This window comes from Arvicanthis niloticus, chromosome 1 (genome assembly GCF_011762505.2).
Source record: "Arvicanthis niloticus isolate mArvNil1 chromosome 1, mArvNil1.pat.X, whole genome shotgun sequence".
In the NCBI taxonomy this organism is placed as follows: Eukaryota; Metazoa; Chordata; class Mammalia; order Rodentia; family Muridae; genus Arvicanthis; species Arvicanthis niloticus.
Window position 1 is genome coordinate 163,403,699 of NC_047658.1, and position 72,089 is coordinate 163,475,787.

General features: G+C 45.4%; 1 protein-coding gene across 1 annotated transcript; it reads left to right on the plus strand.

Moving 5' to 3' along the window:
• The first annotated feature begins 1,783 nt into the window (after positions 1 to 1,783).
• Trub1 (TruB pseudouridine synthase family member 1) lies at positions 1,784 to 40,438 on the plus strand. Its single transcript, XM_034510854.2, has 8 exons — positions 1,784 to 2,050; positions 6,550 to 6,648; positions 12,122 to 12,177; positions 21,390 to 21,471; positions 33,070 to 33,142; positions 34,808 to 34,947; positions 36,999 to 37,055; positions 37,725 to 40,438. Exons 1-8 carry the CDS (start codon positions 1,801 to 1,803, stop codon positions 37,982 to 37,984), a joined length of 1,017 nt encoding a protein of 338 aa, XP_034366745.1. The 5' UTR covers positions 1,784 to 1,800; the 3' UTR covers positions 37,985 to 40,438.
• The last annotated feature ends 31,651 nt before the right edge of the window (positions 40,439 to 72,089 follow it).

Sequence of the window (72,089 nt, forward strand, 5' to 3'; positions counted from 1 at the left end):
TTCAGAGGTTTAGTCCATTATTGTCATGGTGAGAAGCATGGTCGTGTGCAGGCAGACATGGTGCTGGAGAAGGAGCTGAGAGTTCAGATCATCAGGCAGGAGAGAGAGAGAGAGAGAGAGAGAGACAGAGAGAGAGAGAGAGAGAGAGAGAGAGAGGCTGGGCCTGGCTTAAGCATTTGAATTTGGATCCCCCAAACCCACCCCAGTGATACACTTCCTCCAACAAGGCAGCACCTCCCAATCCCTGTCAAATAGCTCCACTCTCTTAATGACAAAGCATTCAAATCTATGAGCCTGTGGGGACCATTTCTATCCAAATCACCACACAGTTGAGAATGAAGAATGTAGATCAGAGTGTAGCAGAAAAGAGATATGGTGGGGGTGGGAGAGAGGGAAGGAGAAAGGAGAGATTGCAGACTATCTTAGTCAGTCTGAAATATATAATATTAAATAAAATGACCTGTGAGTTAAAAAGGCTTGTAAGATGTTGGCTACTTTAGAAAATTAGTGCTTGGCGCTTCTAATGCCCAGAATACTGTATCTGTTATAATTGTTTTGACATATATTTATTGCATGAATAGTAGAAACATAACTGGTATACCCTGACTGGGATCATTCAGCAATGAGGTATCATTAGGAGAGAATATTAGCCCAGGAGAGAACTATGAGAACGAATGGTTGTAAGGCAATGTGGAGAAACAAAGTAGACAAAATGGCTATCCCATAATAACCACGCTACCATTTAATGTATCTGCGGAAGAAGTATAGTGATTTTCCCCTCTCTTAGAGAGGCAGTCTAATGCGAGGTCTGCAAAGAGCTTAATTATTAATTTAACCATAGGATTTTTTGTAGTTGTTGGTTTTGTTTGTTTGTTTGTTGAGATAAGGTCTCAGTATATTATCCTGGCTGGCCTGGAACTCACAGAAATCCACCTGTCTCTGACTCCTAAATACGGGGAATAAAGGCATGCACTGAAGGAGTCCATGCTAGGATGAGTTGGTAAATCCTGACTGGATATATTAGTCAAACAATGAACTTTGATTGTTGGGCCTTGGTGTTGTGTCTCAGGAATGAGTTAGTGACCAAAATGGGGGAATGGACCTTGGGCCTAGCTTTAGGAATCTAATCTACAGTTTAACAAGGGAGAAGCAAACAGGGGTGGGGTAGGGGAGGGCAAAACCTGTCAGTGACCAGCCTGTTAGAGAGCCCTTCATGTATCATCACAAATGGCTCAACTATAGTTTTTGATACCTAACTGACGTCTATAAAGGAATGGAAACTCCAAAAGAGCATTAACTGTTTTTTTTTGTTTGTTTGTTTGTTTGTTTTTTAGAATTGTCAAGAACTGCAGTAAAAAAAATTGAGTTATGAAGATAAAGTATTTCAAAATCTATCTATCTATCTATCTATCTATCTATCTATCTATCTATCTATCTATCTATCTATCTATCTATCTATCTATCTACTATCTATCTATCTATCATCTATCTATCTATCTATCATATATATATGCACACACATACACACACAGGTAGGTTTTTTGGAGGGGGTCATTCTTTTACGGAAACAAAGTGACTCCCTTACCTCAAATACACAAATTAAGTGTTCGCATTGGGTAGTTTACAATGACAACTCCAAGGTACCTCTGCTTCAGGGAACTAAGAGCATTTGGAAACAGAGACAGTACCCTGAGGTGCCATATCATTGGCCTATACCAAGCCCATGGACTACAATTCCCAGAAGGCCTTGCGGCCAAATTGTGTCATTTGTGTGCGCCTCTTGGTCCAAGCCGTGAAAGCATGGCATCTGCAGAGACAGAGGTGGTTTCACCTGTGATTGTGGACCCAGCCCCAGATGTTTCAGGATCAGCCGCAGCCTCCGTAGCAGCAGCGGTGGCGGTGGCGGCCAGGAGTGGATCGCAAGCCCAGGTCTCCAAGGCCGCCCTGGCTGCTAAGCTCATGTCGCTGAGCGGCGTGTTCGCTGTGCACAAGCCCAAAGGACCCACTTCAGCCGAGCTGCTGAACCGGCTGAAGGCGAAGCTGCTGGCAGGTACTGCCGCCGGGGTAGGGACCATGCTGAGGCGTTCTCCGCCGCAGGGCCAGAGCCCTGGGATTTTTGTCTTTAGTCTTTCTTCTTTTTTTACTTACTGACTTAATTTGCACGTCCATGGCTCAAGAGAGAAAAAGAGTGACCATCGAATTAATTCTGGAGGGAAACCCAGGGCATACTGGGCTTGGACTTAGCCAAGTGCACACTCTTTCAACAGTGTCCATTTGAGATTCTCACGGAAAGTATGTGTAGAGTTGGGGGCTAGTCTGCATACACAAGTTTCCACCCTGATGCTTGCAGCCCAGTTTTCTGTAGTTTGATCCCTCCCAGGGTTTTTGTTTTGCTCTTGCGAATGAGTTCCACAGAGGAAGCGCTGACTCTGTACCCCTAAGTTGCAAACTTGAAAGTTTATTTGAAAAGCATGTAGGCTGAGTTAGCTAGGACTTAGAAAGAACACCATTTTCATCTTTTAGTGGGCATGGTAATTCATCTTCCATACGAATACAGGTTCTTAATCTTGCAGATGCTGAGATTCTGAAGATCTGGAATATATTTTGGAAATTCTGCTTTTTACTTTTATAGAGCATTTTTTGAGGAACATTAAAATAGAAGATGGCCATTTTTCTAAACATGCTTCCTGTTGATCATTTAAAAAACCCTTTAGTTTTGTGTGTATTGTGTGTATATATTCCCGTGTGTGTGTGTGTGTGTGTGTGTGTGTGTGTGTAGATGAGAGGTAGTGTTGACCATCTTCAGAGTTGTCTTTCCATCTTGTACACTGAGCTAGAGTAGCTCACTTGAACTTAGATCTTGCCAACTAGGCCAGTCTGCCCATTCAACTTGCTCTAGGGAGTAACTAGCCGGCTCCCTAGCACTGGGAATCAGGTAGGCGTCAATGTCGCCCTCATGTTTATGTGGGTGCTGGAGATCCAGACTCTGCCTTGTGAGCACTTTACCCTGTGAACAGCCCCCACGGAGCTTTCTTTTGCTGGATTCTCATGTTAAGCTGTATCTTTGCTATCCCATAGGGACATAGGATGAACAGTGGTTGTCTCTTCCCGTAAGGAGCCTTACAGCCTTGTGATCTCTGCAGTTGTTCTGGATTCTCCAGAGCTTCAGCTTGGCTTGTCTTGTTTCCGGTACAGAAAAGCTTCTTACACTGCTCAGTGTCTCCTGGAAGACTTAATGTATTTTTGTTTTGTTTTTTTTTTTTGAGATAGGTTTGCCTTGAACTCATTCAGTGATTTTTTTCCTGCCTCAGCTCCTGAGTGTGAAACTTACAGGTGTGCACCTCCATCCTGATTTAAATTTGTCTTTTAGCTAGGAGCCAAACTATTCTGATAGTATAATTTGCTTATTTAAATGTTTATTGACAAATACATAGATTCGTCTGGTTGCTAAATGCTGGTGTTATACCTGCTCATTGTTAAGTGTGGTAGTTAACTTTGATTGTCTCCTCAGTATCATCTAGCATGCCCTACGTAGAGAATTTCAGTACGGGATAAGGATTGTCTCTATTGGGCTGGCTTGTGGGCATGTCTGTCAGGGATTGTTTTAATTAAGTTCATTGATACAGGAAGACGGTAGCCTGCTGTGGGTGGCATCCTCCCCTAGTTCATTTTATTACAGCATTAATGACACTAGAACATCGAGTTCTCTTCATATGCCACTGTCTGTCAGGACGTGTCATTTAGTGCATATTGAACTGAGGACTTGCATCAAAGGGAAGGAGTTTTGTTTTTTTCCTTAACAGATACGTTATTTTTGTTTGGCCTGCCTGGTTTGTGAGTAAACTGGCTTTTTGGCCCAAAGATTCCGGTTCTTAGAGAAGCTTTTCATAGGATCAAAACTCTGAAGTTTCTTGGCTGCACTTTGTTGGGACTGATTGTTTCAAGGCTGTCACTAGGCTGGTTTCTGCAGCACACTCACTAAGATGCTGAAGACTTCCTCTCCTACAGTGCTTGGGATTGGGCAATTCTGTATTTATATTAGCTAACATGTGCTTTCCCCAGTGCCTGTGATTGGGCGAATCCATATTCATATTAGCTAACCCAGGCTTCCCCAGTGCCTGTGATTGGGCAATTTTGTATTCATATCAGCTAAACAAGCTTCCTCAGAGTCATGCTAACCACCTGTCAGAATCTCCCTGCAAGATTCTTAAAGACAGCTATTCTGCCCTGCCCAGGTTTGACAAAACACTGATTTACTCAGCCAGCAGGCACAGCCTCTTCGCAAACATTCCTTGCCAGTCCTTATATTGATTGCTCCTGTTGTAGAATCCCTTCTCTTCCATGACTTTGAACCTTTTAAGTTCTGAAGCATACTAGGTTTTTATAGTTAGAGAGGACTTTAAATGGTCATCCATAAACAGTCATCTGACTATTCAGTTCAGAAGAGTGAACACAATTTAACAGTGTGAGTGAGTCAGAGATAAATTTGGGCTCAGGCAGGATGATTGAATTTATGGGACCTTTATACTAACGCATATCAAGTTGAAAATCAGGAGCTCCCAAACCTACTTTAGCAATTTCACTGACAGAGATCCATGATGAACTGCAAGTAGAAGGTGAAGTATTTGAAATCCAGGCCTAACTGCGTATAGAGGCCCACGGTGCTGAGGTCATGTTCCTCCAAGTTTGGTGATGTTAGAACCCAAGTATACACCCGATCCTGAGGTTCTGAACGATCAGGGTGGCAGTCAGGCTGTGAGGTTAAGTGGCTTAGCACAGCCATCTGAATGTTTTGTTTAAAAATTTTGCTTATTTTATGTATGTGAGTACACTGTTGCTCTCTTCAGACTCACCAGAAGATGGCGTGGGATCTCATTACAGATGGCTGTGAGTCACCATGTGGTTGCTGGGAATTGAACTCAGAACCTCTAGAAGAGCAGTCAATGTTCTTAACCTCTGAGCCATCTCTCCAGCCCCCATCTGAATGTTTAATCTGGCTTCTCCTGTCTCTGCCTTGCCCTCTTTTCGTTGTGTGCTGTTTCCTGTCTCCTGGTGTCAGTAGTTATAAAGTAGGTTTAACAGGCTGAGGGTTAGGGTATTGCTGTGACAGCTCTCATATAGCAAATCTCTAATGATGGAGATGTGAGGTAAGCTGTGTTGGGATCCTCTTTTTCTTTTATTAAATGCTTTAGAAGTCAAGTGGCAACTTAACAGCTCTGAGTTAACACTGAACCTCTTGTTGAGATTAGCTTCTTTAACGAATTGAAAGTTTTGATCATGAGGACAACTAATAAAACTAGCTGAGAACTAGGTGTAGGTAGAAATAGCCCTGTATGAGATGTGCTTCCAGTTAGTAGACACCAGGGAAGGACAGAGGAAATCACAGACGTTTAGAGACCTTAGCTGAGGTCTTTTAAAACTAGCTGCATATGCCAAAGCTAACTTTTTTTTTTTGTTACTTTCTAACTATTGAGATATTACTAGAATTCACCTGGTTAACTTAAATATTAACTCAGTTTTTTGTTTTGTTTTGTTTTTCTTGGGGCTGGAAAGATGGCTCCACAGATAAGGACATTGGCTAATATTCCAGAGATACCAGATTTGATTCCCAGCATCCACTTGGTGTCTCATTTCCATCTGTAACTCTAGTTCCTGGGGCTCTACTGCCCTCTTCTGGCCTCTTTGGACACTGCATTCACAGGGTACACGGGTATACATGTAACCAGAATGTCCACACACAGATAGATGATAGATAGACAGACAGACAGATCCACACACATATAGATGGGTAAATACATACATACATACCTAATTGTTTCTCTTAAAATGAGTTCTAGTTTCTATTTTATTAATTTTGAAGTACTGTTCTTTTGTAATTTTTAGAATGTCTCTCTTCTCTCCCTTTCTCTCTCTCTCTGTCTCTCTCCTTCCCTTTCTCTCTCCCTCCTTCCCTCCCCCTTTCTCTCTCCTTCTCTTTCTCTCTCCCTTCTTCCCTCCCCCCTCTCTCCTCTCTGTGTGTATGTGTATATGTGTGTGTGTAGGCCAGAGGTCAACCTCAGGAGTCATTCCTCTGTCCACATTCTTTTTTGAGACAAGGTGTTTCACTAGCCTGGAACTCACCGAGTGGATACCAGCAAGTCCCTGCCTCAGATCAGGGATTATAAATTCATGTCACTACTCCCAATTATTATTATTATTATTTTTTAATGTTGGTCCTGGGGATTGAACTCAGTTCCTCATGCTTGAGTGGCAAGCAGTTTACCAACTGAGCTATCTTCCTAGGCCTGGTTATACAGTTTTGACAGGATATCATCATATATCCTTGGCTATCCTGAGACTTACTATGTAGACCACCCTGGCCTCAAACTCATTGTTTAAAAGCATCTACCACCACACTGAGCCACTGTACAATTTAAAATCTGTTTTTTGCTAGTTATGTGGTCATAGCCTTACACTTGTACTGAACTTTCTGTTTTAAATAGGTTCTCTTGTCTCCCATGTTTCTCCTGACTTGTAATTACCATTTTTTCATCCTGATTGCTTCTGTAGAAGCTGGAATGCCTTCTCCAGAATGGAACAAGAGGCAAAAGCAGACACTGAAAGTCGGACACGGAGGGACGCTGGACAGTGCAGCGCAAGGTGTTCTGGGTAAGAGATGCAAAGAAGTTTAATGGCGCTTTCCTTCAATACCAGAAATGCTAACTGAGCCCTAGTACCTCAGTGTACATTGGAGTATTCTAGTTGCTGTGGTTATAGTCCTTCTTTCCTGAAGCCCTTGAATGGTGCAGGGCACAGAGCACCACAGCACAAACACCACAGAGCACATAGAACCACAGATCACACAGTACCTCAGGTCACACAGCACCACAGAGCACACAGTACCTCATCACACAGCACCACAGAGCACACAGTACCTCAGGTCACACAACACCACAGAGCACACAGTACCTCAGGTCACACAGCACCACAGAGCACACACACTACAGAGTACACAGCACCACAGAGCACACAGCACCACAGAGCACACAGACCACACAGCACCACAGAACAAACAGCACTATTGCCTCTCCTATGTATGTAGGGAGCTTTGAGGAAAGGTTTGATTCTGAGCAGAACAGTTAACACACCAGGAATGAAACTGTTGTGTTGTGAAAGGCTTGGGCGTGGCTGGCATCTGTGAACTTGGATTATAGGAACTATTACACTCTTTCCCGGGTCATAATCCTGGTTTGCTGTGCCTTCACTATGGGGACTGCTGTCTCCTTGTAGGAATCTGGAATTCTGAGCTACCATACAGGCAGAGGGTACCTGGAAACATTTCCCACCCCCAAATAAAACTTGGGAACTATGTTTTTGATATATTTTCCCTAGAGAAACATTGTATCCATTGTTGTATTTCATCACAGTTGCTGAAAGACCAAAGCAAATGTCTCCTCTAAGCAGGAGGTAGAACGGCTGAGGAAGGCGGCTCTCCAGTGTCTTGTTCCTGGCGATCCAGCGGTGCATTCTTACCATGTCAGGAAATCTCACTAAGACACAAATATGCTGTGATCATACATCCTAGCTACTTATGCGTCTTTGGACGTGGGATAGTTGTGGGGCTACCGACAAGGTATAGCATACAGCTTCGGAGGTGCTGTTATATCTAATCTAATCTCAGATTGATTTTCTTTAGGACATAACCTGATAGGTCTTGAGGAGAAGCCGTTTGTTCTTCACAGACATTTACTGGCTTAATTGCTTTTGGAAAAAAACTTGGTAGTACTGATTAAGAGGAGAAATTAAAAAAAAACTTTTTTTTTTTTTGTTTTAAAACTATGGTAGAGGTTCTAAGGGTTCTGCTGACCTGGGACTGACTGGTGTGTTGTGCGTTGTCCTGGGACTGACTGGTGCGTTGTCCTGGGACTGACCGACTGGTGCATTGTCCTGGGACTGACTGACTGGTGCGTTGTCCTGGGACTGTCTGGTGTGTTGTCCTGGGACTGACACTGGGTTGTGTTCTCCTGGTGCTGATTCTGAGTTGTGTTGCCCTGTGGTTTGTGCTGTTGTCCTTTGTGTGGAGGGGCTGGGATGGTGGTTGGCGTTTCTTTTCACGCAGTCACCATGCTGTGGCTCTGTGCTTTTGCACCCCCCCCCATTCCTGTTCCTTAGTGACTTCCTGTGTTCTTTCTCCCTCTTCCACTCTTTCCCATCCCGACTCTGCTCCTGCTGCGTGTCACACGGGGCAGTGTTTCATCTGCACTATTACTGCCAGTGCTCTGTCCACTTCACAGACTGTGGGCTCTGTAGTAATGGTTCAGGTACCAGGTCTGAGGCAGGGTTCTCAGCCTTCCTAACGCTGCGACCCTTTAATATACTTCCTCACGGTGTGCTGACCCCAACCATAAGATTATTTCATTGCTACTTCATAACTGTAATTTTACTACTCCTGTGGATTGTAATGTAAATGTCTGATATGCAGGATATCTGATATGTGACCCCTGTGAGAGGGTCATTTGACCCCAAAGCGGCTGTGACCTATAGGTTGAGAACCTCTGATCTGAGGTGACAATTTAAGAATAAAATAAGAATTTCCATTCTATTTTATATAAAAATGAACTAATATATCTGGAGGCAAGAGCGGTCCCCTAGAGTTGTGCCATCTTCACCTCTACACCCCTGAGCATGCTAGGCGGTGTCATGAGGGGGCAGCCAGGGTTAACATTGCTGAGCAGATGATTTAATAAGATTACCTGGAGTTTCCATGTAAGCCTAGTGAGCAGCCTTAGAAGTGGAAGAGGCACAAGACAGCCAGGACATGTGGCAGTGCAGGCTGCAGGGATGTGATCGCTGCCTTTGAAGGTGAAAGGGACCAAGAGTGTGGGCAGCCTCTGGGAGCTGGAAAAGGCAAGGCATTCGCTTGGGGATGCGGTTAGCTGAGCTTCTCCCCTAGGGCTGAGAAGGAACACAGCCACGCCAGTCCCTACAGTTTAAAATTGATATTAATCAGTGCTGTAGCCATGGTAGCCTGCTTTAGATTTCCGACCTGAGAACTCTATGCCAGGGGCGGTGGGGTCTCTTAAACCATAAGGAAAGTTTGTTGCAGCAGCCATAGGAGACCAACCCGAGCTCTTAAGAGGGAAACTAAGTTTCTACTTACCACTTTAACTAGATACGTTTAACTTCACAGGTTATAAGTTAAGCACAGTGAGAAGTCAGGGAAATATTACAAACAAAGCCGATAAATAATTGTTTATGGTTGCTACTTCTGCCAAGTGACCATTCTTACTTATGTTTGCTGTATTTCTTAGTTCTGTTCACATTTACCTTTTTACTTTCATTTTGTGTCTTTGGGTGATGCCAGAGGAGGGTGTTGGGCCCCCTGGAGATTAGAGTTATGATTGGTTATAATCTGCCATGCGCTTGCTGGGAACTGAACCCCATTCCACTGGAAAAGCAGTCAGAGATCTTAAGCACACGGCACTTAACCCAGGCACTGAGCTGCGTCTCCACCCCTCTCCAGGCCTGTTCCAAAACGGAGCTCTGCTTTGTGGTTTCTGCTCTGATTTACACTTAACAAACATATTTTTCATGTTAGTTTTTAGAAACTTTGAAAACATGTTGTAAACATTTTTTTTTTTTCCTTATCCATGTAATAGTAAAAATACAGTTGTGTGATTGGTTCTGCAGCTGAGGTCGGAGGTCATTATCAGAGCTCTGTTCGAATGGCTGACTTCCTTAGGGGCACCCTTCTCAGTGGGCCTTTTAGTCACTTTGCGTTACTAAGGAGATTCCTCCAGCTGTAATGGCATTGCCAGCTCAAGGTGTTAGAGACTTAAATAAACACAGGCAAGAGCTCCCAAGTGTGGAGGCTGTGGACTGGCAGCACTGTGCCCTTGTCTGTGGGCACTGTGTGGAGACCCCTTATATCTAGAAACTAGTGTGCTGGGACCTCACATAGGCTTAAAGGTTGTTTTTTTTTTTTTTTTTTTTTTTTTTTTTTTTTTTTTTTTTTTTTTTTTTGTCATAGAACATTTGGAAAATAAAGTATAGATGTGAGGAAACCCCTTATTTTATCCATCGTGTGCTCCATGTTCCCCAGGCCAGGCATCTGCTTTCCTGTGACTGCAGTTTCTCCTGTCTGCTATGCTGACCTTTCCAGGTTTGACTGACATGCTCTTTTCTGCTTCTCCATGTGAAAGCTGCCCTCTTAACTTTGGTTACATTTGTCTCCCTGTTAGGTTATAACTCGGATGGCTAGGCCAAGCCTTATTCAGTTCTGCGCTATACAGTAAGTACAGAATAGGATCTTACAGATCAATGATCAAATGAGTGCAGAGCTTGGGAGTGGGGTGGGGACAGTCATCACTGAGTAAAACTGCAAAATCCAGCCCTTGACTCTGCCTCTAGCCCTTCATAAAAAAACAAGCCGCTGTGTGGCGGATCCCAGGTGTAGATACTCTGTCTAGATCCCACTGTTGGATGAACATTCTCCAGATTCTCCCTCCACTAACCAGCCCACCTCACCTTGTTTCTTCTGGAATACACAATGAGAGGGTTTTTCTGGGTGGCTCTCAAGTGTCTCCATGACAGTTCATCATTCTGGGCCACCTCGCTAGGCCGGATGCCACCATCCCAGTGCCGCCTGCAGCTGAGTTAAAATTCCATGTCAGCCTGCTTGTAAGGTTGACAAATGCACTGCCCCCACTCTGGTCCCGAGACTGTGTGCACTTTGTTCCTTGAGAGCCTGCTTTTCTTCTTCATTTGTGTCCTCACCGATTTACTCCATTTGCAATGGTGATGGATGAAGAAGCCTTCTTTGGCCTCCGACTTCTGGGTGTTCCTCTCAGGACCTCTCCCTGCAGCTCCTCCCCTCTGTTCACATTGACACTTCTAGACACTGTCACATGACATCTAGTAGTATTCACCCACTAACTGGGGCAACAGTTGAGCACTTTGATTTCTCCCTGTCTGTCACTTGCTTCCCCCACGGAGAATACTTAAGCTTCAAAGTCAGGAAATAGTCCTCCTGCTCCGCGTTGTCCTCTCAGGACTACATGGAGTAGCTGCCCAAAAGCTATTGATTCATCTACATGTGATCAAATTACATCCAATCTTTGTTGCTGGCATACAAAGTTTCTTCCTCAGCAGCAGCGTTAGCCGGTGCTGCCATTTGAAGAGTATCAAGCTCTTCAGAGCTACTGACGGCAAACGACCTTTGATCTTAGTTCTTGAACGATTATGATTCTACTTAGCGATGGAGGGTCCATCCCAGTGAGTGTCATGGGAATTCGGGATCGACTTTATGAATGAGCTGAGGCCTCAGCTAGATTTTGAAGGTTAAGCTTTGAATATTAAGGAGCTGGGACTTAGGAGTTGGGTTTGCTGGGAACTTTGTAGTGAGCACACTCTGAGGGTTTCAGAAACAGGTACGAAGTGGTCTGAGCTGGAAAAGGAAGACTGGGGTGTACCTGCTCAGCGGCCAGCCTTTTATATAAAGAAATGATTAAATCCACTCTGCCGTCCCTGGTGAGCCGTGATGTGTAAGGATAAGTAACGTCTGAAACAGGAAGACGGCAGCGACTGTGCTGTGGTTGGCTGGTCTGGGTTAAAGCAGTTCTGTGGCCCTCACTCCAGCTGTAGCCTTCTCTCTGTTGGGCTGATTACTGGTGGTGTTTCTCCTTCTTGATTGTGTACTGCGTGCTGCTAATCATCTTTAATGGTTCGTTAGCTACGATGATGGCTTTTGCTTTGTTTAGTGATGAAGCCTGTCAGGGCTTCATCAGCCCTCTCGAACATGGCTAATTGTACCATGTATTTTCTTTTATGGTACCCATATAAAATCCCTCTGAGACGGCTCTGAATCTTCATCCTCTAATTGGCTGGGCTGAGGCATTTGCTGTGTTTAATATTTGGGAATGGGAAGGTATTCTTTCTTTTCTTCCTTTTTGTAACCAGAATTTTCTAGTTGTCTGACATCATCTAACTGGATTAATAGTGGCCCCAAATTCTGTTAAGTGTGTATTCTCTGCAACCTTGCACTACATTAGGCCAGTAAATTATGAATAAGATATGCAGACGTTTGACAAACCTCATTTTCAGAATACATTGTAAAAATGTTTTTTTTTTTTTTCTTTCATAGTGGTTGGGATTGGAAAAGGAACAAAAATGCTGACCAGCATGTTGTCGGGGTCCAAGGTAAGACTGGGGGAATGCATTCTTTTCTTCCATGTTTTTCTCAGTGACCGTCTTGCTTTTCTATTGCTGTGGCAAACCACCATGACCAAGGCAACTTACCAAAGAGTGTAACTGGATGAACCATCCCAGAAGGTCAGGTTCTATGATGGTGGAACAAAGACCTGGAGACAGGGGGTTGGGGCAGCAGCTGAGGGCTCACATCTCAAACCCCAAGCAGGAGGCCTGGGACACACTGGGAATGGCAGTAGTCTTTCGAAACCTCAAAGCCCACCTCCAGTGGCAGACTTCTTCCAACAAGGTCACAATGCCTAATGGCTCCCAAATAGTTCCACCAGCTGAGGGGCAAGCACTCAAACATATGGGGGATATTTTCAGTAGTTATAAAATGGAAGCACTGAGGGTTGCTGGGAAGATGATTCAGATCTCAGGTGGCACGGACCTTGACCTCATTGAAGGGCTCAGACAAGTGGATCCAGGAGTTTGCTAGTCACCCAGTGTCAGCAAGAAGCTGGGCTCTAGACTCAGTGACAGACCCAACCTAAAATAGTGAAGAAAGAGACATTCATGAAAGATAGTCCAATGTCAATCTCTGTTTCCACACATGCAGATACCTCCACACACATCCCAACATACACCTCACACACACACACACACACACACACACACACGCACGCACGCACGCACGCACGCACGCACGCACATGCATGCGCACATGTACAGAAGACAGCAAGAACCCCTTAAGATGATAAATGATGTTGTTTGTCGATGAAAGTAACCCTGACTAAATCAAGTGTACTTTTTAGGCAATTGGGAGGGGAGGAGGAGGAGGAAAAGGAGGAAGATGAGGAGGAGGAGGAAGAGGTTGGAAACCTCAGGCCACTTGGGTCGTTCAGCATGGTGGAAGAAATACTGTAGAGAAAGTCAGGATGTGAAAGTTGTCTACCTCAATAGGCTAACACCCCCACCCCTGCCGTATACATAAGCCTACACATACAGGCAAAAAAATGTGTTTAAAATGTACATCATCGCTTTCAGGTAGATTAATACATTGTTCTTAAACATTACTATGCAGAGTTTACAGTCTGTTTTTGACACAAGATTTTGTCAGTGGCCTTGTTTCTTAACTACAAAATGTAAATGACGGCTCTTCAGTAGGGGGATTAGGATTATATTTATTTTATTTTTTACACTACTTGGTACTTTCTAAAAGCTTTACAATCAACAAATCACTTTCATGTCAGTAACTAAGAGACATACTTACATTAATAATTTGTTCAAACTTTTCCCCCCAAGCTAAGATCGGTTGAGGTTGCTGAAATATTTGCTATTCATCCTTCTCCACAAAATCATAAGCACGTGCAGTGCTCCACGGGACTGAAAGAGTTCACTTGTAAATTCCAGGCATATTTTCAGAAAAATGACTAAAGATATAAACACATCTGGTTCAGGCAGGTTTTATTTGGTACACACTGTTTTGGGGTTCAGCTAGAAAAGTTGGATGTCACACACAGAGAAATCAGGGATCCTCAGATGACCGTAATGGAGGTAGACCATCCCCAGGTGGGCCTCGTCCCAGAAGCCTGGATCCGTGTTTCACGGACTGTCGATCAGGCACTAGGGTGTGGCTTTTCTCATGCTTTCCATTTTATGTCGATTATTTGATGAAAGGATGAAGTCATCTGACTTGTGTTGAAGCATACATTTTGTTAGAAAATAATAACTATTAATAGATACTGTTCTGATAGACTGTATTTCTTACTTTGTATGTTGCTGTGATAAAGTACACAACAGAAGTACTTAAGGGTTTCTTCAGTCTCATGGCTCCTGGGTTTAGTCCATTATGGTGGGGAAGGCATGGTGGTCGGAGCAGAGGCCCCAGCCACACTGTGCAAGTGAGGAAGCAGAGGGTGATGTTGGATGCTTATGCTCAGCTGGTCTGAGACCTCAACCTGTGGAGCTGCCCAGCCTACGTTAGGTGAATCTTCTGGGACCTTGGCACATGAAATGGTCCAGCCTATATTATAGTGAATCTTCTGGGACCTTAGTCCATGGGATGGTCCAGCCTGCTTTAGGGTGAATCTTCTAGGACCCCAGCTCATGGGCCAGTCCTGCCCACATTAGGGCAGATCTTCCTACCTTATGTAACGTCATTCCCACAATTCCTTACCAGTGGCTTCAAAGATTTGTTTCCATTGTGCTTCCAAATGTCATCAAGTTGACAGTAGAGACTCATGTAAACCGTAGTAAATTCACCTTATTGTGAGGCTATATACATAAGCAAATAGTTTCAGGAAATAACTCCAATCCTACATATGGAGTACCTTTGTTTGAGGCAGGGTCTCATGTGGCCAAGACTGGCCTTGCACTCCTGATTGTCCTATCAGTACCCGTCAAGTGCTGGGTCTAGAGGAGTGCACTACCACGTGACTATGACACATAGTCCCTGGTATACATTTGACATTTGAGTTCTAATTCATTTAAAAAGATTTCAGTGACTGTAGCCCCCTAACTTGACCCAGACTTAGTGATTGAGGTAATGTTCACTCTTTCTCTACTTCTTAAATATACAGATAGGTTTTTTACCTGTATCACACACTGCTTGAAACATTGCTCTTGTGTGTAGGGTTGTGTAGGGTGTAGTCACATCCTTTGCCACTAGGGTGGTAGGTGCTCAATTTATGTTATGCGTGTATTACTGGGTATGTGTCCCTCACGAGCTAAGAGGCATTGCTGTTCTGACTGGCTGCATGCCATTTTGCAGTCAGGAAACATCATTAGAAATCCTTTCATGCAGTCTCTCTGGATCAATAGGCAGAGCACTGGATTTTATTTTATTACTTTGATTTTATTTTATTACTTTGTTTGCTTCTTAGAGGCAGAGTCTCACTACCTAGCCACATCTGGCCTGGAACTTAACTGCATAGAGCAGGCTGGCTTGGAACTCACTGCATAGAGCAGGCTGGCCTGGAACTCACTGCATAGAGCAGGCTGGCCTGGAACTCACTATATAGAGCAGGCTGGTTTGGAGCTCACTACATAGACCAGGCTGGCCTGGAGCTCACTGCATAGAGCAGGCTGGCCTGGAACTCACTACATAGAGCAGGCTGGCCTGGAACTCACTATATAGACCAGGCTGGCCTGGAACTCACTGCATAGAGCAGGTTGGCTTGGAACTCACTGCATAGAGCAGGCTGGCCTAGAACTCACTGCATAGAGCAGGCTGGCCTGGAACTCACTATATAGAGCAGGCTGTCCTGGAACTCACTACATAGAGCAGGCTGGCCTGGAACTCACTATATAGACCAGGCTGGCCTGGAACTCACTATATAGAGCAGGCTGGCCTGGAACTCACTATATAGAGCAGGCTGGACTGGAACTCACTGCATAGACCAGGCTGGCCTGGAGCTCACTGCTTCCTGAATGCTGAGATTAAAGGTTGTTGCCACTGTGGAACTCTTAAAATAAAATCTTCAGGTCATCTACTATTGCTGATGTCTGTGAAGCGACTGCTGGGATACCCAGCTCCTTCCCTGCAGTCTCTTAGGCCAGCCCTGCATGCTTGCTCGGGTCCCTGCTGGGCTGTGCCTATGGTCCTCTTCTTCCAGGCTTGCATTTCTCACTGACTGTTGAGCTTGTGTGTATAATGTGTGCAAAACGAATTTTGATTCTCTTTAAGGTTCTTCAGCGCATGTAAGTAGTCGTCACTGCTCCCGAGTGTTTGATGGTCGTGCGTCCTCCCTCTCCTGCATTCCAGGTCTGCTTGATTGCTGTATACTGTATACTGCACATTCTGTATACACCTGAAGTCAATTTCATCCAAACAAATTCTGGTGGGAATCTTGAGTACAATTAATTTTTCTTCTTTTTAAAAATTTCTGTAATCTTTCACATTGTAGAGAAAATAGCAGTCGTCAGAAAGGAAAGGCTTTTCTTTAAAAAAAAAAAAAACAAGAATGGGAAGGGGGAGAAGGACGGGGAGGATGGGAGGAGAGGGAAGGAGGGGAGACAATTTCTTTAGATAGACATTTCACACAGTGAAGGATTTGGGGTGAGGGTAGGTGTGGGTCTGAGATTGTTTACAAGACAGCCATGCTGGCACACGCTTTTAAGCCCAGCATCCTATTCAGGAGGCAGAGGTAGGAGATAGCAAGACCAGCCTGGTCCACCTAGAAGTGTCAGCTAGAGCTACACATTGAGACCCTGTTTCATAAAGAAAAAAAAAAAAAGGTTTGGAATCCATGTAGAAATGAGTCTGTATAAAATATAATTTAGACAAATGTATTCTGTGAGAGTGAACTTATGTCTGGTGTGTAATGCGTGGTGTGAAGGGAATCCAGCGTCTCCCCCCTCCCTAAGTTAACTCTTTGAACCAGTTAATTCAGCAAAAGCTGGGTAGCACATGTACTTTGAAGTCTCAGTCTTTGATGAGGTTCTGGAGAACTGCCTTTACAAGCTTTCTAAACGGCGATTAAAGTTGGCCACTTCATAATGTCTTAGAGCCCAGATGAGCAAATGAAAGCGTCGACCTACAATGAAAATTTGAATCTAATTAGTATTGCACAGGTACGAGGCTAACCCTTATCTACAAGGAGACAGAGCACAGTGGTTTCTCAGGCAAAGCTGGCATGTCTCACAAGTCTCACTGGCTACAGCTGCCCACCCTGGATGTGGTTAGAGGGCAGAGGTTTCTCCAAGAATGCCAGTGTTTTTGGCTTCAGCCGTCATGGCATGTCAGTTAAACTTAGCCAGTTCTTTAAGATTTCGGCAAACCAATGGTCTTCTTCAGAGGCTCACACAGTTTGTTTCTTTTCTATATCTTCTTAATTTTCAAATATGTAATTGCCGCCACACCTCCCCCTTCGTGCAGTCTTGAATTGTAAACTTCCAAGTCAAGCTTGAAATGAAAGAGGGCAAAGTTTTCTTAGCCAGAAATCCCAAGCCCTGAGGAACACACACTTCAGTGGAATTTTCTACAGGGTTTCATTGTATAAAAATATGCTGTCATAATCCATGAACACAGCCAAGTTCAGGTCCCAGGTGCCATCCTGGAGAATAAATAACTCCAGAGCCCAGTTCTGTGCAGCGTAGGCAAGTGAGAAGAAACACTTCACACCCCACAGGAGAACGCTCAGCTGTGTGTGCCCGTGTCCTGTTTCTTCTTTCTCGTGTCTTTTTGGTGGTGAGCCGGAGGCTTGCTTTGTCTGAGTGGCTTTTCCAAGAGGCTTATCGATAACTGAGCAGAACATAGGACTATTCTCATTAGATGCCAGTGTAAGATAAAGAGAAAGCAAGCAGCCATCTTTTAGACCATCTGTTTGCAAGGACTACTCCTTGCAAAACAGGAAGCTCCATGGGAATCACAACCACGTTAATAAATTTGCCTTTTTTTCCCCTTTGCAATCTCAGAACACAAAACCAAACAAACCAGGATTTCTCCCTGTGCGCGCTGTGACGGCTGAGGCAGTGAGAGTAGATGCAGGAAATATTGAAACATACACAAAAGTTGAGATTTTGTCAACAGGACTGCAGCAATGGCTCAGTGATTGAGAGCGTTTCTTCCTCCTGTGGAGGACCTGGGTTCTGTTCCCAGCACCCACACTGTGGCTCCCAACCATCTGTAACTCTAGATCCAGGTCCAGGGCCCTTCTCTGACTTCTGCTGGCACCAGCACTCATGTGGGGCACATACATATGTGCTTACAAAACACTCGTGCACATAATTCTTAATTTTAAAAATTGAGATGTCTCAGTTAGGAGTTTACTGCTGTGAACAGGCACCGTGACCAAGGCAACTTTTATAAGGACAACATTTAATTGGGGCTGGCTTACGGGTTTAGCGGTACAGTCCATTATCATCAAGGCAAGAGCATGGCAGCGTCTAGGCAGGCATGGTGCAGGAGGAGCTGAGAGTTATATGTCTTCATCTAAAGGCTGCTAGGAGAAGACTGGCTTCTAGGCAGCTATGATGAGGGTCTTATAGCTCACACTACAGTGACCAATAAGGTCACACCTACTCCAACAAGGCCACACCTCCAAGTAGTGTCACTCCCTGTGCTAAGCATACTTAAACCCCCACACTAAGGCTTTTAAGTGAGTCTTAAGTACATGCAGGGGCTCTGAAACCAAAATATTTAAGAACTGTTGGTATAGGTATCATGTCCTCTAAAAAGAACTCACATGTTACAGGACAGAAGGAAGACCCAGGAGTTCTTTGAGAGTTGGCATGGATAGCTTAAATATCTAATGTTATGACAGAAGTGTGATGAATTGTACACGCAGACACTCCTCAAGCCTGTGTGTAAGTCTATCAACATTGTGTTGAGCTGATACCATTTCTGTGTGGTAGGGAAACAGCAGAACAATGGTGTAAAATCCTGCTAACAGTTTATGATTTGGGAAAGTGTGAATCAGGTTGCGAAACACGAAACACAGGAAGCGGTGTGTACAGGCAGTTGTATGCCAAGCAGCATGGTGCGAAAGCCCAGGAAGGTGAGCCACCGAGAGTGTCCCTTTCCCTCGGCACAGTTGTCTCTAATGTCTTCCCTTCACGGTAACTCCCTAGAGGTGTATCGTCCCTGTGACCTGTTTAGTTTGTGTCTGGGAATTTCACACACACTGAGGACAGTATCTTGTCCTTTCATAGTTCTTAGGACGTATGGTGGCATCTGGATTTGAGGCAGCCCTCCATTTGTGTATATGTTTCACAGTCTATATTGACCGCCTACTGTTGTCCATCCTCCAGGGCAGGGGAGATTAACAGGCAACTTTGAAAAATGAAAGGCTTTGATGTTCAGTGAAGACAAGGGAATGGAGATTCTTCTCTTGGCTTGTTCCAAGGACGTCCAGAATCTGGAGACCAAAATGGATGACGGACACGTGGCAAGCATAAGGTGCCGAGTTCAAGCATGTTATATAACAGTCTACAGTAGATGCATTCAAAGACACTGTATATAACACATTATCATGATTTTCTTATAGACAATGGATTACCCCTCACCCCCACCCCTACTTCCAGTCTGTGCTGGTCTGCATGCATACAGAAGCCAGAGGCCAACCTCGGTGTCATTCCTCAAGAGCCACTGACCTTGGTTTTTGAGACAAGGTCTCTTCTTAGGACCAGGGCTTGCTGACTAGGTTAGCCTGGCTGGCCAGTGAGCCCTGGGGATCCACTTGTTTCTCTGTCTTCCAAGCACTGATCAAACACACACCTCTACGCCTGGCTTTTTATGCGTGTTCTGGGTTCTCCTGGTGTAGCAAGCGCTGAGCCATCTCCCTAGCCTGCCTCTGTGTCACCCGTGAGAACTCCCTGTAGCTACAAGAGTCACTCTGACACTGCTAACTGGGAGTGGTTCCGTGTTTCTGTGTGGTAGTGATTGTTATCCATTGCTTACTGGGGACAGAAACAGTTGTTTTAGATTCTTTGCCGCTTCTCACGAGGCACAAAGTGTTTTCCCTACTTTAAGATTAGCTGGTTCTGGAGCAGTTATGATATGCTTAAGCACTTTACCATCTGTGATCGAGCTGTAATTGCCTCCCACGAGTCTGCGTCTGAGTCTCTGCTCCTGCTTCTTATCCTTCTGAGCCCTCCCTGAGGGATGCTGACTCAAGGTTGCCTGCTCTTAACTGAAGGGGAAAGCCACGTGATCTGGGTGATGGGACTGAGTATGGAGTTAAGAGGAACTAATTTTTGCAGTCCTAATAAAACTTTCAAAAACGGTGACTCAAAAATTCTGGGGAATTTCCTCCTGCATTTCATTCGAGCTAAGAAATCCAATGGGATAGGAAGACGGACGGCTTCATCAAAGGCCATTTGCTGTCACGTCTCTTCGTATTGGTGGACGTCACAATTTTAATTTTCTTTTTCCCTTTTTAGTTCGTTTACTACCACAAGCTTATCATTAATAAGTTTGCATTTCTACAAAATACTTTGAGGCTCTGTCTCCAGACAGGGTCTCATTAGTGTAGCCTACCTGGAACTCTGTATGTAGCCCTGGATGGCCCAACTCACAGCCTTCTGACCTCCACTGCATCCTATGCGCTGGGATTAAAGGGTGCAGCACACCTTCCAGGAGCATCACTGTAAGAGCCACACAAGTACAGATCCTTTTCTCCAAGAAACAATAACGTTTCCTGTCAAAGGCTCAACAAAACCAGGATTGGTCCAGAAGAGTGGAAAGATTGCATCCTGCGGGTGTGGCTTCATTTAATGAAGACGTGGCGGGTCCTCAGCCAAGGCGGCTTAGTTCTACGAAGGCTGACATCCTCTATGGAGCATGATCCATTCTAACACCAGTTTCCTTTCAGAGAGGTTTAATATCCGTCCTCTTACTGTGAAAACACACTGCTGGGTAAGGGTGCTTCTGCTATACCTGGTGATCCAGCCTAGTGTTCCCCATAGGTTCCCAATACTTAACTCTTTTCTATGTGAGTGATGGGGTCACTAAGAGAGCTTTAGTGTTCCATGGAGAAGTGGCAGATTGTGCTACTTGAAGTCACTTTAATTGCATGCCACTACAGTGATTGGTTCTTGGGATGCCAGGTTGTGGTCTGTCATGACATTCTTTGCAGGTGGGCGTGTAATGTTCCCTCTCTCTGCAGAGTCTTGGTTCCAGGGCCATTCTGGGCACTGGCGTCCACAGCTCCTCACCCCCTGCTAAAACATGATGTGATGTACACAGCTCAGCCTTCCTCTCACACGTTAACTATCCCGAGACTTGTAGCACAGGGTACCTCCTACAAAGGAACCGCTGTGTAAGCAGTTTTGAAACTGGGTTATTTAGGGGATAACGACAAGTCTGTACATAATTAGCACAGATCCTTTTTATTTTTAGAATATTTCGGATCTATGGTTGATTGAATGTGTGTATGTGGAACTCAGGGTACAGAGAACTGACTGTGTTTGCAGTTTCCTTAAAAACCAGAGTGCCCAGGATAAAATGGCTTTAAAAATTTGCAATAAAAGTATACATATAAGCCGTAAAACCATCTTAAGGGGTTTACTTTTCTTTTCCTGGTCGGCTGCTGTGGGGTGTTTTTGATGTTTCTGGGCTCACGGATGTTTCACACATAACAGAAACAACACAATGGTCTCGGTGCAGTGATCCTGCCTTCACTTTGTTTCAGGTTGACAGTGTTCATAAAATTCTCTCCATCAGGAGGGATGCCTGACAGTCCTGTGTCACTCAGGGCCACTTTTGTCATTTCCTTTCCTAGAGGTATATCGCCATCGGAGAACTGGGGAAAGCTACGGATACGCTGGATTCTACCGGGAAGGTAACAGACGAGAAGCCGTATGGTAAGGAGCCTCTAACACTAGGTTCCTCTGCAGTTAAAGAAAGTTCCTGTGATTGCAAAATGCAGAACTTAAGGAGCATGCAATGGTATCCATTGGTAATCCAGCACCTGGGAGACTGAGGTAGGAGGATTGCAAGTTCTAGCCCAGCCTGGCCACACAAGTGAGGCCCCGTCCCCAAAAGGAAAGTCCCAGCGGAGTTAAAGCAAACCCGTGACTTGATGCCGTCGGGTCTCAGTACATTCTCCAGCTCCAGCAAACTGGACACCGCTCATCCCACTGCAGCGTGTTTGCTGTGAGCTTAACGGAGACTTTGTAAGTTTTTTTTCCCACAGAGTGTTTGTAATGTTCAGAGTTACTTGTATCTATAGCTGGGATTTAGGCTGTTTTTCCCCATGAGCGGGTGACAAGACACAGTTACTGTCATGTTGGATTTGACCTGTGTCGTGCCTCTATTTTTTTGTAAGTGACGACTTCCCAGCTGTTTACGTAAATGTGCCCGAGTCAGAGCACTGAAAGTCATCACGCGCCTGTGTCGTGGAGCGAAAAGATCCTGCAGGGGAGAACCGATTCTCCGAAGTGGAGGGAACTCCCCAGGGCCCACCTTAATTTGTCTGCTATTCTTTTTACTACTCTCAGAAAGGGTAGATAAACGAACCAGTCTCCTAGCAACCCACACAGCGCCAGAGCTATTTATAATGCCGCACTTGCCTTGTTGCCAGAGAGTTCACCTGCGTGGCTATGTCACCGATTGTGAATTATTCGTCGGCATTCTGGTTTTCCCCCATGTCTGACATCAACTCTTCTCAGTTTGGCTGCAGACAGTGTAGTGTCTGCTTCCCTGTGCTTGTGTGTTGATTCCACCGTTACGCCAGTAGCGAGACCGGGCTTTTCTTGCTGACACCCTAGTGGCACTTGGTATCTCGTTTGGTTAGTCAAGCAATATAATGAAAATTAAAACCTCTCATTTATTTCCACACTCTAGATGGTGAGTTTCCTTGACATTAGAATTAGCAAATGCTAGCAGACCCTCATCCAGCTCAAGTCCGGCTATAACTTTCAGCCAGCGGGGTTTAAGGGGAAAGACGAGAAGTACATGACAAGAAGCCACACAGACTTGCAGCGTTTGCCAGGGGTGCTGCTGGCGACAGTCAGTGACACATAGATGCATAAGCCTCCCATGTCCTCATTCTCGTTCGCCAAGCATAACGGGAAAGGGAGCTTTGGAGCTGTGGTGGAGGAGGGCTGCCTGAGGAGGAGGCACAGCCGGAGGTTTGATTTCCATCCGCCCTGCCCTAACCTGGGCTGTGAGCCTTTCCTACCTCTTTATCTGCTGGCTCCAAAATAGTAATGCTTTAGCTTCCTGTTGTACTAAAAGGTGACTGGGCACCTCACAGACACACCGTGATCAGAAGGCTGGCCTAGTAGTTGAGGCAGAACTGATAGTTCTTGGACTAGGGAGCCAGCCTGTGGTCAAGCCAGAGACATTTGTAGTGAGAATGGAGCCTGGGAAGTGCAAGACACTCCCTGATTATTGATGAATTGTGGGGACAGGAAGGAGGTGGTCAGCTGTGACCCAGGCTTGAGGTTGTAAAACTGCCTGGGGATGCTGCTACCCAGGGGAGTACTTTCTTCCTAGCCTTAAGCGTGTTGGAGTCCTGTTGGAGTTGTAAGAAACTCTGCATAGCATTGTTGACTTGCACCTTTGTTTATGCTCGGGGTTGGAGAGAGACTTGGTGGGTGAAGTGATTTGCTGCTCAAGTGTGAACCCCTGAGTTCCAATCCCCAGGACCCATGTAGGTCAGCACCTGAACTCAAAATCCAGCGTTTTTATGGGGAGACGGAAACAGAGACAGGAGACAGGAGAATCTCCAGAAATTATGGGCCTGCTAATTTGACATATGCAGCAGCAAGCATGATGGCAGGAAAGGACTCGAGGTTGTCTTCTGACCTCTACATGTGTGCTCCTGCCACATGGGCATGGGTGGGCACCCTCACACACAGGCACTCGCATTCACATACACACACACACTCTCTCTCTCTTTCTCTCTCTCTCTCTCTCTCTCTCACACACACACACACACACACACACACACACACACACATATACACGCACACATTTTTTAAAAGTGAAAGAAAGCCCGTTTTGTCAATGTGATGACTCCTAAAGATGGGGAGTAGCTTTTATGGGACGCCCAGAGAGACACGTCCGTCACACCGTTTACCGAGCAGTATTTGATATCGGAGGATGACAGGTCCAGACGTTCTTAGCAGATTGGCAGGATTTTTCCATTTCCTTCAGTAAATCATCAAATATTTGCTATCTGAAGCCACAGTGGTGAAGCCGCCAAGGACAAGAAAAGGGGGTTTAAAGTCTAGCTTCTGCCTTAAGGAGGAATTGTTTCCAGTCCTCTGAGGCAAGTGTTTCATATGCCTTTATAGTATTATCCTGAAATAAAATCAAAAGCCTGGACCTGTCTGCAGACACATATGTCTAAAATCAACAGAGTGCAACCCATAGACTATAAAGAAGGAATAATTTGCAGTCAGTAACCGATAAGCAAATGCAGACACTAGGACACTAGGCTCCAGGAAGTAGCAGCTACGCACCACCAACTGCACAGTGACAGGCGTCCTGTCAGTGACTCAGTACGCGTAATATTAGACAAAAATGATTCTTTTTGAGATGTATGGTCAAGTTCTAGCAGTCTCCGTGTGTGGAGTTTTTGCACTTACTTGTATTTAAGAGCTTTGTTATTAGCTGTTATAGAGTGGGCAACAGATAAGTCCACAGTTCATTCCTGCCCCACAGAAGCCACGGCCCCCTCCCTTTTCCCAAGGTAGACTCTAACTTCCGCCCTACGGTGAGAAGCTTACACAGTGTGTGTCCTTCTGAGTTTGGATTCTCACATGTGTACATGCGAGATTTATCTACGGTATTACATATCACCATATCTCGAGGTATTTTTTTTTTTTTTTGCTATGCTTACTGTGTATATACACCACTTCACATACACATGTAATATACACAACACACGTTCTTTTTTAAAATAAGAATCACATATTTGATGTATATATGTGAGTTCCTGTGTGAGCATGTGTGTGCAAGCACATGCCTACATTCCACGTACAGGCCTTTGATCTCCTGGGACTGGAGTTAGAGGCAGTTGTGAGCCACTGTGTGGGTTCTGAGAAACAAACCCAGGTTCTCTGCAACAGCAGCCAGTGCTCTTAACCGCCGAACATCTCTCCTGCCTGCACATGTTTGTTTGTGGATGTTGGATCCAGGACCTCATGCATGGCGGCAGGCGCTGTCATGGCGGCAGGCACTGTGTATCACTGAGCGTTGCACCTCGGCCTTTTCTGTTAACAGACACGTGGATTGTTCTCAGTTTGGAATTTCAGAGAACAAAACTACACTTGGTGCTCATTTTTCTTGTGTTTAGACTCTCAGAGCTGCTAGGTTCCAGGGTGCTTGAGCATTTAACTGCACTGAAAATGGTAAGATGGTTTTCCAAAGTCGTGTTTCCGCCACATTGTGCAAGTTCAACGTGGCCCATACCCTTATCAGCATGCCATGTCAACAGTGTGATTAACTTCATGCATTCCAGCAAGTGGGCAGCAATCCGCTGACCCTGTGGTGGCTTTTGGTAGGGGTGGGGCAAGACAGTGCCTTAGCCATCTGTACCTACAGCATGGGTGTGTCACCTGCTTCCTTCTCTGGTGAGTTGTCTCCCCGATGTGTTTGAGTAAAGAGCACACACACACACACACACACACACACACACACACAAGAAATTTCTTAAACAAGAAAATATTTTTCTGTGTTCTAGAGATCTTTCCTGCGTTGCCTCTCACATTACACGCCCAGTACATCAGTCCCCTTTGAGGGTATGCAGTTGGCCTTGCCCTTTCTCCACAGTTCTGCACGTCACACATCAAGTGCCTCAGCAGTTGTGGGATTGTCTAGAGTCTGCATTGTCAACTCAGCAAGCTAGTCCCTCCTTGTCTCAGCACCAGAGGATCTGCTATCTTAGAGGACAAACAGATCTGCCCACCTTGTTTATTACAGATCCCCCCCCCCCAAGTCACCTTTTTTCTTTTGCTGAAATTCGATATGTACCTTTAAATCATGAACAGAAAGTGAGTTTGCGGAGGGGTGGGAGGCAGATCTCACGCAGGTGACTGTGGCTGCCCTGGGTTCATGAGTGGGATAGCCATGTTGTATCCAAGACAGCGTTAACAAGCTTTTTTTTTTTAATTGTTTTATTTTGTTTTCTCCATATTCAAATGTTAAACTAACTGCACATTTCTGGAGTTGATTCAATGTGGTCAGCATGTATTATATATTGGACTTTACAGGTGAAGATTCAGGGGGTTTTCACCTGCGTTTATGAGTGTGGAATTTGTATTTGTTTTCTCTCCCCTGGCCCCCAACTTTACTCTCTCAGAGTTCTGACTGGGCCCAAGAATTATGGTTGCTGTGAGATTTTTTTTTTTAAGATTTATTTTATGTATATGAGTACACTTGTCTTCAGACGAGAAGAGGGCATCAGATCCCATTACAGACAGTTGTGAGCCACCATGTGGTTGCTGGGAATTGAACTCAGGACCTCTGGAAGAGCAGCCAGTGCTCTTAACCATTGATGTTACTGTTTTTAAGTCTGGCATTGGCTTTGTGGGCTGGAGTATAAAACCAGGGCTTCATGGTAGCCTTGCCTCTGAGCTGTGCCCTTGGCCCTGTTTTTCTTGGCTTTTAATAGCTTTTCTGTTTTCTGGAAGAACTTGTGTCCAGTTGAAATTACTTTTTCTACTTTTCGGTACTACCTACTAGTGAGACCAGATGTGCTTTTATAAGGAAAGTTTCAGATTACAAACTTTGTTTTAAACTCGCTGTCTGCTGCGCTGTTCTGTGCTTCACTGTTTCTCCCCACGGTCCTGTCTAGTGGATCTCAGATTCTAAACTTAATTGGTGTGAAGTTGTTCATAATAGTCTCTTAGGATTCCTTTATTTTGACGTAACATCAAACTTTATAAAACTGTAAGAAAAGGTGAAGTAACTTTTCCCCATCAGCCAAGAGCAAGCTCGGCCAGTCTGCCCTGCGCTTCTCCTATGGCCCTTTGTTAGCTTGCTCCACTGGGAGTTAATTTCTGTATATAATCTCAAGTGTGGTTCTCAGAGTTGTGTGTGTGTGTGTGTGTGTGTGTGTGTGTGTGTGCAACTGGGCATTTCAGTGCCAGTTTTTGAAAGACTGTTTCTTCTTTCCATACCTTTGAGCGTCTGTCAGAAGGCAGCTGCCTTATATGCTTGCTTTTGTTCTGAGTGTTTGCTGTCCTTTTATCTGTTTGCCTGTTTTTATACCCAGTGCTCTATCTGATGTCTGGAACATTGAGCCATAGGTTGTTAGTTCTCAGACTTACTTTTCATTATTTTTTTCTTTGCATTTCTGTATGAGTTTTGAGTAGTTCCCCATCCGTATCTTTCCATCTCTCCTGTTTCACTCTCCTGCTCTCCGTATATCTCTGTCTCTCTTTCTCTCTGTGTGTCTCTCTCTGTCTCCCTCCCTCTCTCTATCCCCCCACCCTGTGTACCTCTCTCTTCCCCTCACACTTGCACACTGGTTGTGCACGTGCATGCTTGCTGAGATTTCTACATTGAGTTGATTCTATTTATCAGTTTGTAGAGTCTCCTGACCCAGGAAACAAGATTAGCTAGCTCTCTGTGTAGGTCATTAGTTTGGGCGGCCATACTTTCTAGCTTTCAGTGTGCTTACTCATGTCTTAGGTATATGGAATTGTTGTGTGTTTCATATTTTGGTGTTCTTGGGAATACGGTCAGATATTAACTTCTGATTATTCATTGCTGCTATATAGAAATGGGCTGATTTTATGTATTAATCTTTCATCGCTCAACCTTGTTCAACCCATCTATACAAATCGCTTTTTCCTTAGATTCTTGGAACGAGTCGAGACTGTCTCTCAGACCTATGCTATGCTCCATAGCCTTTTTGGAGTCGATGTCGAGTGTCTAAGGTGTTCAGCAGTTCTTTCTGTGTGCAGATCTTTGTAAGAACTTCTGACAGTGGTTGTTTTGAATGTTACACGGAGTCACTATATGTATGTATAGCTAAGAACCCAGCCAGGTCTCAGAAATCCCACCACATCTCTCTCTATGTACTTGCCTCTCACATCCTGGCTCTCCCTGACTCCCCACCCACTGACCTGCTCAGAGAAATCCTGATCTTTACCTGGGAGTTGCCTTCTGAGATTCCAGGCAGAAGAAGCACGTTCTAAGGTCTTTGCCTTTTTCTCCTTCTCTCAGAGATTACAGTCCTGCTAGACTGAATGGCTGGAAACGGTGGTCAGCCAATGCTTTGCTGGCCTAGCAGCTGCTACATCACAGACCTGTCCAGTGATGGCGTAGCATGACATCACAGGCCTGTCCAGTGATGGCGTAGTGTGGTCAAACATTGTACTTAACTCGTTCGTTCTGCTTTTAGCTCTGCTGTTCAGGTCTCAGCCACTGTGCTGTGTGCACGGAAGGGTGGATGCATTGTAAGCAAACAGTGACTGTATAGCTTGTTCACCTGTATGTTAATTTCATGGGGATGAAGTGTGTGTATGTGTGTGGTGTATATGTGTGAGTGTGTGTGTCTCTGTGTGTGCAGTGTGTGCATGTATGCGTGTACATATGTTTAGTGCTGGGAATTGAACTCAGGATGCTGTTTTCTTATCAGGCAACTGCTTTACCATGGAGTTACAGCCCAAGCCTAGAGAAAAACTTTTAAAAATATAGTTCAAATGAATGCTTTCACACGGATGGCTCATTATTTACTGAACAAAGCGTGAGATACCCAGGCCTCTTTGCACTTGAGCTACGCTGCTCTTCTCTGGGTTCATCACTGGGTATCCTTGATGTGGAGAATTGAATTCTGCATTTTTAAGATCTTATGGTAGAGGCATTGTTAAATTATGAGACAGCCGCCTGACTGGACCAATACTGGGCTTTAGATATAGCCAGCACGCCTCACTACGTGCACATGTACCACAGGCTTGGTTTTATTATAAAGTAACCTGTTCTGTGAGCTTTCTGTCTGGTCGTCCTAACATTGGATAAATGATTGGCCTAGGTGACTTCTAAATGTCCTTCAACCTGGAGATTCTATTACCCTGAGCAAATTAAATTTCAGCAAGACCGTCTTGACTTCCATCTTTATAGTGTATGTTATCTCAGAGAAAAAAACTGTCTTTGTCTTCAAAGCCCAAGATTTCGTTGGTGAGCTAATAGCTTAGCATGCTGTGGAAAGCGGCAGAACAATCAGCACGTATCACAGATGCCTGAGCTAGGAAGCATGATGAGACGGCACAGTCTCAGTATCTGTGTCTGTCTGTCTGTGCCTTTGTGTATGTGTGTGTCTGTGTATGTACCTTTGTGTGTCTCTCTCTGTGTATGGTGTCTGCGTGTAGTGTGGATGTCTGTGTGTGTGTGTCTTAGTGGGTCTGTGTGTATGTGGTGTCTATGTGCATGTGTGTGTGTGGTGTTTGCTTGTGGCATATATATCTCTGTGTAGTGTCTGTGTGTATGTGGTGTCTGTGTGCACACACGCATGCATCAATGAGAGAAAGCCACTGAAGCAGGACAGAGGCAAGCACGTTCACAGAAAAGGAGTGTCAGGGAGGAGCGGGGCCTGGCAGGAATGGAAAGCTGGTCTTGTGAACCCTGGCCGAGTTAATGCACTGTAGTAGTTTCACCAAACATGGCATTTTGTTAGCAAGTTCAGCCTGGCGCCTAGATTTGTCAAGTTCGGATTAGCCTAACTAAGGTGCCACCTGCAATCACTTCTTAATGTCACAGTAGAGTGAGACTTCTTAATGGGAAAGTCCTCACCCAGACTCTGAGCCACATCTCTGCTCAGCTAGCAAGGCGGCACTGCTGTCTGGGCTCTGTGGTGCTGGAGGCTGCTGCAGCTCCTCACCGTCTGGGTCTTGTTTGTGTTAGGCTTACAGGATCACAGTGAGGCTAAGACTGCCTTGCTGGGTGTACACAGTATCCCTAATGCCCTTTAAAGTTTTACCGTGGTGTTGGAACAATTCAGAGCACAGTAATTTTTTGATTAATACTTTTAAGTAATGTCAAATATACTTTACCTAAAAAAGTTTAAATTTTCTGAAAAATAATAAAAGCATTGACCATAGTCTAAGAGAGCTATAGAAAATTTCCAAGACATGGTTTGTTCTTGAAGCAGATGTAAAGACTTATCTACAAGTATGAGAACCCAGATGCCAAGCTTGTGTGCCGTGGTTGTGACCATCTGCAAGCAGAGAGCGATTTCAGCACTTCGTCCTTCTGTCCAATGCACCAAACAGACCTGAAAACGTGCCTGATGCGTGGAGAGCTTTACATCTAAGTCTTCAAGTCTTCTAAAGTCCACCTTTAAAAATGCTCACCAAGCAGCCGAAGTCCGTGCTGTGTGTGTTCCTTTTCTGTACTTGTTTGTTTTTAAGCTGACTGAGAATGATCATTTAAAAGCAGAGGGAAGTCCCGAGAGCAGAGAAGGGTCGGGAGACAGATCAGTAGCTCTGCTTGGAGACAGAGTCAATCCCTGTGTATGAAATTTATTCCATAGCACAGACCAGTTTTAAATTCTATCAAGTGAGACTGACGGTACAGCTGCGCCCGCCATCCTCTCTGCTGTAACAGATCCTGGACGCGGAGCACAGCTGTGTGGGCATTCTCTGCGTGCCCTGTGATCACCCTGTATTGATCGCCGTAGGACCGTGTCTGTAGCTGGTTTCATATCTCTCTTGGGTTTTCTCAACTCACCATCAGAATCGCCTGGTACATATATGATGCATTCTTTCAGAGTGAGGAATAACTGGGGTAGGGTGGAATTGAACCAAGGGAATTAAGTGTCTATAAAAAAATAACAGTTTCTTTGCTTTTCTTCTCCTTACTGTGTATTTTATTCTTTCTTACGAAGGCAGCATTTGGCCTATGGGACGTGCACTGTGCTTTATACTGTCTTCATTCATTCCTTCTTTTTAAATTAATTTTATTTTTTTACATGTCTAATTACACTATACATGAATTAGATGGTGGGATCAAGGCTCAAATAAGGAGCCCTAGAGAGTCTGGGGGGTTCATGACAGGACAGAAGGCAGGTCCAAGTAACACTTCATTCATGTGACTGTGCAGAGAACTTGGCGCATGGCAAACTCAAGTTTCGCTTTTTGGAACTGTTTGGATTTTTATTTTATTTTATTTTTTTTTTTGAGACAGTGTTTCTCTGTATAGCCCTGGCTGTCCTGGAACTCACTCTGTAAATCAGGCTGGCCTTGAGCTCACCTGCCTCTGCCTCCCAAGTGCTGGGATTAAAGGCATGAGCCACCACTTCCCGGCGAACTGTTTGGATTTATTTTATTTTATTTTTTTATTTTTCGATATTATTGTTTTTAACTTTTTATTGATTCTTCGTGAGTTTCACATCATGCACCCCATCCCCTTGTATCCACCCTCTGACCTTGCAACACCCCCCGCCAAATAAAAAACACACAAACAAGCAAATAAAACCAAAATAAAAAGTCCAAATCATAGAATGCGTCTTGTTGCAGAAGCTCTAGTGTGCCCCACAGTATGACCATGCATCTTCACTTGCAAATGTTCATTGCATTGAGCATTGGTCTGGTTTAAAGTCTCTGGTTTCTGTGGCGCTGTCATTGCTGGGTCCTCACTGGGCCTCCTCCTGGTTGCTGTTGTCCTATGTCATAGAGATCTTGCAGTGTGATCAGCAGGACTGGCCCTTCTATGTGTGTTAACAGTTCACAGATGAGGTAGATGTTGGGGTGGGCCAACTCTTAAGTCCTGGATCTGGGTCTTGGTGGTAGCTGAGCTGATCAAGCCTCCAGCTCTCCCTTATCTGCACCACTAGGGCGAGCTTTCCAGTATTGCTCTGGTTAGGCTACCCGATGCCTGAATGGCAGGAGGCAGGGTCAGCTCTCCTGCTCTCGTGCCCTTGGGACCAGCTTACCCACACCCACATCTCCAGAGCCAGCTCCATTGGCACAGGGCCCACACTTTCAAGTGCTGCAGTCAGCAAGGGCCTGGGCTAGCTCTTCTACCCTCACACCCTGTGGGCTGGCTCACCCTTGCCTTCCATCAGGGCCAGCTGTCCTGTGTTGCCCAGGCAAGGTACAGGGCCCTCTCTCCTGAGTGCTGCAGCCAGTGAGAAGCAAGGCTAGCTTTCCTGCTTGCAGATGTCGGGGCCAGTTCTCCTGACTACTACAGGTGGTGAGGAGCCAGTTGGGGGAAAGCATCACCCCCTTGCCCACTCAGCCTTATGGCAGATGAGTGTTGGGGCCAGCTCACTGCACCTGCCCCCTACCAGGGCTACCTCTACTGTGCTGTTTAGGTGAGGTGTAGGGCATACTCTCCTGAGTGCTGCAGCTGGGAAGGGGCAGAGTGAGGAGCAGGGAGGGCGGGCATTACCCCCACACCCATACCACCTCACAGAGATAAGTGGCGGGGGTCAGCTCTTCCAGTCATGCCTGAGGGCCAGCTTACCCATGCCCCTGCTATCAGGGCCAGCTCCACTGTGCTGCCCAGGTGAGGCTCAGGGCCTGGTCTCCCAAGTGCTGCTGCCAGTGAGAGATGGGACTAGCTCTCCAGTGTCCCTCAGCCTGAGGGGCAGGGCCAGTTCTACAAAGCCCTTGAACATCCATATGGTCCCAGGCAGCTGCTCAGACCAGGGATGTCTCCATGGTCTCTAGTGGTAATATTAGCCATGGATATCAACACAGATGTCTTCTGCTGCATGGTCACAGATCTAGACATGACCCACAGGGGCAGTATGAGCTGGGACTTCACCATGGCCTCAGATGGTTACTGGCTACTTACAACAGGCTATTCCTTCCCTCCCTCACGTCTCCAGTTCCGTCTTTCTTCTTAATGCTCACACTGTTCGTTTCTCTTTCTCTCCCATCTGTCCACAACACACTTGCACTTTGTAGTGGTTCCCACTGCAGATGAGCCTCTGAGTGACCTCTGTCCACACTGCGTGTCATGGCAGCATGGGCCTCTAGGTGGCGTGGTGGCAGAGAGGTCTATGGACATCCTCCATCCTCTACCACGTGGTATGGCCCTGCATGGTTTGCTGCCAGGTCAGGCCAGTCCCTGTGTGTCCTCTGCCCCACCACTCTGTGGAGCCGAGGGTGGGTCTCTAACCCTCCTCTCCAGTACCTCGAGGCATGGTATGGCGGCTGGCAGATCTCTGGATAGCATTTATTTATTTATTTATTTATTTATTTATTTATATATAGATGTTTTGCCCACATATGTCTGCACTACCATGTACCTGGTGCCTTCTCCGGCCAGAACAGGGCATCAGATCCATTAAGACAAGAATCATAGAGAGATGTGAACCACCAGGTGATTGCTGGGAATTTAGTTTACGTCCTCTGGAAGGACAGCCAGTGTTCTTAAGCACTGAGCCAGCTCTCCAGCTCCTGTAATCTGTGTTTTCTTAGAAAAAACAAATGACTTTTCACAGCTGGGGCTGCTGCCTCTGTGGCCATTGTCATCTTCCCTTGGTTCATTTTTGGCAGATAAAATAACACAAGAAGATATCGAAGGCATTCTGCAGAAGTTTACTGGGAATATAATGCAAGTACCCCCCCTGTAAGTTCAGTTATTGAATTTATGTTTAATTTTATCATCTGTTGGTTAACCACGAATTAGAATAAAGTGGGCTCTCTTTTGCTGTGTTTTAATCTGGACAGTGCATGTAAAAAAGAGACGAGTCCATCCAGCCTAGATGCAATGCTTTGATCCCAAGGCAAAGGCGTGTTTCATTCTGTGCTGGATGGTAGCGCAGCCTGGTCTCTGTGCATCCTGTTTCACTGGCTTTTCAAGGTCTATCTGTAGACATCACGGAAGTGACAGAGTCCAGAGAGGCCTCTGCCCTCCAATTACAGTGAAAGGACCTTGTGGGAACAACAGACTGGTGACTCGGGGTCCTAAGTGCTGCCTGTTTGGCCCAAAAATATTTTAATTTTTTTAAATAATCTTTTTTAAAGATGTATTTATTTATTTTACATGTGAGTGCTCTATCTGCATGTACACCTGCATACCAGAAGAGGGCATCAGATCCCAGGATAGATGGTTGTGAGCCACCATGTGGTTGCTGGGAATTGAACTCGGGACCTCTGGAAGAAGAGATAGTGCTCTTAATGGCTGAGCCATCTCTCCAGCACATTCAACAGACAAAAGTTATAACTGTAACGGGCAGTGGTGGCACATGCCTTTAATCCCAGCACTTGGGAGGCAGAGGCAGGTGGATTTCTGAGTTCAAGGCCAGCCTGGTCTACAGAGTGAGTTCCAGGACAGCCAGAGCTACACAAAGAAACCCTGTCTCAAAACAAACAAACAAACAAACAAAAAAAAGTTATAACTTTGTAAGAACATGAGTATAGATCACCTCACACCTGTCTGTAACAAAACACCACAGCCTAGGGAGCTATTTTACGTGGTCTTGGAGGCTATGTCCAGGACAAGACACTGGCAATGTTTTTCTGGTGAGCACCTGCTTCCTTGAGGTGTCGTCCTGTGGCAGAGGGATGAAGGCATTTGTCTGGGGTAACATCCCTGTCATGAGAGCTCTGTTTCTGACCTGGACACCCTCCAAAAGGCCTCTCCCCTTGACGCCATCATCTTGGTACTTAGTTCAGCTGGTGTCTGGGAGGCGGAGGCACCGCTCAGCCCCGTCTGTTTAACACAAATGCACACGTGCCTACGGGACGAATCAGGATGTATTACTGACAGTTCTTTTAGAATTTAGATTTCCTCAAGATTTTTCTCTCAAATATAAAAGTTTTACATTTTTTTCAGCAAAATCTGCATGAAATGTTCGACTCATCTGTTAAACTAAGTTAGTATATGTTTATATCGAATATGAACTGTTTTAGCAGTCTCTGCGGTTATCCACAAGTTTGTGGTGTTTACCATGTGAGCCGTTTTTTCAGGGAGAAACTGTCTGTGAGCTGGGGACTAGTGAAGGGAGCTGATGAGGTCATCTCCAGGAACATTAAAGAAAGAAATGGATGCCGCTCAGCGCTCCTGAAAAAACGGCTCACATGGTAACATCCGCTCAGCGCTTACACACGTCTCACAGATATGCGGGACTTCATCCCGAGACAGGGGCAGACCCTGAGGAGAGACTAGTTGAATTTCAGGAGTGCTGTCAGTGGGAAGAGCTGCTCATCATCCTTGCCTCCCTGCTGCCTGGGACTCCTCCCTCAGCCTCTCACCTTCTCACTCCCACTCTCTCCTTATCTATTGCGCAAGCTATTCTGCACTGAAGAAGGATGGACAGAGACTCTCAACGTTAATGAAGCGAGGAGAGGCGGTTGAGGCCAGGCCGGCCAGGCCGGTGACTGTCTACAGCATCTCCCTCCTGAAATTCCAGCCGCCGTTTTTCACACTAGGTAAGAGATAAGACAGTCTGCTTTGCCTGTGTTTTTGTTTTGTGTGTGGCTAACTTTACGTGGTTGGGACGGATCTCTGTGGCCTTGGAATCTTTTTTTTTTTTTTAATATTAAGAAAAGTTATGGTTTGATTTTATGAGTTAAATGTAACTGACTTCTTAGAGGTTCAGAGATAACACGAGTAGGCTGATTTTCATGTTTACAGTCATCTTTCTGTAAACTTGGGAGTACATACTTTAGAGAAGTACATCAAGGATGTATGATTTCAAGATTTTAGAGTCTGGGCCTGCAGAAATGGCCCAGCGGTTAGGAGCACTGGCTGCTCTTCCAGAGGACCTGGGTTTGATTCCCAGCACCCACATGGTGGTTCACAACCCTCCGTAACTCTAATCTCAGGAGATCGAATGCCCTCTGACCTCTTTGGGAATGAGGCGAGGTTTATGGTACTCAGACATGTGCAAATAAATACATGTATAACAATTAAAGTAAATATAAATGTAAAAAATTAGTTTTTATCTCACAGTTTTTTCTTCCATTTTTTTATACTTAATATCTTTCATTTTAGAGTAAATATTGATCTTTTAAACAAAGCCTTTTTTGTTAACTAGGGATAAGAGGCTATAAAACCAGGCTGATTTCTATTGGCTCCTTTCTTTGTAGCTGCAAGTTACTGATGTGAAAATAGCTAAGACAAGAGTGTTGTTGGACACCTGGTTGCAGTTTTAGTTCAAGTTGTCAATTTGAATCTGTGATGCATACTTACTTGTTTATACAGTTTTAAAGTTGTACAGGGCTATATAGTTGTTTGTCCTCAGGCTCCTGAAATTGATCCAGCAAATAATTTCACAGTAACTGTTTATAGAATCCCTGTCCCGTGGGATTTCCCAAAGCCTTTCCTGCCTCCACCATCCTGGTGGCTCCCTGTGATACACAGGAAGTTCCTGCAGACAGTGGTGCAGTCACGACAGGGCTCTATCTTGTTTCCTGACTCTAAACGACGTGACAAATGAACAACTACAACAGATCCCAAACAAACAGAACAACTCAAACCTACCAAGTGGTCCTTTCCTTTCACTCCACGAAGAGCAGACTGCACATTGGCAGATCCAATAAACCTGAAGGCTCAGGGTTTCCTGGCTGCCTGTGAGTCAGAGAAGTGCCTCACTGTATTGACTGGAGGGTGTGGACAAGTGTGCCTGGCTTTCTTCTGCAAAGCCGCGTGTCACGCATGTGTCGCCGGCATACCCCTGGTTCATCCAGTACTTCACCCCCTTACTGTCTCAGTTGCCCCGGATGTGGGCTGTAGAGAAGAATTTAGATGCAACTAGAAACAAACGAGGGAGTGTGCTGCCGCCCCACTCAGGGTGTAGATGAACACCTACTGTGCATCCTGCTTTCTGCCAAGTGTGCGCTGTAAGACGGTGCCATCAGCTCCATGGCACTGTGTGGCTTAGATTTATTTAATGTCTTAGTTATGTTTTTCTCAGAAACATTTCCAAGGAAACATGTAGGTACACGGGACTCTTTCCATGTGGTATAACCCCAAGGACAGATCTTCTCATTGGCAAAGGGATTTTTGGTTGGTGTCTAGTTATACTTTTTTTTTTTCAAATGTTATAAAATCTGAAAATATTTAAGAAACCCACAGTTCACAATAGAAAAGCTGAGATTTCTGACCATTTCGAGCATAGAGAATGAACAAAGTGTACAAATCTGAAGATTTTTTTTTTTAGCATCTCTAGCTCATGATAGCAGAGCTGGCATTTCTATTTCAAACCTATTAAATGAACAAGGCCGAGGTATTATCGTGGTACTGCTTGCCAGTTAATTTAAAATGTGTTCATGACTTTCTGCCTACTCCACACCCAGACTTTTGAATCTCACAAACACATATGCTGCTGAATGAATAATTTATGGCGGAGCACATAAATATTTTATGGCTCAATTGTTTGCATAGCCTTCTTTACACGTGTTGAAGAGCATGGTTTTTATGTAAAGTGGGGCTCTCAGGGGGTCATCCTCTCATCACCACTGCTTTGCTAACCTTCCAGATGTTGAATGCGCAGGAGGCTTTTACATCCGAAGCCTGGTCAGTGACATTGGCAGAGGTAAGCAGAGAGTGAGTTATGAACCATCATTTACAGAGTAATGCTCCTTTCTGACGGGAGAGGGAAATTTCTGTTTTTCATTTTCCCGAGCACTGGCTGAGGAGCCGGAACTGCTGCTCTTAGCTCAGATGCATTGTGGGTGTATAGTGTGCACTTCTGAGTGCCAGTGGCTGCCGCGAGGCGCTGGTAATGGAGAGGGAGCACGGAGACAGAGGCAGACAATGAACAGGGCGAGAGCGGGTGGAAAGGCCTATACTTTTTCAAGTAAAAAGCATTTTAACTGAAAGTAGAGGTCAGAAAAAATTATGTACATTGATACAAATCAATTAAAAAATAACCTGGAAGCCACAATCTTACAAGCACCCAGAAAGCTCCGGCTCCGCCTCTACTGTTCCTTGGTCACATGACAGTGGACAGGTCACATTATCCTATTTGCAGAGTAATGGGAATATTTATGTCCTGGGCTTGCTTCAAATGCCAAGTAGGAAAAGCAGGTTTAAGTTTAAATCCCTAAATCGGCCCTGCTTAAGCATTGACTTACCTCAGGCTCTGGGCTCTTGCGCTGGGCTGGCACCCTGGGAGGTCAGAGGTGAGTTCTGTCGTCTGGCAGACTTCGGATTGTGAATGCTGCACGGCTCACCTTGCGTTTTTTGCTTTTGGGTGCTGTAGAACTCTCTTCCTGTGCCAGCGTGCTGGAGCTGACCCGCACCAAACAGGGGCCCTTTACGCTTGCGCAGCATGCCCTCCCCGAAGACAGATGGACCATCGATGACATCGCGCAGTCCCTCGAGCGCTACACGTCTCTTGTGCCAGAGGAGCTGACGTTTAAAAAATCGAAATCCGAGAACTCCAGCGACCAGGTTTTAAGCTGTGAATATATAACTCTCAGGGAGACAAAGAGAGAAGATGACACAGTTAAGACACTATGAGCCTGGGCTGGGAGGATCGTTTCCTGGTTGGGGTATAACCTGATCCAGGAATGTCCATATACTTCCTGAGTTCTTTGCAAGATGTCTTAATGTCTCTGAACGATGGATCTGATGATTGGATTCAGATGAATACTGTTTTCTGAATTTGATCTTCCCTTAGTCTTTTTCCCATGAAAAAGTTAAAGCAACGTTCTAATTCCAGAAGACTGAGGTCTGAGCTGCAGGTCACTGGTCTCACAGAAGTGACAAGCTTGCTTTGCCTAGACTGGGGGAGGGGAGTGTTCATTGTTTTGGAATTCTCTGGATATATTTGAAGTGCTCAGTGCTGAGCTGTCCTGTGTGTTTGCAGAGCTCATGACTGCTGGGAAGCGCTGGCAGGCTGTAGTCATCTGTGACTGTGCCTCTTAGATCTTGAACATGAACACATTTTTCCCAATAAATACCTGTAAATGCACAAACTTCTGCTAACAGAATGTCAGTAGCTTACGATGAGATTCATTCCGTATCCTGGCTTCGGCAGAGTTCAGCCCCTGTAGCCGTGCGCTGTGGCAGCCATTTCTCTGGTCAACCACATGGTATCAAAGTACTAAAAATGTGATTTTTTAGAATATAAACTAAAAAATGTATCTTGAATTAAAATGCTCTCCTGCCTGTTCTTTAGTGCCTCTCCGTGGCTGTGGAACCCAGATCCAGTGACATGGTTTCTGCAGTTACTAAGAATGTGATCACGTTTTAAAACAGCAAATTCTATGAGTGCTTCATTGTTTTGTTATGGGAATATCTATTCATTTATTATGTGTTTGAGGACACTGGAGCTGGAGACGCGAGGACTCGCTGCCTGTCCAGCAGGCCTCAGAGTGTACCCTCTGCACCCATCCACATCAGCTCTTGCTACTTCAGCTCCAAGGGACCCAGCACCCACCCCTGACCTTGTGGGCCCCTGTGAAACCCATGCCAACACACACATAAATAAAATAATTACTTTAAAAGATAAATAGACTTGACTCAGGACAGCCTCTCTCAGTATATAGCCAAGGCTCCTCCTGTTCTACCTCCCAAGTGCAGAGGTCACAGGCGTCCACCACTGTCTCGCGCAGGGACGTAGTAATGCACTGTACAGCTGTGACAGTATTCAAGGCTTCCTTCATGTACTAAAGTATATTTTCAAAAAGAAGACTTATTAAACATTTCATAAAATGCAAGTTTTTATATTTTCATACCTCTCTTTTTAGAGGGTGTTGCCTCTAAAATATTTTAAATAGGTAGACTGATGGTTTTATTGTAGTTAATGTAATGTGAGCCTGATATAAAAAGTTAACAGGGCGTTCTCAGAGTACTGGCAACATTTTTAATAAAAATGTTAAAGTTAAGTCTGGGCAGGCAAGATGGCTCAGCAGGTGGCCCCAGGACCAGTGACTTGAGTTTTGATATCTGGGTGACCTACTAAGAACCTACCCACCCAGCAGGTTGTCCACAGACACTCTGAAGTATGCACACACACACATGCCCATTCCTACACACATAAAAGGAAAAGGATGAAATGTTTGTAAATTTAAAAATTAATTCTTAGTATGAGACAGAAAAATGTGAGTGTTATATCATGGTAAATTCATGAATCGGAAGTTTTGTAGTTTTGAACCTGGTGTCACGGTAAAGCTTTAATCCCAGCACTCAGGAGGCGTGGGCACGCGGATCTCTGTGAGTTCAAGTTCAGCCAGGACTACAGAGTGAGACCCTGTACTTTTATATTTTTTCTTACTCCTACCTAGTGTCCCGTAATTTGTATAACCAAAGGTGACATTAGATCCTGCTGCCCGTTAGAACGGCCCAGGCTACACATAGTGTGTCTTCATGAACAGCTCAAGTCTGAATAGACCACACAGCCTAGGCACTTCTTTTTTTCTTTTCTTTTTTTGTTTTCAATTTAAAATTTACATATATTTTTTTCTCATAGGAAATAATAGAATTTATGAATCAGCAAGCAAGTTATAGAAATGGTAGCCAGTCTTTTCCTTTTGTTTTTGCTGGAGAAGTTATGCAGATTTAAAAATGCCTCTAATGTTCACCATCTTAATATACTCATTTTGGATTTTATTTTTATATTATATTTTCCCCCTTTATTTCAATAATTTAGGAACCTATGCTCTTACTGACTTTTCATATGATTTTTATCTGGGCATGTTTAGTCTTCATGAGTATACCAGTCATGTCTTTGTACTCCGTTCATTTAAACTACTTTCCTGGGGCTGCACACATAAGCAGCCTTTTTCTTAGGACACATTATTGTAGTGTGGTTATTTTAGGGGAAGCAATAAGAACTTGTGGTCCCCGGGGGCTGTAACATTTAGTACCACCATTGTTGGGAATTTTATACATTGTTGCTAAAATTTCTCTGCTTTTGTGTGACCTACCTTCACACCCTGTTCATCTGTATAAATAAACGTCTTGATGGTTTCTTTGTCACATGAGTCATTTGCAATAAGTGCTTAGCAGAAGTAGTTTTCTTGGCCTGTCTCAGTTTCTTTTCCATGTCCTGTGATTAAATGCCCAGACAAAAGGGCCCTAAAGAGGAGTGCTTACTCTGGCTGCAGCGGAGGGATCCGAGAGCCAGGGAGGTCCAGACAGCTGGTGCCACACATCTGCAGTCGGGAATAGCATAGCGAGCAGCCAGTGGTTGCCCTGCTGGCTTCATCTTACCCAGTCCAGGACCTTTGCCCAGGGAAGAGCCCTGCACACTCTAACATAGGTGTCTCTCTTCAATGAACCTGTTAGGATCATCTTCCCAGGCATGCCCAGGGTCATCTCCCAGGGCACTCGAGAGCCCTAGGCTGGCAGCACCAACAACCTGAGTCTCACTTTGTAAATGTCTTAGGTTTTGCTGATTCAGTTTCCACATTTTCCCCCTTTGCTACCTTCATATATGTAAATATGAGTAATTAAAATTTATTACGATTTTTAAATATTCTTAACTTTCATGGGTAGCTAAAACCAAGACCCGAGGTCTGAAGTAGTTCAAGATTCATCCTCTTTAAAATTTTAATAAAAATATCCAAGAAATAGATGTCACTTATGTATTGTAGGCCTTAAGATGCTTGGCATGATAAACTCATTTTACTGATGGGCAAAAATGTAGTTAAATTTTCTGCAGATACCCCAGCCTGGAACGAAGCAAGTCATGTCGTTGTCATTATTTAACTCTCAGGTTTCTGAGAAATGCTGGGGTCATGTGAGTGTTGTTTAAAACAGTCACAGAATTATTTTCTGACCTGAAAATCTACAAGGATTAAAATAAGAGTAATTCATTCTTTACAGATTCAAAGCTGTGATTGGTGGACAAGGGATAAATTCCCCTTGTCCCTGAGCTCACTGGGTCCTTCTTTCTTCAGTACATGAATTAATTCAAGGCTGCCGACTCATCAGGAACCACCTTCTAAGGAATGCTGGTAGTTTGTGCCCCTCTGACCAGTTCCATTAGAGGGTGAACTGTTCTCTTTCAAAGGAAGAAGGTAATTTAAATTGTATCCTGATCTGAATAATGCAGAAATGTAATTCAAGAGCACCATAAAGCACGGACGCATTTATTAAGACAAAGAAAGATAACAGCATGCTGTTTGGCCACTGAAATTATTGCAGTATCCTTAACATTTAAATCGAAGGACTGTCTAAAGCTGTTTTGTTCTCAAGGTGTTGTGTGAGCAGCTGTAGCTGGCCTTGGCCAGCTGTTAAATACAGATGTTAAACACGGATCCCATGGCCCTCAAATTGGAAATGCCTCCATTCATCATCAAGTGAATTAAGTTCTACAATAAGACGTTTTCAGAGTCTTATTAAAATTTTAAAACATTAAAAATGCTGAGGCCAGTCAGAAAGTTGTTAGGAATTGTTTTCTAATTCCTTTCTCTATTTCTGTTTCATTTCTGAGAAAACAACAGATTGTTTCTGTGTCTGTCGTTAATCAGCTCTTTGATTGGAGGACAATCACTTTGTCTTTGAGGGACTCAGTTTACTCACCTATGAGACAAAGGAGATGGTCTGGCTGGTTTCTAGAACCTTCCACCGACAAGCATTAGACTGCCATCCGTGGGTCACTGTGTTCCTGGGAACTTGAGTTTTACCACATTCATTGGCTCTGAGGATTTTCACCCTTGATTGCTTTGCCTATTACACACCTTCTAGTTACACGTCCTTCTGCGTGTTCACATATCATTTTGGACATATAACTCTTTCACAGTCCCATCTCTTCATCTCTCCATGCTGAACCCTGTGTTTCCTCAGTTCTTTTTTCCAAATGCTTCCTTCTGCCATTTTTATTTACTAACAATCATTTATTTCAGTGACTATTGTATTCTGTTTTTATTTCTGAAACATTGCAGTATATTGTGTGTGTATGTATGTATATGTGTGTGTGCATACACACACACACACACACACACACACACACTTAGGAAGCTTTGGTGCCTGCCTGCCTGTCTGTCAGCATGTGAGTATGTACACAAGTACAGATGCTCACAGAGTCCAGAGGCATGGAGTTCCTTGGACCTTGAGTTACAGATGCTCTAAACCACCTGACACGGGTGCGGGTGCGGGTGCGGGTGCGGGTGCGGGTGTGGGTGCGGGGAATCAAACTGTGGTCTTGCAAGAGTGCAGAGCTGAAGAGAGAAACCAAGGAGCCACTGTTAGAACTGGGGGCATCAGCTCTCCCTGTGACTTACAGACAAAGTAGGTAAAGCCTAGCAAACAACAAAACCAGACGTGGCAGTGCTATGGGAACTTTGAAAGCCAGTAGTCATGTGACCTAAGTGATTTTTACAGGGTGCTCCGCCAGCAACAGTGGAAACACAGTTGTGGGAACAAACATAAGTCACTACAGGGTTAACCATTTCAGTCTCATAGGGCAACCTGTAATACACTCAGAAGATTCAGATATGATCTTCTTTCCCCATTTCCCTCCCACCCAGAACCCCCTATCTCATCCCCCTCCTCCTGCTTCTATGAGGATGTGTCCCACCCACCCAGTCCCCCCTCTCTCCACCCTCGAATTCCCCCACACTGGGGCATCCAACCTTCACAGGACCAAGGATCTCCTCTCCTACCAATGCCTGACAAGGCTATCCTCCCCTACATATATAGCTGGAGCCATGGGTCCTCCCTATGTGCTCCCAGCCTGGTGGTTTAGACCCTGGGAGCTCTGGTTGGTTGGTATTGTTTTTCTTCCCATGGGGCTGCCCCTTCAGCTCCTTCAGTCTTCTCTCTACCTCCTCCATTGGGGACCCCATGATCAGTTCAATGGTTAGCTGCGAGCATCCGCCTCTGGCAAAGGAGCATGAGATTCTTCATTTACTTTCCTAAAGCCCATTTTCCTCGCTTGTAAAGTGCAGATATTAATACTCTTCATCACAAAGCCCTGAACCCGAATTTTATATGGTCCAGTTAAGGTGCTTAGTGTGGTTCCGGGGCCTAGGAACTAGTGAGCAGTGAATAGCTGCAGGTACCAACCGACCACACAGAGGGCAATGCCGTCCTGGGTTATGCACGGTTCTAATCAATGCTTTTCCGAGGTGCTTTCTCTTAGTGGGGCAACAAGATATGAATAGCAATCATTTCTGGGCAGAAGAGACTATCAGACAGGGAGATAAGCTACTGATGCCAGTAGAAATGACTTTAGAGAACAGAAATGTTCACATTTGCACAGTGGGTGTGTTACGTGCCCTAAACGCTGTGTGTGTACATATATGTGCACATGTTTAATTCATTTACTCTTTGATTATAAATCCATCCCATCAGTTCCTCCATCATCTGAGAGCTTGTCTTTGAACCATGCCCAGATGTTTTCTATAAAACGGGCACCAAGCAGTGCCGAGCCAGACTTGCCTGTACATGTATAGACGTGGCATTCACGTTAGTCCAGTTGCCCCCCTTCTCTGTGGTTTCACAGTCTGCAGTCAAACACTATATGAAATCATAAAATGGAAAATCGTAGCGCTGAACGTTTCATAAGTTCTACATAACGTTCCTTATTGGTGGCTGGTTGCTGTCCTCTTACTGCCCTGTGCACATCATAAACAAAGGTGCAGGGGAAGGCGGCAAGCATCAGTATTTGCAGTTTGAGGCATTCACTGAGGACCCCTGGAATAAGGGGCTAAATGACCTTTAAACCCCTCTGGTTACATTATTTAATCAGTTCTTTCTTGCCGATCTTGTGACACCAGGATCTGTCTTTATATGTTATCCAGGCGAAGACCTTAAAGTGTCACCGTGGGCGTGGTGACTAACAAAGAGTTACACCAGTAGTGTGGCAGATTTAGGGTTCTCTGTTCTCTTCTTGCAATCACGTGTGGAGACAGGTGCTCAGAGGCACAGATGTTTAGAGGGAGGGGTGAAGCACATGATGTAATGCAAAAATAAATGAAGGAAGAAAGGGAGGGAGGGAAGGAGGTAGGAAGGAAGGAAGGAGGGAGGGAAAAGGAAAAAAAGAAATAAAATCTGGGACTAAAAGCAGAGAACCAGACATTTGCTTCCATTCTAGCAGAGCAGAAAATTAGATGCTTCTGGTCTGAGCCCAGGCACTGGCTGGAACCGACAGTGGCTCAGTGGATGAGACCACTCTTGGACCACATCTGGTTTGGGGCTGCTCAGCACGGGTTTTATAGAAACCAGCTGGGCACAGTTCAAAGACAAGCAGCAATACGATGGAGGAACTGATGGGTGGATTTATTAACATGGACCAGCAGATTTAAATATGTGCAGCTCAGCTAAGCAATGAGAAGGGAGGTTAAGTTTATACAAGTATCTGAAGTGTGTAAACACTAGGAAGGAAGATTATTCATTTAACACAACACACAGAGGCATGGTGTGCAGAAATAGGATAAAAACTTAAGCTAAGCGTATGATTTTTTTCCTGATAATGAATCTATTAAGGCTGGCTGTGGAATGGCCTTTGTCTAGGGAAGCAATAGAAATTTCAAGCCATCTGGTTTTTAAAACTTTCTTGGGAACCAGGTATTAGATGCTAGAGAATTGTTATTCATTTGGTCAGGATGATAATGGTGTTATGGTTGTATAAGGAACGTCAGGGCTGGGGATACAGCTCAGTTGGTGTCATGCTTGCCTCAGTTGGTGGTGTCATGCTTGCCTGGCATACAGTAAGTCCTAAATCCAGTCTCCCAGCACCCATATAACTGGTCATGGTGATGGACACCTGTAATCCCAGCATTGAGGAGGTGGAGACAGGGGGATTAGACATTCTAGATCACCTTTGACTGTGTAGCAAGCTTGAGGCAACCCTAGGAAAAACCAAAGGAGAAGGAGACAGCAAGATAAGGGTGTTGCCACTAAGGCTGATGCCTGAGTTTATTCCCCAGAACTCACGTGGTGGAAAGGAAGAACTGACTCCTGCAGTTTGCCCTCTGACCCTCACATATGATGCTGGGAGACACATGTCCACATGTATGGCAATTCATTACGATCAAAAATATCTCTTACATTCTAAGGGATTTGGACTTCAGATGGACCACCCAGCCAGGGTTAATAATACACCTTGGGGGTCACTGAAGATTGCTGTCCTACTGTGTGCTCAGTCTGTTGTATTGTAGTATATGTGTGTATATGTGTATATCTCTGTTTGTGTCTCTATGTTTGTGTCTGTGTGTGTCTGTGTATCTGTGTGTATGTGTATATCTGTATGTGTGCCTTTATGTGTGTATGTGTGTATCTGTGTGTATGTGCATGTCTCTGTGTATGTGTGTGTGTGTGTGTGTGTGTATGTCTTTTCATAGATGGGAGTGGACGTGTGTTTGTTTAGCTGGTTTGCAATACTCCTGTCTTAACTTCCCGAGTCACTGGAATTAGAATCCTGCCTCCATGTCCAGCTGAAGGTGAAAGCTTCTAAAACACCAGTAAACATCTATGAAGCTGAAGATGAAAACAAAACCAGAAGACAATACAAACAGGATGGAGAGATACAGTCTCTCAGGTAAAAGTAATCGCCAGGCAAGTACAACCAGCATCTGAATCCCTTGTACCCACGTAAATGCCAGGTAGGTATAATTGTGACCAGCTTGTAGTTCCGACACATCAAAGGCAGAGATAGGGTCCCACACGGGAGAAGGCAAGCTAGGCCATCAAAAGCTATGAGTTCCGGGTTTGAGTGAGAGAGCGTGCCTCGGTATATAAGATACTAAATGACAGAGGACATCAGACACCAACTTTTCCTCACATTCAAGCATGCGCATGTACACACACACACACACACACACTTGAACACACGCACAAACGAAACCAAATCAAAATGAAAGAGGATTGAGTTGGGGATTGTCTTAGTCAGGGTTTCTATTCCTGCACAAAACATGACCAAGAAGCAAGTTGAGGAGGAAAGGGTTTATTCAGCTTACACTTCCACATTGCTGTTCATCACCAAAGGAAGTCAGGACTGGAACTCACACAGGGTAGGAACCTGGAGGCAGAAGCTGATGCAGAGGCCATGGAGGAATACTGCTTACAGGATTGCTTCCCCTGGCTTGCTCAGCTTGCTCAGCTTGCTTTCTTATAGAACCCAGGACCACCAGCCCAGGGATGGCATCACCCACCCACAATGGGCTGGGCCCTCCTCCTTTGATCACTAATTGGGAGAATGCCTTACAGCTGGATCTCACAGAGGCATTTCCTCAAGGGAGGCTCCTTTGGGATAATTCCAGCTCCTGTCAAGTTGACACACAAAAGCAGCCAGCATAGGGATGTAGCTCATTGAGAGAGTCCTTTGCCTAGCGTGTGCGAGCCTCACAGCTCCGCAGGTTGTTTTTGTTTTGTTTTTAATGAAGGATTTTTAAAGCAAACACTTTCTGTCATTTCCTCTCTTGAAGAGCGGACCTCGCCTCACCTTCCTGCTTTGAATGTTTATGGCAGGAAGTCTAAGGAGCGTTTGTAGACAGGCCTTGTCTCAGCTCGCTGGAGGGAAATAAATATTTGATCTGGATGCCGCTGACGGCAATCAAGCATGAACAAAGCCTGGCGTCCCAGGAGCCGTCGCATCTGAAGTTTTCTAGAAGGCGCAAGTAGGCCAGTGTGTGGCAGGAACAAAGAAGTGGAGGTTGTGAGAGAGACGCTGGGCTTGCAGGAGCTGCCTGACGCCTGATGGGGAGGGGCGTGGGCGGGATGTTTGTCACCGGCACTTTTTCTCTAGCCAGGCCAATCTCTCCCACCACGGCTCTTGAAGAAGAGGTAATTAAGCTCCCTGGCATCTTCCTCTGCCTACCTGAGCTCCTCACGCCTACCAAATAAGGCTGGATAAGCCATGCTCGTTTTCCCGCCACAGCCATGGCATTCGGCTCCACTACTCTCATAAGGATTTGTTGGGGGCTGGGCATGGCGGCACACGCCTTTGATTCCAGCACTCGGGAGATAGAGGCTGGTGGATCCCTGAGTTGGAGGCCAGGCTGGTCTACATGAAAGTTTCAGGCAAGCCAGGGCTGCATAGTGAGACCCAGTTTCAAACAACCAATCAAAAGAGAGTCTTTGTTCGCTGCTGAGGTGGGTTGGCCTACTGCTGCTTGTATTCTAATGCTGATTTGGGGCCCCCAAGACTGAGGCCCCAGAGAGTCTATGAGAGAGAGAGAGAGAGAGAGAGAGAGAGAGAGAGACAGAGACAGAGACAGAGACAGAGACTAGTAAGATGCTGAGTGACCCTGCCCTCAGTTCATTGTGATTGGTAATAAAGATGCCAACAGCCAATAGCTGGGCAGAAGAGAGATAGGTGGGGTTGATGTTTTGCAGGCTTGGGTGAGAGAGGACCACAAGGAGGGAAGAAGGACCTGCAGGAGGGAGAAGGAGAGCCACATGGGCTAAGAGCCAAGAGACCATGGCCCTAAGGGCTGCCCAATTGGAGTTAAGAGCAGCCCAGATTGAACTTAGTAAGTAGTAATAACTCAGGGTTATCAATAGGAATGTAGATTCTAGCAGCATGGAGGGTAGGCAGGGGCCCAGCTATTGTGGCATATTAAAGATAGAAAGGCTGTGTGTGTTTCATCCGGAACATTAATGGCATAAGGCTAGGAAGAAGCCCCAGGCTGGGATTTTTAATATTTATTACTACACCGAGGAGACGGCTCACCTGGGCCTTGCTGGCCAGCTGGTCTAACTGAATCAGCAAGCCCGAGATTCAGCAAGAGAAATCTTGTTCAAAAAAGCAAGCAATAGACGAACACACCTGTCATCCATCTCTCCTCTCCACATGCACGCATACACACATGTAGCCACATTTGTACACACAATGGGTACAACACAGACTTTGACAGAATGTATGGGGTACAGTGTCTCTCACTGTCCTCTCTCCATGCCTTTGTATATGTATATGCACATGTACACACACACACACACACACACACACACACACACACACACACTTTCTAACTTCTACACAGAAGATGGTCTTCCCCCTTGACTACTCTCTCGGGCCATTGTGGGTTGCCGTAACAAATACCTGATGTTTTGAAATATATCCAGAAGAGAAATCAGAGCTGTTCATGACCAGAATATGGCGGCGGCACCAGTCCTCTCTGGCTTCCTCACCACAGACCGCACCGTGGTGGGAGCATTCGCACCGTAAGTCAAGGAAGCAAGAGGTACAACGCCAGGTTCACACGTAATAATTGTCTGCTGTCTGCGAACTGATTAGAAGCCCACGGGAGCTACGCTGATCCCCTCTGAAACAGCACTGGGTGGCATCACCACCTCCCTAACTCGTACAGGTTCCTTTCCCTCCGCAATGGCACACTGAAGACCACACCTCCAGCGCATGCTCAAGCCAGCTCCGAACTAGAGCTCCCTCGACTTAAGACCTATGCTAATGAAGTCTTTTTTTTTTTTTGGTGGCCCAATCAGAATTAATTCATATTCATTTCTGTTACCTTGACACCTCATACGCAAGCTTATTATTTATACTTAACACCCCATTATAATACTATGCTTAGTTGCCTCTCTTTCCTACTAGTCTGTAGGCTTTTGGCGAACAAACACTGTTTTGGTCCACATTTCTCAATGCCTGGTATAGTCTAACATCATTGAATAATCGGAAGCTGTGACGTTCCAAACGGAAGACAGTGAGAGCTCCTCAAGTTTAAGTGACTAAATCTAGTGAGCTAGCCTTCATCCAGCGCATGCGCAGTATTGTTCGAGCGGCCTGTTTGTCCGTCTGGCTCGAAGAGAGCATGCTCCACCGCCCAGGAAATGTAGCTGCTCACTAATTTAGTCTTTCACCCAGTGTAGTCCCAGAGTGGGCAACAGTTCCCCCCGGTTCTTGAGAACAGGATAATAAATAATGCAGCGACAACACAGGAGATATTAATTCTGGTACGCCACTTTGCCGCTCAGCTTTAGAACCCAGGAAGGAAGCGAGACTTGCACAACATTGCAGGCCACCTCAGCTTTGTTTGTTTCCTCTCAAAGGGGGTGAGGGTGGTTGTTTGTTTGCATTGTCTTCAGTCTTCAGTAAGAAGCATCTTAACGTAACTAGTCTGGACATCTGCCCCACTTTCAAAAATTACAAGTTTCGATCACTGCTAAAGTGTACAGATCCCAATCTGTCTGCTCTGCATACGTTTGCATTTATAAAAGTGGAATCAGGCTAAAAGTCTTTCTAATGTAATCCCTGAAATGCATGAAGTATTAGATAGCTTTCTCCCACTGGTTCAGGCGTTGCTAGGGACTTAAAAGGATCATTGATTTGAATTATTTAATGTGTACAGCAAGTTGAGTTTCTTTAAAAAAAAAGAAAAAGAAGAAAAAGAAGAAGAACCTTTAGGTATAGCTTTAGTTTTTGTTCATATTACATCTATCTGTCCGTCTGTCCATCTGTCTTTCTATTTGTTGGGGACTTGTATGTGTGCATGGTCATGTGCAGGGCAGAGGCTGTCTTTGCAGGTGTTTATTTCCCCCCATCTGGATTCCTGGGTGCCCAGGTTTGGTGGCAAGTGTCCTTACTCAGCCATTTTGTCAGCCCTGGCTTTAATTTTTTAATGCAAAATCTCATTATTCTTGGGAAATAAGCTGTATTCACATGAACTCCAGAAAAGGGGGCCAGATTGCCATCCTGTTTTTAAACCATCCAGGAAATGTTTGATTCTAATGAAACCCTAGTGCTGGAAATTGGGCTGAAATTGCTGAGCTAAAAATACAGTCATAACTGCACATTATTCTAACGTTGTAACTTTTTCTTTGAGGATTGGCACAGACTTAGAGACAAGGACCATTCTAATTTGTAATAAAAATGTCAGGCTAGATGTTTGTTGCTACTTTTGAGAATTTAAGCCGGTTTCCACTCTCAATAATCCTAGACTTTAAATGTTGAATTTTTTGTGTGTAACCTAAGTCTTAATTCTTGTTTATTTACTTTGGTATTGCTCTCCCCTCATAGAAAAGCAGCTGTGTGTTACTTCAGAACCGCTTGACCGGTAACATCTGGGCTAACACATTTATTTTAGTTTGTGCTCTGTGCAGAAAGCAGGCCAGAAATGGAAGTCTTGTTTGAGCTGTTGTGTTTTCTGTGACAATCCAAGGCGCTTATTTAAACCCTCTGCCAGCACAGCACAAATGAAAAGGCCGTCTGTATATGGTTGGTTGCCTGACTCGTGATGGAGCCTGGGTGGGGATTAAAAAGATAATGCTAACTTGTCATCTAAATGCAGGTCCCCTGAGAGCACAGAGGGAACACTAAAACAATTAAAGTCATTGGTTGCCCTAAACAGGTACAATAAAGACCACCCAGGACAAACCATACCCACTGACACCCGAACTAGAAAGTGTGCCACTAACGCCGATGACCCGTTGACCTTGTTCTGTAGCAAATTCCTCTGAGAATTCTAGTGTGTTATCGACGGAACACTGAACCAAGCAAGGATACGTATGGATTTTAATATTGGTCTCAGCACACACTTAGGGTCACAGCAGGTTAAAGTCATGTTAGGACGCAAGACAGAGCAGGGGAGACTGGATGAAGGGTGTGAACAGGAATAACAGACAGGAAGTCACTGAAGGTCATCTTTGTTATTGGTTTGATACCGTAACAAGTCAAAAGAAGGTAGCTTTCGCAAGGGCACCAGAAGCCAGCAGCCTTCCAGCGTCAACTGTGGTGTGAGCTGGGGCATGAGCTTGGTGTGAGCTGGGGCATGAGCTTGGTGTGAGCTGGGGCATGAGCTTGGTGTGAGCTGGGGCATGAGCTTGGTGTGAGCTGGGGCATGAGCTTGGTGTGAGCTGGGGCATGAGCTTGGTGTGAGCTGGTGATGTTACTGATGTCATCTAATACCCTGGGATGCAGCTACTCTCCCATTTTGAGTTAACACCAATTCTTCCTGAGTCAATACTCCTTGAAAACAGCTGCAGCTTCTCAAATCTGCAAGACCAGCTTACATTTCTTGACATATATGGTTTTTTTTTTCTCCCAGAAAGTCCCTTTGAAGTCTTTCAGGAACCCAATTCAGTCCAGCAACTGTCAGAGGCCTAATGTATGGAAGGAAATGTGGGTGTGTGTGCAAACAGCCTGCAAGACAGAGGAGGGCGTGGCTCTGCCTCCAACCACTGCTCTGTAATAGAGGGAGAGAGAATAACCTGTGCTGCCATTTGTGGGTGGGCACCATATGGATGGATGCCATCCAAAGGGGACATGCGCTAATGTTTTAGGCAGAATAGTCAATATACACATTGCTCTCTCTATCTCTTCCTGCATGCTCTATCTTTTGATTTTTAAAAACTAATGACAGACACGAAGATTCAGAGGACCTGGAAATGGCTGCCTGGTGGTAGGGGATCGGCCCTCACCTGTGACATCCCACTTCTTTACCTGTGCCTTGGCTCCTGTGAAAGCTTGCTTGGTCCACAGCATGCAGGGGGACTTAGTAAGTCCACCTGTTGTTCCTCAGCGCATTCCTGGTTGCTTGCTTTCTATGGTCTTTGTGTGGGGTTTCCTTCTTGCTCACAGAGCTCACACTAAGTGTCGGCATTTGACTCACGTTGTGCCTTCTCACTGGACACTTTGCTTAAAGGACCTGGGATATGGACACTGTCATCTTCCTGGTCCCACAGATCCAGCCTGAGCTGCAAAGGGTTCCTTTTGTTCCTCACGGGACTCTCTCCTCTGTGCTGTTGGAGGTATGTGAGGTCTGGGCAGATGCAGGTGTGGAAATCCACAAGCAATGCATGCGACTGCATGTGGTGAGTTTGAGGGTTAGCTGGCAAAGAACTGGTCTCTGGGCAAGTCTGAAACTCCTGGGAGGAAGAACCCATAGGGGGCGCTGACTGTCTGAGAGCAAAAGCTATTTGGTGTTTGTTTTAATCCCAGGCAAAATGACTGGCGATGATGGTGATGATGGTGGTGGTGGTGGTGCTGCTGCTGATGACAACAACAACTAGAGTTGCTTATAGGAAAGTGAAAGGTGAATTTGTAACAGAGGGTGAGATCTGTGCAGGATTTGGGTTCCTGTGTGGAAAAGACAAGCCCACCAAAACAGAATCAGGGAGCTAGCCAATGGTCAGGGTTAAACTTCTAAGCACTCTTACAAAGATAGGGGCCTCAGACTTCTTCACATCCAAATTCATACATAATTTTTTGAATGTAAAATTTTGACTCCCTTAATATTATTGATGATAGAAGTAACTTTTGATATTTTAACTAAAATCCAAGCATTGGAAAAATGAACTACATGTGTTTTAAACTGTGTGCTCAGATCCATGTTCTGATCTGACCCAGACTCACAACACACACACACACACACACACACACAGACAGGCACATCACAGGGACAGGAGGAGGAGAAGAGAGAGCCACAAGAGAGAAAGCCAAGGAGAGGCAGAGAAAGAGACTATGCGCAGGGCGTCTTCAGTGAAGGGCAGGAGGTCTTCCTCCAAGCAGAGGGTGGCAGGCATCGTGGTGTGAGGTAGAACAGAAATCCTTTGGGGATGGACCTGTACTTTCTTTACCTGAGTTGCAATGCTGATATATACGTAACCATGAGCAAGAGTAACGTTGGGAACAGAAAGCCTGTCAGGGGAACATATTTCTGATCCTATAATGGATACCAGAACAGCACCCCTAAACCCCCAAATCTGTTATTGCTTTCCCCAGAGATCAGGCCGTTCGAACTGAAGGTGACCTTGGAGAAGGAGCAAGAACGGTTCTGCTGAAGCTGACTCATTTCCAGCTGACTGAAGAAAAGCATGAGACCATATCGGTCAACACAGAAAATCCTCAGCTCAGGCAGAGACTGTGTTCCAGCTTCTCTGTTACCAATGTTTTTCAGTCCCTCCTTTTCTCTGTGCCCTTACGGATGGAGCTAAATGACAAGGATCTGCACCATCCCAGGCCACAGTCACTCATGCTGTTGCTGCCCGTGCAGCTGGGGATGCGAGGGGAGAGCCCCTGCAGCGGGGTGAGCAGGGAAACCCGTGCATGCTGAAGAGATGTGATAATAACCGTGTTCCATTTATCTTGCCTTAAACCCATGGGCCAAAAGAGGCATTGTGACCTTCCATTTAAAAGGAATAACAGTATGATAAATCACCGCCTTTTCTCTGTGTGTTTCCTACGTTGCCCTAATTTTATAGATGGAATCACATACTCGGAACTGACTATAATTTAGCTCTGAAGTCCAGAATGACTACACAGGGAGACCATGCTGCTTTCTGATATACCTACGCCCTGGTGTGTTAAGTCACCTAGAAAACTGGAGGAAGGAGCTCCCAACCTGAGTAAGGGCAAGTAGGGTGCTCTGTGTAGGGCATCCCAGCATCCCCTAGCTGAGCAAGGGCAAGGAAGGTTCTGTGTGTAGGGCATCCCAGCATCCCCTAGCTGAGCAAGGGCAAGGAGGGGTCTGTGTGTAGGGTATCCCAACCTGAGAGTAAATGGAAGCTCTAGAAGTTATTATTATCTTTTTATTTTATTTCCAACCTGAATTCAGTGAGTTGGATTAAATGCCCCTTTCAGTTCAGGACACATTGCCATCGCTGTCCCTGAAGCCCTTTCTCGTATTTAATGTATTATTCCTAGTTCCTGTGTCTTAATCTTGCTCCACCCCGGTCACCACGTATGGGTGACTCTTCTAATAGATCTAATGTGCCTTTGCTCACCCGTGTGTCCTTACAGGGTGTGGAAGCTCGTATCAGCAGTTGGTTGAACAGTGCTTTCCAGCGTGTCTTCCAATTGTTTGTCTCACCCAAGGAGATTCTTAAGATCCAGTCTCACCACTGTGTGTACATATAATTTATTGAGTAAATTGCCAGGGAACAATTCGGAGTTCTGACCTTCTTGTTTGATCTCTGTAAAGGCCACCTTCTGTACCAAGTAAGTTAGGCATCTTATTTTGTTTGCAGAATAATTCAGGAGTGGTGTATTGTTATATTGACAGCAACTCCAAAATTGAGTGAAAGCAAGTCAAAATTATAGCAGGAATTCAACAAAATTAGAAAGCAACGTGACTCGAATCTGGAATGTTCTCCTCAGACTCATGTTTTTAACGCTCAGTCTCCAGCTTGTGCTGTTTCCTGGAGCCATGGACCCTTTAGGAGATGTAGCCTGAGCCGGCGAAGCAGGTTACTATTGGTCAGGCTCAAAAGCTGGCCTTGGTTCTGGCATGGTTCCTACTTTCTGGTCCTTCACCTGGTAAAGCATGTCCATGGCATGCTTCTATCACATGAACCCCAGAATGCCATCTACACCAGGATGGGCTAAGGACCTGTGAACCCAAGAACCAGACAAAACGTTTCCCTTGCTAGGTAGCATGTGTGAGGCAGAAGTAGCTAAGGCAGATTCTGATGTAGCCGTGGCCATGACGACGGAGCTGTACTCAGCATCCTTAGTGTGTCCGCTCCTCCAGCTGCCTCTTGCTTTCTCTCTTTTTTTGTTCCTTAATAATGTTGGCTGCAGCTCACCTCCCTTCCCTCCCTCTGCAGGGCATACCCTTTGGTTCGAGTGGAGAATTGTTCTTTGGAATCTTTTCATGACAAAGAAAAAGGGGTAAATCAAAGCACCAGCTGCCATGTCCACTCTCCCAGAAAGAGGAATGTTCTGGAAGAAAAGCATGGCCTGAGCGTGTGCTCAGCTAAACCAAGACTTCATCCTTCAAACCTGCAGCCTCAGAGGTTCAGAGCGAGGCCTTGAGTGGCCCCACCAATGGGATAAAGAAATAATTGCTGGTGATTTCAGCTGCCCTGTAGTTGAGGGATTGATATATATCAGTGAGGACTGCTTACCAAAGTTTTCACAGGAGTCTGGACATTTTGACCATGCCTCTGAAGTGTGTAACAGTTAATAGGTAACAGAATGTAAGCCTGTGTGCGGATAGGTTTCTATGTCCTTGGGACTCCCTTGAGATAAATCTGTTTTCTCTTTTTATTATATGATGTTTGTCACCAGCTGCACTTGCGTTTCTACACAGAGCAACCTCCAAATCACACTGCATGAAGTGTCACAAATCATGCACAAGATCTGTAGCCATGCACGACAAAGGGACCACGGTTCAGCACTGAAGTTCTGCAGAAAGGTAAGTTCTGCAGAAAGGCGTTTCGTCTTATCTCCTCAGATCTAACATTTTTTTTTCCTCAAGTCTTCATTCCTAATACATTCATTTTCGAAGTGGCGCATGTAGGTAACATTTTTCAATAGTCAATTATCTTTGGCCGTTCTCTGGCTCTTTCCTTTCTCCTTCAAAAATATATTCAGTAGCTGATGCTGTGTTTCACTCAAATTATCCGTTTCTGTAATGCAGGATTTAACGTGGGTGCCTGATTTTTATTGACTAGCCTTATTTCTTGTCATTGTCTGTTCCCTTACCGTGTCTGATCGACTATTCTAATAAAGAGTTCTAGCATTCTGATTTCAGTGCATCACTAGCAGACTACTAACTATCTTGAGTCTTTGAAGTGTTCCAGAGAACACACTGATGGAGTATGTCTGAAAGCACTTAAGCTTGGTGTATCTACGGTGAACTCAAGGATCTCACACATTGTGAGGGGACGAGGCTTTGCTGTTGGGTTCCAGAGGGTCATGAGGTGAAGCAGACTTTGTCTAAAGAGGAAATACGAGGAAAGCTGGTTCATCATGGAAAAGAGGAGTCTGATGGCGCGAACTCATCTGTCCACTGATGCAGTTGCCAGGGAAGGCTTCCTAGAAGTGGCTGGAAAACTCCAGGCCAACACTCTGGACTCCTCACATCCATTTGCTGGAACTGGAGAGTGTCCAGGAGTCTGTTAGCTCCTCTCTGAAGAGCACCATGCTCACTGGGACCCACAGGCCGCCCAGTCCATAAGGGAGGTGCCAGACTCAAGATTCTGCAGTTCTGCAGGGTCCTCTTTCTCGGACTCTTAGAATCCAAGCTGAGTGCTAACAAGTACTGTGAAGTCATCACAGAGATGGAAGGAGACTGAGAAGACAGAGGGAGAGGAAGAGCTGGCAGCATGTGACCAGACCACTGGGTTCCTTACTATTCACTCAACAAAGTCACGATAAAAAAAAAGCTTGCTGCTGGAATTCAAGATCTATTCTTAAGTCTTTCCTAGATTCTTAAATGTTTCCTAGAATCGCAGAGCAAAGCATTCTAATCACAGGAAACGTTAAATCAAATTTCTGTAGAGAAATACAAAATATAAAACTGTATTGTGAAGCTAAGGTATTAAACCAGGAGTAGCACTGCAGATCAATGAGACAGGTATCACATGGGTTTGCAAATGCTTAAGGTGATAAAACAGGAGCAGGGGGATTGATCATGCAATAATTAGCAGATCCTTAGGGAAGAGTTAAGCTTTTTTTCTTATCTTATTTGCTATACCAAATACACTTGAGGTGGATAAAAATAGGCTCTGTGATAACTGTGTATCTTTTTAATGTTTAAACTATGTACCGGAGGGCTGGTAGCGGTGGTGTACACCTTAAATACCAACACTCAGGAGGAAGAGGCAGGTAGATCTCTGGGAGTTTCAGGCTAGCCAGGTCTATATAGTAAGTTCCAGTACAGCCAGTCATACACAGAAAGACCTTGTTTCAAACGAACCAATACCTATGTACTGAGAAACAACCACACCAGTAGTCAAATAAAAACACAGAACTATAAGTAGAACCCAGTTTTTCAAAGGATTTTTATCATTAAAATAACTTCAGATTTAGCTAGCCATGGGTTTCTCATACATGAGAGTGTGGCCCAGTCCCCCTTGGGCTTGTTAGTGCTAAACCTTACAGCTGAGCACCAGGGGGTCCTTTACTAAAGGATAACAATAAAAATTTAGTCCCATCACTGACAAACACCAAGCAGCATCAGGTTTCGTGTGCTCGGACACCTTTATGACTAAACTTGCTTATTGAACCAACGGATACAATACATATTGGAAAATTTTTCTTTTCGTTTTATTGTATACTTATGAGTGTTTGCCTGCATTTATGTCTGTGTAGGTGTGTGCCTGGTATGTAAGGAAGCCAAAAAGGGCCATCAGATCTTCTAGGACTGGAGTTACAAGAGGTTGTAAATTGACACGCGCATGCTGGGAACCAAACCCAGGTTCTCTGTAAGAGCAGCCAGTGCTCGTAACTACTGAGCCATCCCTCCAGCTCCCAAATTGGACAATTTTAATATATAAAAATATCTTGGGGCCTGCACGATGGCTCACCAGATAAAGGTGCCTTCTGCCACAGCTGATGACCTGAGTTCAATCCTCAAACTCACATGGCAGAGGGGAGGACCTCCACAGTTATCTCTGACCTTCGCAAGCACACTGTCTATAGCACATCAACATACCAGTACACTTATACAAGCACACACAAGCACACACACTCACACACACTCACACACATGCATGCACTCACACGCATGCACACACATATGCATAGACATGCCTGTACATACACACACAGACACATGCACACACTCATGCACATAAACACACACATAGTGAGAATTTTGGTTTCTTTGAAGACACAGAAATTTTAAGAATATGTTTCTGTTTTAGTCCCAGCTGTGTGGGTGTGGGGCTACTTTGCAGCAGCTGACTATGATTTGCCTCAGGCTCTGGCAGTTGGGGGTTTGTTTTTGGCAGCTACACATAGTTTCTGTGAGTTTGTGACGTTTGAAATTATGGGGACTTTTCTGGGAATATATAAATGCTAGAGCCCCAATAGAGATGGCTGGGTGGCTGGTTGTTGGCTGGCTGATTGACCAGTTGACTGGGTGGCTGGTTGGTTGTGGGGAGCCAACAGAAGGCAGCTATCATCCTTGCAGCCATCTTGAGCCATATACCCTGACAAAAGACATCAGCCTACAACAGCTGAGCACACTCTGATAACATCTTGCTTTAGATACCCAGGATCTTCCCTTGGGTGTATGAGACTTAAAGGTGTGTGACTTAAGGGCGTGACTTAGAGATCAGATTTAGAGACAAGGCATAATTAAAGGCGTGACTTAGAGGCGTGGCTTAGAAGTGAGACATATAAAAGGCGAGAGGCAGACAGGAGAGTTCAGAACAATTTGGAGGAACTGAGAATCAGACACTTCAGAGAGAACCACTTGGAGTAGGAGTAGACATTAGACACTCAGATGAGTACAACTTGGAACTAGGAATTAGGTTAGAGAGTACAACTTGGAGGAAGAACTTGGACACAGTACAACTTGGAGTACAACTTGGAACTAGGCATTAGGTTAGAGAGTACAACTTGGAGCTAGTTATTAGGCATTAGGTATTAGCCACTTGGCACTTGGAGGAAGAACTTGGAATTAGACATTAGCCACTTAGCACTTGGAAGAAGAAACTTGGAACTTGGAGGCACTAGGGACTAGGAACTAGGGACTAGGAACTCAGGAACTCAAGACTTGGGACTTGGACTGGGAAGAGAGACTGAAGAATAAACGGGATTGAATCACTTTCTGTCTGGTCTCCATTCCTCACGTCCATCCTCACTCTCTCTCTTGCTGAACCCTGACCCGCAGACCGGAGCAGCTTGGGGCAGTGCAGGCTCTAACAATTTAGCCCCCAAGGCTTTTGGCAGTGCAGGTCCCAACACTGACAGAGCAGTCCGTGACATTTTGGCCCCCAAACACGGGGCAGCTTGGGCCGCAACAGTTGGTGGTTGGATGCCATTGGTTGTGGTTTGTCAAGTGGTCCTGCACAAAGAGACAAGAAGTTAGATATCCTGAAGGTGAAGATCGAACATGCCCTAAGAAACTTGATGTCCCTAATCAGCAGGCAGTAGTCTAATGATAACAACACCCCCTTTCCCCTCTGACCTTTTTTTCTCTCCTACCTAGTGTTAGGGAGTGGAAAGGGTGGAAGAAGGAAGAACCCACAAAGTAGCCAAAAAAGTCCAGCTATGCACACTCATATACATGAACACGCACATAACATTCTAGGTCATGGACATAGAAAAGTCTATAAATTATGATTAAAGCTATGAATCCAGCTTAGTTAGTTTTTATTGCCATGATAAACACATGACCAAAACCACGTTGGGTAGAAGAAGGCTTAATTTCGCTTACATTCTATAGTTTATCTTGAAAAAAAAAATCAGGACAGGAACTCAAGGCAGGAACCTGAAGGCAAGAACTGAAGAAGAGGCCATGGAGGAATTTGGTGTACTGGCTTGCTCTGCAGGTTTGTGTCCTGTGACCTTTCTTTTGTTTTTTAAGATTTATTTATTTTATGCATATGAATACACTGTAGCTGTCTTCAGACACACCAGAAAAAGGCATTGGATCCCATTATAGAAAGTTGTGAGCCACCATGTGGTTGCTGGACCTCTGGAAGAGCAGTGCTTTTAACCGCTGAGCCATCTCTCCATCCTTCTGTAACCATATTTATACCTACCACATCCACCTGCCCAGGAGTGGTCCATCCACAACGGGATTGGATGCATTCCTATACATCAGTCATTAATCAAGAAGCTGCCTCCATCAGATTGGCCTGTAGACAAATCTGCAGGGCACTTTTTCCACTGAGCTTCCTTCCCAGAAGATCATAGTTTGTGTCAAGCTGACCACACCTACCCAGCCCTTGGCCCCAGCTAAATAAGTGCGCTGGCAACACTGCCACAAGTGGACTCCAGTCTGATCCTGTGCTTTTCAGTAGCAAAGCAGAGTGTGGACAGATTTGTTCAGTAGTCAACTCTCCGAGACTTCATAGAGACTATCATAGTGAACACAGACCACAGGAGTATATCTTAGTTCATCTCCAGGGAGTCGGGGAAAAGTCCGCTTTTCATTATTGTAGCAAAACAAGGAAATTATATAGTGCATTGTTCAAAATGTTCAGAGGACCAGGATCAGGTCGGCCCATGTAATGTTTTGAGTGTAAAAGGATTACCATAAGTTCATGTGTTTGACCACTTGGTCCCCAGTTGATGGCACCATTTGAAAAGGTTGGGGAACATTTAGGAGGTAGAACCTGGCTAGAGGAAGTGGGTCATTGAAGGAGTGGGCCTTGACGTTTTACAGCACAACCCTATTTCCTGTTTTCTTTTCTTGGCTACCTGACTACAGATGCAATGCAACTATCTGCTTCCCAGTCCTGCTGTCAGGTCTACCCTGCTGTTGCCATGTCTACCCTTCTGTTGCTGTGTCTACCCTGCTGTTGCCGTGTGTGTCTACCCTGCTGTTGCCATGTTTACCCTGCTGTCAGGTCTACCCTGCTGTTGCCATGTCTACCCTGCTGTTGCCATGTCTACCCTGCTGTTGCCATGTCTACCCTGCTGTTGCCATGTCTACCCTGTCTGTTGTCATGTCTACCTTCCTGCTGCCATGTCTTTTTGCCATGATGGGCTGTATCACTTCACACTGTGAACCAAAATAAGCCCTTCTTCCCTTAAGGTGCCTCACAACAAGAGAAGTAACGTAGCCCTCAAGGGGCCATCATGATTGAATGATCTCACAATGTTAGGAGACTTTGCAGGGAAAAGAGTTTACTTCTTCAAACTGGAACTCAGAAAGCCTGGAGGTGGCAGGCACAGATTTAATAAAAACTCACAATAAAACCCAGAGTTCAGATGAATTAATAACGTTTCCTTTTTATTGCTGTTGTTAGGCTTTTGTTTGCTTGAGTATTGAGAGTGTGTCTTACTATATAGTTCTGGCTGTGTTGAGACAGGGTCTTACTATATAGTTCTGGCTGTGTTGAGACAGGGTCTTACTATATAGTTCTGGCTGTGTTGAGACAGGGTCTTACTATATAGTTCTGGCTTGTCTAGAACTCATGACAAAGACCAGGCTGGCCTTACTTTTATGTGGTCTTCTTTCTCTGCCTTTAGAGTGTGGGGATTACAGGTATGGGCCACCACTCCAAACAACTCAGTATTCTTGAATGAAGCCCCAACTGGCCCAAGAACCTTCTAGTATGTTCCACCTCTGAATTTTCACAAAGTTCTATCCCCACAATGGGTCCAACTTTCCAACACACAAACACCCATGTTGGGGTGGAGGAGGTTCAAAAGTCCAAAGCTTGGCTGATCCATAGAGTTATGCTGTGAGTGCTGATGAAAGCAGGTGGTGTCCACTTGAGGTTTCAAGACTGAACTACCTCCTCCTCTTCTCTCCTTTTTTCCCTCCTCCTCCCCCTCCTCCTTCTCCTCTTCTCTTTTCCTTCTCCTCCTTTTTTATTTTTGGAGGCTTTTTGTTTTTAATAGATTTTATTTATTTTTGACCCTTTGGTTTTAAGCACAACCTTTAATAGCTGAACCATCTCTCCAACCCAGCATTTTTGTTGTTTGTTTGTTTGTTTATTTATTTACTTATTATAGTTTTCTTTTTTTCTTTTTTTTTGGGGGGGGGGGTTGAGACAGGGTTTCTCTGTATAGCCTTGGCTGTCCTGGAACTCACTCAGTAGACCAGGCTGGCCTCGAACTCAGAAATCCTCCTGCCTCTGCCTCCCAAGTACTGGGATTAAAGGCATGCGCCACCACTGCCCGGCTATTATAGTTTTCTGAGACAGGATTTCTCTGTATAGCACTGATTGTCTTAGAACTAGCTGTGTAGACCAGGCTGGCCTTGAACTCATTCTTCGTCCTGAGTGCTGGGTCTAAAGGCATGCCCCTTTAGTGCTTGGCAAGATTTTATTTTTTAAGAATACTTTCATTTATTTTTCTTTTATTTTATTGAGACAGGGTCTCTTTATATAGCCTTGGCTGTTCTGGAGCTAAGTAGAACAAGCTGACTTCGGAGATCTGACTTCCTCTGTTTCCCAAGTGCTAAGATCGGGCATGCACCACAATGCCCAGCATGAGGCCGCTTGTAGACAGAAACTTATGAAGACTGCAGAGTTTCTTCCACCCATCTCCAGTTATTACAATTATTACAGCTACTGTTCATTTACTACAATTGGCCAATATGAATACTAACTCCATCCTTTATTGAGAATCTGGGATACCACACATGTCTGGTTTTGATGTCTCCTCTGGCTCCTCTCCACTAGGACCAAGTTTCAAGTCACTCTGTTCAGAAAAACCCAGGGAGCAAAGTGTGGGTTCTTAGAAGTTACAGCGCCATGTATTCCAGGCCTTGTCCGGTGGCCTGGTGTTCTGATGGCTCCTAACAGCACTTCAAGGTGGGGACAACATCTCTCATCCACGTGACCAGGAGAGCTGCTGCTCAGCCGCCTGCCAGATGACTGAGCACACGTGAGCTTTTTCCAGGTGGAGCGTATTTCACGGGGATTGCTTAAATTACAGCGGTACATGCAATTACTGCCCAATTACCAGACTTGTGCTCACATTCCAGGCACTCGGTTTTCCTAGCTATGTCTTGGGCTTTGAAAAGTACGACTTTAATCACTCTGACGTTTTACCCGACTGATCTTTTCTCCACCATACGTTTCCCTTCTGTTGACTGTTTGTCTGTTTCCTAGGTGCCGGTGAACCGGCTGGCAGTCTTCCTCTGTAAAGAATGACGCCCAGTTTCCTGTTGGACTGCATCTTCCACCTCCGCTGGCCACTTTTCTTATCTCTGTGATGAGGTCCCTGAATTGAGGGCTGGTTTTGGCTCTCAGTTTCAGAGGGCCTCAGCCTGTCTGGGTGGGGAAGGAGTGTGGCTGACTCAGGAGAGGAGAACTCCATGTCAATACTTGCTCAGTTTGTCAATTTGTCCAAGACCGGGAAGCAAACAAAGCCAGCCCAGAGCTTTCAAACGTCTCTGCCTAGTGAACACTTGAGCTAGCCAGGCTCCACTTCCTAATGGCTCCTTCTCATGACCTGGGGACCATGAAGTCAAAACATGGTCCTGTGAGGAACACTTTGGATTCAGCCCCCAACACCATCAACTTCTTTGTTTCTTTCTCTGTGGGCTTCTGGGAGCATGATTCATTACTATGCTTCTTCTCCTCCTCCTCCTCCTCCTCCTCCTCCTCCTCCTCCTCCTCCTCCTCCTCCTCCTCCTCCTCCTCCTCCTTCTTCTTCTTCTTCTTCTTCTTCTTCTTCTTCTTTCTCCTCCTCCTTCTTCTTCCTCCTCCTCCTCCTTCTCCTTTTCTCCTCCTCCTCCCCCCTCCTCCTCCTCCTCTTCTTCCTCCTCTTCCTCTTCCTCCTCTTCCTTCTTTTAAGGTTTTTTTGAGACAGGGTTTCTCTGTGTAGCCCTGGCTGTCCTGGAACTCACTCATAGACCAGGCTGGCCTCGAACTCAGAAATCTGCCTGCCTTTGCCTCCCAAGTGCTGGGATTAAAGGCGTGTGCCACCACTGCCCGGCTGATTCCCTTTTCTTGTCCACCCTTTTGTTCCTTCATGTGGTAGACTTAGGCCTCCTCCCTCTGTACTTGAAATTGATCATTGGAAAGCAAACACAACTCCCAAATGTCACTATCTCCTCTGGTTCCTCACCAGTGCCCTCAGAGGAACTGCCTGTTCGGGCTGCTTTCCCTTTAAAGGTCGCTTGGTTTTTATGATGTGAAACAACTGTGGCTTTCATCTAAGCTTCCGTCCATCTTAGCGTCCCCTCCTCCTCCCTTCCCAGAAACGCCCCTGTTTCCCAGCATCTGCCTCACCTCTCCGACTTCTGTGTCATCTTATCCACACAGGATCCTTTATTACATTATTTCTTCTATATCAATAACCCTGGTCTTTCTCCTGAGCTCCAGCCTCCCCTTTTCAAATGTCCCTAGACGTTCATAATTGAATCTCTCCACAGAGTGTGCGACCTGTTCTTCCACCCTCTCGCTCCCACGCCCACCCCAGCTTCATTCCTGTCATTGCTCCTGTGCTTTCCCCAGGATCTTAGACTTGGGACTTAAAAACAAAACAAAGCAAACAAAAACTAAAAACCCCATAACCCTCTCTTTTTGTTTCTTACAATCAGCCAGTCATTCGGAACTGGGCCTGCTATTCCTGGGCAAGACCTCTTTGTGTCTTTCCCAGCTATCACCATTACTGTCAGTATTTACTCTACACCAAATGATAATCTACTGCCTTTTATCTTTGTTTTCTCCTCCTCTTCTTCCTCTCCCTCCTCCTCCTTTTCCTCCTCCTTTCTGGTTGTCTTACTTCTGCTGTGTCCTGGTGCATTAACTCAGCAGTGACACCCGATACGCTTCCTGAACAGTCTGTCCGAATTCCACGTTCCCCTTTCTTAGGAACATTTAGTGACTGCATGCAGCCTGTCTCGAGATGCACTTCTTAACAGAGGGCTCTAGAATCCCAAGCTCCAGGGAACCATTTAAAAGCACAAATGCACGTGACCAAGCCTTTTGTTCATTCAGCAAGAGAGTACAGTTCTGCTTTCAATCCAAGATTCCTTTTAAGATTTATTTATTTCATGGGTGTGATTATTCTGCCTGCACGTGGGTATGTACACTGTGAATTCCTGGTATCTGTGGAGACCAGAAGAGGTTGCTGGATCCCCTGGAACTGGAGTTATGGAGGTTGCAAGCCACTGTGTGGGTGCTGGGATTCAGAACCAGGTTCTCTGTACGAGCATCCTGTGGACTGCTCAGCCATCTCTCCAAGTCTCCAACTCATGATCACATTTTTTTGAGGGCAGGATCTGACTGTGTATCCCTGTCTGACCTCAAACTCACAGCCCACCTCATAAATTCTTTAAAAAGCAAAGTCAAGCTAAACAGAAAACTCTCTGAAGAACTACTATGTTCGTCTTAGCCTGACATTTAATGTCTTCTTCAAACAAAAGGTAGCTACATTTCCTGAGTGAACTCCAATGTGCTGCAAGCTGACTGTAGACAACCCACTGTTTAACCCTCAGTGTTAAACAGTGTTCTCTTGCTAACTTTAAAGGGCTTGCTCACATCGCAGCAGCACCTCACCTGGGGTTCCCCAAGGGCTTTTCTTGGCTTGAAGGTTCACAAACTCTGTTTCATGGTGCACTTGTTGCAGGCTTGTCCAGTTTCATTGTCAGTATTGTTCATCTGTATCTGTAGACTGCTCACAGCACTTACAGTGACATAAGAGTCTTCCCATTCTTCACCGCAGCTAACACAGAACCTTCTCTGGAGGAAGCACTGATAGACATCTTCTGAGTGAATAACTTTATCTTCTTTTGCTATGCTCTTGCCCCGAAGGAGTCACCAAGAGTTCCTGCAGAAGAAGACATAAGCCGTGTGTTTGTATAAAACAGTTAAAGGGGGAAAGAATGAGAGGGAACATGAAAGGAGGAGAACTCAGCCAGGTGGGGAATCTACTGGAGGAGGAGGGTCCCAAGGAGGCAGTAGAAACAATGGCCTTCACTTCGGCTTTAGTCCCTTTACTGAACCTTTATGCTCATGAACTCACAGAGAAGACACCAACCCATTAAGGCTTCCAGCATCCTTGGAGATAGGGGCTGTTGGGCTGCCCTGAACCTCCAGGAATAAGGGCTCTGAACAGCTTGGTGTTAAGTGTGGAGGACTGGGGATGAGAAATACAGAGGAGAGAAGCAGTAGCTGGGACCAAGAGGTCTTACATAAGCCAATGTCTTATGTCAAGTGACTTTATTAAGAAGAATAGCATCGTAAATACTATTTACAGGGGGAAACCAGCCAAGGTCAGCAGAGAGCTAAACAGGCAATGTTGGCAAATTGAACACAGGACACCTCAGACACAGCTGCCTTAGGACTGATAACCTAGGCCTAGAGGGAAATGTTGGGTCTCCAGAAGCTTCACCCTTGACCTCTTTGAGGCACTGGCTCCAGCCTCAGACAGGCCTTGCCAAGCCCACTCCTATACGAGGGCACAGAACTAAAGTTCCCTTTCGTCAGTGCCTCTGAGGACATCTTGGGTCAGTCTGGCTCCCACACTGTGCCCGTTGTGAAGATGGTGAAAGTCGTAGCTGAAGCCTTGAAGACACGGGCACGCGGCAAAGAAGCAAAGCTCAAACTGCCAGGTACCGATCAGAGGGTTTCGATCCCCAGTGTGTGTGTCTTTTTTCTTCTTTCATGACTCTCTCTTGAGTAAGATCTTTTCTTGTACACGGGAAAAACATCTTGATTTTCCCCTATCATTAGGGCTGTATTATCTCCCTTCAAAGTCTCCTTCATCTATGCAATACGACATCCAGTAGGCGTTCTTTGAGCCCGTGTGTGTTCCTATCATACAATAACCATTTTAACACAGAAAACCTACAGATTTCACCAAGAAGTCACGCAAACATGTTAAGGGTAACTAACCATGGCTATTCCAACCCATAGTACCCAGGGCATACAGATGACGCCCTTCGCCAGACATTTTGCTGGCTTGTCGATTTTGCTCACGGAGAAACACCAAAGCAGTCATGTTATAATCCCATAAGTTTGGGCCGTGACACAGCCCTTGCTTTTTCCAAGCAGAACACGTAACTGATGACAAACTATAGCTGAGAAAATGGATATTTTTCTGACTTCGGTTCTGCATGGAAGCAGCCGACCAGTTTCCATCGGTTTTACGCGGCCCCTTTGCTCTCGGTTGATTTTGAGTAATAGCCTCGCTTCTGCAAAGAGGAGATTTTATTTGAAGTCTATTCAGAGATTTGGTTCAACAAACTGGACTATAGGTTTCAGAAAATCTCTTTTGAACCTTCCTATAATAGATTTTTCTCGTCGGTTATTCCTGGAACACCTGACTCTTCACAGACTAGCGTGCACTTGCAGCTCAGTGTGTTCCGTTCGTCCATTTAACCTGCCTTTCTACTTGAGCAAAGTTGTTTTAAATTTTTCTAATTAATCTCTCCAAACCCCACTTTCCCTCATTATCAGGAAGTCCAATATCTTCCCGAGAACTTCCTTTCCTTTATCCAGTCTTCTGTGAAGTATAGGTTTCATAACTAAACAGAGTGAAGAAGAAGAACTGAGTCCGTTGGCATCCACGTTACATCGCTTTGGGCGACTGCTCCTCTGCCTTCCTGTGGGTCATTTTATTTTGGCCCATTTCAAAATCACAGAGACTGGGAAGCTAAAAAAGAGCAGTTCAGTTCCTACAGTTCTAGAAGCCAGGGATGTAGAGACGGGATCCAGGAGATTCGCCACCTGGCTGAGTTCTCATAGACTGATGGCTGTTATGTCCTCGTGGGCTGTCGATGTGGAAGGAACAGAAAGTAATCTCTGGGTCTTCTTATTCATCAGGCTGAGAATCCCATCCATGGGGTTCACTGCCTGAGTTACCTGTGAGAGGCACCACCTCATAGTAAAATCACCTGGAGGTTACTTCCATGCATGATTTGTGGAGAACAACACCCACGCTCCTGTCCCCTGCTGTATGGAGCTAGAGGAGGTCCTGGCATGGGCCACATGCTGTGTGAAGATGCACTTCTCCAGGGCTGTGGAAGAGTTATTGTCCTAGACACTCGAGCTGTCCATTCATTCATTCATTCATTCATTTTAGGTATCTTCCTGCAGGGTTGCCTTAGTTAATCTTTGTGGCTGTGGCTCCAGGTGGAGAGTACACCATGGTGAGGGCAGCTGGCAGCAGACTGCCAGTCTGTGCAGGAGTGAGAGATGACAGAGAAAGAAAACTACAAACAGGCCAGACTACCAACCCTCAAAACCTGCCCCAAGTGATGTGCTGGCAGCAAGACCCCACCTCCTAAAGGTTTCATAACCTCCCATAGCAACATCACGGACAGGAGGCCAAGGGTCCAGGTACCCTGGCCTCTGGGGACATGCTCACTGAAGCCACTCAGTGGGGCTCTTCGTGTTTAACCAACTACAGGCTCACCTCAAGTCTGGGGTGTAGTGATCAGTTTCCTTTACTTCTGCAAGGGTTTTATTAGTCTTCCTAAGCTGCTGTAACAAATCCCACAGATGGGGTAGTTTAAGACAGTGTGCATTCTCTGTATTCTAGAGACGTCCAAGTATTGCCAGGGCCAGGGCCATGCTCCCTGAGAAATCTGTGAGAGACACTGCATCTTGGTGATTCTCTGGGAAGCCTTGACGTTTCCAACCTTGCAGTACCACATTGTCCTCCTCTGTCCCATGATGCCCTACTGTCTTTGTTGGCATCTCCACACTTCTTGTCTCTTCTCTCCTTAGCTTTAGTTTTTATTCATAACCGTGCATTGCACCTCTGTAATCTAGCTAAATGTAGATGGGAAGGAGGAGAATATGGAACCAGAGAGCTGCAGCCAGAGCGTAGGACCACAGGGCATTGCGAGCAGATGTGAGGAGGGCACTCTCCAAGCCACAGAAGGGTTGACTGGCCTGATGGCAGAGATGCACTCAAGTACCCAGTGCTGGAGCTGTCCACAGTGGGCGATGCAGTTCTTCTTGCTGGTCTTGCTGTTCCAAAGCTCCCCTCAGCCTCTACAAGGTTCACGCCTCTTTCAGCTTCTTAGAGACCACCTACTTCCCATCCTATCACCCAGAGCCATTTGTGTTTTGTGTGGCATTTGCCATGGGCAAGGTTCTGGGACAGTAAGTCTCGGTTCTTATTCTCAAATTTCTCCCTGTAGACTGACGTTCTGCCAGTGGCATTATAGTGTGGGACATCACTGCCCTTGTCCATGAATCCTGGAATAATTCTGTAAAAAGAGGGACCCTCGTCACCAAATCCTTGTCCTTCAATGCCCGGAACAGGAAGGTTCCTTCTGTCTTTGGAACTTTGTCTGCCAACGGTGAGAGGGAGACTTGGCCCTGGGGTTTCATCATCACCTGGGACATCAAAGGATAATGTGGAGCTGACCTTGGCTGACAACAAGTAGCCTCAGTTAATGACAGCAGCTAGACTTTCTCTCTTTGTCTCACGAATAAGCCAGCACGATGGCTTAAAGGCACACTCTCCTGTCTTACCTCACCGTAGTGAATTTTATCTTTAAAGACTATATTGCCATAGACCATCACACTTTGAGATGCTGGGAGTTAGGACCTCTAATTGTCTTTTGGGGGAAGACAACTCAATCCATAATAGCCCAGTGCTCTCTTATTACTGTGTATGCCACATTTCCCCTAAGTTCTTTTTTTGTAAGATATTTTCTTTATTTACATTTCAAATGTTATCCGTTTTCCCAGCCCCCCTGTCACCCCCTATCCCATCCCCCTCCCCCTGCTTTTATGAGGGTGCTCCCCTACCCACCCATCCACTCCCGCCTCGATGCCCTGGCATTCCCCTACACTGGGGTGTTGAGCCTTCACAGAACCAAGGGCCTCCCCTCTCATTGATGCCTGATAAGGCCATCCTCTGCTACATATGTGGCTGGAGCCATGGGTCCCTCCATGTGTACTCTTTGGTTAGTGGTTTAGTCTCTGGGAGCTCTGGGGGGGGGTCTGGTTGGTTGATACTGTTGTTCCCCTCTATTGGAGACCCCCATGCTCAGTCCAGTGGTTGGCTGTGAGCATCTTCCTCTGTATTTGTCAGGCTCTGGCAGATCCTCTCAGGAGACAGCTATATCAGGTTCCTGTCAGCAAGCACTTCTTGGCATCCGCATTAGTGTCTGGGTTTGGTGACTGTATATGGGATGGATCCCCAGGTAGGGCAGTCTCTGGATGGCCTTTCCTTCAGTCTCTGCTCCACACTTTGTCTCTATTTTCTCCCGTGAGCATTTTGTTCCCCCTTCTAAGAAGGATCAAAGCATCCACACTTTGGTCTTCCTTCTTCTTGAGCTTCATGTGGTCTGTGAATTGTATCTTGGGTATTCTGAGCTTTTGGGCTAATATCCACTTATCAGTGGCACATGCCAGTAGAATTTGCTGAAGGAGGCAGAGGCAGGAGGATCATGAGTTGGAGACCAGCCTGGGCTTCCCAAAGTTCTTAAATGAAAGCAACTTTTACACAGGAAAAAATACCTGGTCAGATAACTATAACAATAGTCAGATAACTAGAATAATAGGTCCCTACTTGCCTGCATTTTTATTACCCATAGAACCAACCAATAAACGATCAATATCAAGACAAAGATTTTTCTCCATGGAGACCTGTTGTCGGTCCAGACAACTTCTGGGAGAAAACAAATAAGCAGGCGACTGTAGCCCTTGTAAGACAGGGACTCTGCTTTGCTTACCATCTGCTCTGCTTGCCTGCCCCAGCAGAGCCTAGGGATATCTGCAGAGCTCATGTTTAATTAGGGAACCTAAAATCAGAGAGGGAAAGTAACCATTCAGGTGGCTCAAACAGCAAGCATTGGAGTTATGCTTGTGAATATTCACATCTTTGTAGCTCTGACCACAAGAAAACTGAATTCTACCCATTGATCTAATCAAGCTCAAACTTTGGGAAGGCCAGTTGTGATGGTTTATATATGCCTGGCCCAGGAAGTGGCACTTTTGGAGTAGGTGTGGCCTTGTGGGTGTGGTCTTTAATACCATTTTCTTAGCTGCCTGGAAGTCAGAATTCTGCTAGCAGCCTTCAGATGAAGATGCAGAACTCCCAGCTCTGCCTGCACCATGCCTGCCTGGATGCTGCCATGTTCCCACCTTGATGATAATGGACTGAACCTCTGAACCTGTCAGCAGCTCCAATTAAATGTCCTTATGAGAGTTGCCTTGGTCATGGTGTCTGCTCACAGCAGTAAAACCCTAACTAAGACTCAAGTCTATACTATAAAGTATATTTAAGTATGATGGAGGAGAATCAGGGAGTCTCCAGGGAGCCCCTCAAAAATTCTTGGAAAGAAGAAATACAGAAAGACAATTTTTTAGAAGCTAATGCTTTTAAAATTCAGTATATACCAGCGGCTAGTCTCAAAGGGGAAGGGTGAGGTCAGTGTTGAATCTAGAAAGCATGATGTTTGCATGAGGCATTCTAACAGACTAGCTCCACTGAAGGAATGTGCCTTTCAGAGGGAGGAGACAAGTAATTCTAAGTTTGCCTTTGCCTTATGCTCAAGCCCTGCAGCCCAGGCCATAATGGCGAAAGCATCCTTCTGTGTGCTGTGTCCTCTCTGTCTACTGAGTAACACTTCATCAAATGCCAGTAGCTAGTCCCTGCTTTAGGAACTGTGAAAAAGGATAACATATATGAACTGCAATCACAAAATTAAGGAGATAATTTAGTGACCTAGGAGCTATCATATGCATAAATGAAGTTGTGAGAAAACTATGCCCCAAAGCATCCTCCAGGTAGGTGACCCCAAACTGGGTCATAAAAAGTTGAAGTGGGCAAATGTCATATTAAGATCATAGAAAAAACCACAGCAGGGGTGGTGGTGGTGATGGTGGTGGTGGTGGTGGTGGTGATGATGGTGATGGTGATGGTGGTGGTGGTGGTGGTGGTGGTGGTGGTGATGATGGTGATGGTGGTGGTGGTGAGGTGGAGGTGATGGTGGTAGTGGAGGTGGTGGTGGTGATAATGATGATGGTGGTAGTGGTGGTGGTATCTGGAAAGCTGAAGTGTCCTAGTAGCTGAAGTGTCCCCATAGGATACAGGGAGATTGCGGAAGGGTCAAGTTTGGGTCCTGAGGACCATGATAAGAATGTAAAGAAATCCCAGTTGCTTGCTCAGGGTCGTTTGGATAAACTAGGGCAGAAGTTCTGACCAATAATGTTCTTTCTATTGAGTTGTTCTGTCCCCTCACTGAGGACAACCAACACCTGGAAAAAGAGAGGTTCTGTCCCCTCACCTAGTCTATCAGCAGCAATAGCAGCACTTTGGATGGCCAGAGCAACCCTTTCCCTCCAGCCCACAGAACACATGTATGAAGCAGCTCTGGGGACCCTGAGCCACAGCACGCCCTCGTGCCTGTGTGTGCTGACAGGGGACCACGTCGAGTGTCTCAGAGCC

Bases quoted from the DNA above. Each gene is read 5' to 3' on its own strand.
- Trub1 (XM_034510854.2), top strand. From the start codon at position 1,801: ATGGCATCTGCAGAGACAGAGGTGGTTTCACCTGTGATTGTGGACCCA. The intron at 12,178-21,389 runs GTAAGACTGGGG...TTCCTTTCCTAG, and splicing joins GCATGTTGTCGGGGTCCAAG to AGGTATATCGCCATCGGAGA. The intron at 37,056-37,724 runs GTAAGCAGAGAG...TGGGTGCTGTAG, and splicing joins GGTCAGTGACATTGGCAGAG to AACTCTCTTCCTGTGCCAGC.